The sequence below is a fragment of the Caloenas nicobarica genome, chromosome 39 (genome assembly GCF_036013445.1).
Source record: "Caloenas nicobarica isolate bCalNic1 chromosome 39, bCalNic1.hap1, whole genome shotgun sequence".
NCBI lineage: Eukaryota > Metazoa > Chordata > Aves > Columbiformes > Columbidae > Caloenas > Caloenas nicobarica.
Window position 1 is genome coordinate 405882 of NC_088283.1, and position 69012 is coordinate 474893.

Genomic DNA, 69012 nt, shown 5'->3' on the forward strand with positions numbered 1-69012 from the left:
GCGTCCGGGGAACACAGACCCACAGGGCCCCATGCTGGGACCCAGGCGTCCGGGGAACACAGACCCACGGCCAAAAGGGGACCCAGGCGTCCGGGGAACACTGACCCACGGCCAAAAGGGGACCCAGGCGTCCGGGGAACACAGACCCATGGCTCAAAGGGGACCCAGGCGTCCGGGGAACACAGACCCATGGCCAAAAGGGGACCCAGGCATCCGGGGCACTCATCCCAAATCCCATCCAAAGTGGACCCAGGTGTCCAGGGCACCCACCCAAAGGGGACCCAGGCGTCCGGGGCACCCACACAAAGTGGACCCAGGTGTCCAGGGCACCCACCCAAAGGGGACCCAGGCGTCCGGGGCACCCACCCAAAGTGGACCCAGGTGTCCGGGGCATCCACCCAAAGGGGACCCAGGTGTCCAGGGCACCCACCCCAAATCCCACCTGAGGTGGACCCAGGCGTCCGGGGCACCCACCCGAAGGGGACCCAGGCGTCCGGGGCACCCACCCGAAGGGGACCCAGGTGTCCAGGGCACCCCAAATCCCACCCGAAGGGGACCCAAATGTCCGGGGCACCCACCCAAAGGGGACCCAGGTGTCCGGGGCACCCCAAATCCCACCTGAAGTGGACCCAGGCGTCCGGGGCACCCACCCACCTTTGATGCGCTCGCCCTTGCTGAGCGACAGCTCCCCCTCCCCCTGCGCCTGATACGGCTTCACCGCCAGGAACGTGCGCCCGGGAACGGCCGAGTAGAGTTTGCGCTTCACCCCCCGGCGCCCAGGGACCCGCCGGGGCCGCTGGAGCTGCGGCGCGACAGGGGACGTGGGGACGTGACCGGGATCAGGGGACGTGGGGACATTGGGGACAATGGGGACAATGGGGGACATGGGGACACCACCGGGGACAGGGGACGTGGGGACATTGGGGATAATGGGGGGACATGGGGACACCCCCCCATAAAGTGTTTCCCCCCACCAAGTGTCCCCCCCATCAAGCGTTTCCCCCCCTTAAGTGTCCCCCCATCAAGTGTCCCCCCACCAAGTGTCCCCCCATCAAGTGTCCCCCCCATCGAGTGTCCCCCACTTAAGCGTCCCCCCCTTAAGCATTCCCCCATCAAGTGTCCCCCATCAAGTGTCCCCCCATCAAGCGTTTCCCCCATTAAGTGTCCCCCCACCAAGTGTCCCCCCATCGAGTGTCCCCCCCATCAACTGTCCCCCCCTTAAGCGTCCCCCCCTTAAGTGTTCCCCCATCAAGTGTCCCCCCATCAAGCGTCCCCCCCATTAAGTGTCCCCCCACCAAGTGTCCCCCCATCAAGTGTCCCCCCTTAAGTGTCCCCCCACCAAGTGTCCCCCATCAAGTGTCCCCTCATCAAGTGTCCCCCCACCAAGTGTCCCCCCATTAAGTGTCCCCCATCAAGTGTCCCCCATCAAGTGTTTCCCCCATCAAGTGTCCCCCCCATTTAGTGTCCCCCCATTAAGTGTTTCCCCCCCATTAACTGTCCCCCCATCAACTGTCCCCCCCATTAAGTGCCCCCATCAAGTGTCCCCCCATCAAGTGTCCCCCCTTAAGCATTCCCCCATCAAGTGTCCCCCATTAAGTGTCCCCCCATCAAGCGTTTCCCCCCATTAAGTGTCCCCCCTTAAGTGTCCCCCATCAAGTGTCCCCCCACCAAGTGTCCCCCCTTAAGTGTCCCCCCATCAAGCGTTTCCCCCTACCAAGTGTCCCCCCATTAAGTGTCCCTCCATCAAGTACCCCCCACCAAGTGTCCCCCCCATCGAGTGTCCCCCCCATTTAGTGTCCCCCCATTAAGTGTTTCCCCCCCATTAACTGTCCCCCCATCAACTGTCCCCCCCATTAAGTGCCCCCATCAAGTGTCCCCCCATCAAGTGTCCCCCTTAAGTGTCCCCCCATCAAGCGTTTCCCCCCCTTAAGTGTCCCCCCCATCAAGTGTCCCCCCTTAAGTGTCCCCCATCAAGCGTCCCCCCAGCAAGCGTCCCCCCACCAAGTGTCCCCCCCTTAAGTGTCCCCCCATCAAGCGTCCCCCATTAAGTGTCCCCCCATCAAGCGTTTCCCCCTACCAAGTACCCCCCACCAAGTGTCCCCCCATCAAGTGTCCCCTCCATTAAGTGTCCCCCCCATCAAGTGTCCCCCCCATCAAGTGTCCCCCCCATTTAGTGTCCCCCCATTAAGTGTTTCCCCCCCATCAACTGTCCCCCCCATTAAGTGCCCCCACCAAGTGTCCCCCCATCAAGTGTCCCCCATCAAGTGTCCCCCCCTTAAGTGTCCCCCCATCAAGCGTCTCCCCTTACCAAGTGTCCCCCCCTTAAGCGTCCCCCCCATTAAGTGCCCCCACCAAGTGTCCCCCCATCAAGTGCCCCCCACCAAGTGCCCCCCCTCAAGCGCCCCCCCCCCTTAAGTGTCCCCCCCCGGCGCCCCCCGCCCCCCTCACCTGGGCCGCCCCCTCTGCTGCCTCCGCGGCTCCTCGGGGTGGCGCCCCCGGGACGGGGAGCGTGTCCGGGCCCCCCCGCGGGGGCTGCTGGCGCTGCGCAGGGTGCCCGAGGGGGGGCGGCCGGCGGGGGGGGCGCCCCGCAGCACCCACTCGGGGAGCGCCCCCCCCCCCGTGTCGCTGTTGGCGCGGAGCAGCCGCTGGGGGGGGGGCAGGGGGAGCCCCCCCGGGGGGGGTCGCGCCGCCGCCCCCCGCCCCCCCCGGTGAATTGGGGGCTCTCCTGGAAGGGGACTGGGGGGGGGGGGGGGGGGAGGGGGGGAGGGGGGGCAAGGTGGGGGGGGGAGGTGTCAGTTTTGGGGGGGACACAGGGATCACCCCAGTCACCCACATTCGTGTCCGCATGTCCCCATGATCACCTGTCCCGTGTCCCCATGTCCCCCTATCCCCATGTCCCCATGTCCCCATGTCCCCCTGTCCCCATATCCCCATATCCCCCTGTCCCCCTGTCCCCATGTCCCCCTATCCCCATATCCCCATATCCCCATATACCCCTGTCCCCCTGTCCCCCCGTCCCCATATCCCTATGTCCCCCTGTCCTGATGTCCCCATGTCCCCAAATCCCCATGTCCCCCTGTCCCCATGTCCCCCTATCCCCATATCCCCCTGTCCCCCCGTCCCCATATCCCTATGTCCCCCTGTCCCCATATCCCCCTGTCCCGATGTCCCCTGTCCCATGTCCCCATGTCCCCCTGTCCCCTGTCCCCATGTCCCCCGTCCCCTGTCCCCCTGTCTCCATATCCCCATATCCCCATATCCCCCTGTCCCCTGTCCCCATGTCCCCATATCCCCATGTCCTGTCGTCCCCCTGTCCCCTGTCCCCATGTCCCCATGTCCCCATATCCCCATATCACCCTGTCCCCATGTCCCCATGTCCCCATATCCCCATATCACCCTGTCCCCCTGTCCCCATGTCCCCATATCCCCATGTCCTGTCGTCCCCCTGTCCCCCTGCCCCGTGTCCCCCGTCCCCGCTCACCCACGTCCGTGTCCCGATGGTTCTTGATCAGCTCCCCCAGTTCGAAGTTCCCGGCGATGACGGCGACCTGGGGGGTGGGGGGGGGGACACACTGACTCGGGGGGTCCCCCGGGACACCCCCTGCCCCCCACGTCCCCATGTCCCCCCATGTCCCAGTGTCCCCGAGTCACCTGGAAGAGCATCTGTCCCCCCATGTCCCCATATCCCCCTGTCCCCCTGTCCCCATGTCCCCATGTCCATCCCATGTCCCATGTCCCCATGTCCCTCCCATGTCCTCATGTCCCCATGTCCATCCCACGTCCCACGTCCCCACGTCCCTCCCATGTCCCCATGTCCCCATGTCCATCCCATGTCCCCATGTCCCCATGTCCATCCCATGTCCCATGTCCCCATGTCCCTATGTCCCCACGTCCCTCCCATGTCCCACGTCCCCACGTCCCTCCCATGTCCCCATGTCCCCGTGTATCCCCATGTCCCCTGTCCCATGTCCCCATGTCCCTCCCATGTCCCCGTGTATCCCCATGTCCCCATTTCCCTCCTGTGTCCCCCTGTCCCATGTCCCCGTGTCACCTGGAAGGGCGTCTGTTCCCCCCATGTCCCCATATCCCCCCATGTCCTCGTGTGCCCCCATATCCCCTGTCCCATGTCCCCTGTCCCATGTCCCCATGTACCCTGTCCTGTGTTCCTATGTCCCCTGGAAGGGCATCTGTCCCCCTCGTGTCCCCATGTGCCCATGTATCCCCATGTCCCTCCCATGTCCCACGTATCCCCATGTCCCCACGTCCCTCCCATGTCCAATGTCCCTGTCTCGTGTCCCCGTGTCACCTGGAAGGGCACCTGTCCCCCCATGTCCCCATATCCCCCCATGTCCCCATGTCCCTGTGTATCCCCATGTCCCTCCCATGTCCCATGTCCCCATGTCCCTGTCCCGTGTCCCCGTGTCACCTGGAGGGGCGTCTGTCCCCCCATGTCCCCATGTCCCTCCCATGTCCCCTGTCCCATGTCCCCATGTCCCTGTCCCGTGTCCCCGTGTCACCTGGAAAGGCATCTGTTCCCCCATGTCCCCATGTCCCTCCCATGTCCCGTGTCCCCATGTCCCTGTCCCGTGTCCCCGTGTCCCCATGTCCCTGTCCCGTGTCCCCGTGTCACCTGGAGGGGCGTCTGTCCCTCCATGTCCCCCCATGTCCCCATGTCCCCATGTCCCTCCCATGTCCCATGTCCCCATGTCCCTGTCCCGTGTCCCCGTGTCACCTGGAAGGGCGTCTGGCCGCTGTTGTTCTTCACCTCCTTGTTGGCCCCTCGGTACAGCAGGATGCGGGCGCAGCTCTCCTGGGACAGCGCGGGGACATGGGACACGGGACATGGGACACGGCCCCGCTGTCCCCACGGGTCCGCAGTGTCCCCACGGCCCCGCTGTCCCCACGGGTCCCACATCCCTCGTCTCACACGTGCCCATTGTCCCCATCTCCACCCACGGCCCCATGGCCCTGGCCCCATGTCACCCTGTTGTACAGGGCGCAGATGTCCCCCTGCTGTCCCCATGTCCCCACGCTGTCACCTTGTTCTACAGGGCACAGATGTGCAGCCCCGTGTCCCCATGTCCCCATGTCCCCATGCTGTCCCCATGCTGTCCCCATGTCCCCAAGCTGTCACCTTGTTGTACAGGGCGCAGATGTGCACCCCGTGTCCCCATGTCCCCATGCTGTCCTCACGCTGTCCCCATGTCCCCAAGATGTCCCCATGTAACCATGCTTCCCCATGCTGTCCCCATGTCCCCAAGCTGTCACCTTGTCGTACAGGGCGCAGATGTGCAGCCCCGTGTCCCCATGTCCCCATGCTGTCCCCATGTCCCCACGCTGTCACCTTGTTGTACAGGGCGCAGATGTGCAGCCCCGTGTCCCCATGTCCCCATGTCCCCATGCTGTCCCCATGTCCCCACGCTGTCACCTTGTTGTACAGGGCGCAGATGTGCAGCCCCGTGTCCCCATGTCCCCATGCTGTCCTCACGCTGTCCCCATGTCCCCAAGATGTCCCCATGTCCCCATGCTTCCCCATGCTGTCCCCATGTCCCCAAGCTGTCACCTTGTTGTACAGGGCGCAGATGTGCAGCCCCGTGTCCCCATGTCCCCATGTCCCCATGCTGTCCCCATGTCCCCAAGCTGTCACCTTGTTGTACAGGGCGCAGATGTGCAGCCCCGTGTCCCCATGTCCCCATGCTGTCCCCATGTCCCCAAGCTGTCCCCATGTCCCCATGCTGTCACCTTGTTGTACAGGGCGCAGATGTGCAGCCCCGTGTCCCCATGTCCCCATGTCCCCATGCTGTCCCCATGTCCCCAAGCTGTCACCTTGTTGTACAGGGCGCAGATGTGCAGCCCTGTGTCCCCATGTCCCCATGCTGTCCCCATGTCCCCAAGCTGTCCCCATGTCCCCAAGCTGTCACCTTGTTGTACAGGGCGCAGATGTGCAGCGCCGTGTTCCCCGACGCGTTCTGAGCCGCGGCCTCCGCCCCGTAGAACAGCAAATGCTCCAGGTGCTGCGAGTGGCCGTGCTGGCACGCCTGGGGACAGGGGACATCATGGGGACGTCATGGGGACAGGGACACGGGGACACGCCTGGGGACAGGGGACATCATGGGGACGTCATGGGGACAGGGACACGAGGACACGCCTGGGGACATGGGACATGGGGACAGTGACACCGGGGACACGCCTGGGGACATGGGACATCATGGGGATGTCATGGGGACAGGGAGACGGGACATGCCTGGGGACAGGGACATGGGGACAGGGACACTGGGGACACCAGGACATGCCTGGGGACAATGGGACAGTGACACCAGGGACACCAGGACACACCTGGGGACATGGTACATCATGGGGATGTCATGGGGACAGGGACACGGGGACATGCCTGGGGACAGGGGACATCATGGGGATGTCATGGGGACAGGGACACAGGGACATGCATGGGGATGGGGATATCATGGGGACATCATGGGGACAGGGACACGGGGACACGCCTGGGGACAGGGGACATCATGGGGACGTCATGGGGACAGGGACATGGGGACACGCATGGGGATGGGGTCATCATGGGGACGTCATGGGGACAGGGACACAGGGACACACTGGGGACAGGGACACGGGGACGTCATGGGGACAGGGACACGGGACACCGGGACATGCCTGGGGACAGGGGACATCATGGGGACATCATGGGGACAGGGACACGAGGACACGCCTGGGGATGGGGACATCATGGGGACGTCATGGGGACAGGGACACGAGGACACGCCTGGGGATGGGGACATCATGGGGACGTCATGGGGACAGGGACATGGGGACACGCCTGGGGATGGGGACATCATGGGGACGTCATGGGGACAGGGACATGGGGACACGCATGGGGATGGGGTCATCATGGGGACGTCATGGGGACAGGGACATGGGGACACGCATGGGGATGGGGTCATCATGGGGACGTCATGGGGACAGGGACACAGGGACACACTGGGGATGGGGTCATCATGGGGACATCATGGGGACAGGGACACGAGGACACGCCTGGGGACATGGGACATCATGGGGATGTCATGGGGACAGGGAGACGGGACATGCCTGGGGACAGGGACATGGGGACAGGGACACTGGGGACACCAGGACATGCCTGGGGACAATGGGACAGTGACACCAGGGACACCGGGACACACCTGGGGACATTGGACATCATGGGGATGTCATGGGGACAGGGACACGGGGACATGCCTGGGGACATGGGACATCACGGGGACATCATGGGGACAGGGACATGAGGATACACCTGGGGACATGGGGACATCATGGGGACACATCTGAGGACATGGGGACAGCGACACAGGGGACATGCCTGGGGAGAGGGACATGGGGCCAGTGACAGGGACTTGGGGACAGTGACACAGGGGACAGGGACATGGGGACAGGAGGGGACAGCAGTGACAGGGGACACTTGGGGACATGGGGGTGACACTTGGGGACACTTGGGGACATGGGTGTCACCTGGTGGGTCTCCTGCCAGCCCTTCTCGTCCCACGTCCTGATGCGGGACAGGAGGGGACACGAGGGGACACTTGGGGACACGGGGGTGACACAGGGGACACAGGGGTGACTCGGGGGACACAGGGGACACCTGGGGACACGGGGTGACACAGGGGACACGGGGGTGACTCAGGGGACACAGGGGTGACTCAGGGGACACAGGGGACACTCGGGGACATGGGGGTGACAGGGAGTGACTTAGGGGACACTTGGGGACACGGGGTGACACAGGGGCCACTGGTGTCACCTGGTGGGTCTCCTGCCAGCCGTTCTTGTCCCGTGTCCCAGTGTGGGACAGGGGGTGACAGGGGGTGACTCAGGGGACACTTGGGGACACTTGGGGACACAGGGGTGACTCAGGGGACACGGGGGACTCTTGGGGACACAGGGGTGACTCAGGGGCCACGGGGTGACACAGGGTCCGCAGGTGTCACCTGGTGGGTCTCCTGCCAGCCGTTCTCGTCCCGTGTCCCAGTGTGGGACAGGGGGTGACAGGGGGTGACTCGGGGGACACAGGGGACACTTGGGGACACGGGGTGACACAGGAGCCGCAGCTGTCACCTGGTGGATCTCCTGCCAGCCGTTCTTGTCCCGTGTCCCGATGTGGGACAGGGGGTGACAGGGGGTGACTCGGGGGACACTTGGGGCCACGGGGTGACTCAGGGGACACAGGGGCCACTTGGGGACACGGGGGTGACACAGGGGCCACTGGTGTCACCTGGTGGGTCTCCTGCCAGCCGTTCTCGTCCCGTGTCCCGATGTGGGACAGGGGGTGACAGGGGGTGACTCAGGGGACACTTGGGGCCACGGGGTGACTCAGGGGACACAGGGGCCACTTGGGGCCACGGGGTGACACAGGGGCCGCGGCTGTCACCTGGTGGATCTCCTGCCAGCCGTTCTCGTCGCGGGTGCCGATGGCGGCGCGATGCGCCAGCAGCAGCTCGCAGCACCGGGGGTCGCCCCCCACCATGGCCGTGTGGTACAGGGGGGTCAGCCCGCGCCGGTCCTTGTAGTTCGGGGACCCCCCCAGGTCCAGCAGCGCCTGCCGAAGGGGAACGGGGGGGGCACATGGCACCCATGGGTGCAGCCACAGCCCCATGGAAGCCACACAGCACCCACAGCACCCACAGCACCCATGGGTGCAGCTACAGCCGCATGGAAGCCACACAGCACCCACAGACCCCACAGACCCCCACAGCACCCACAGCACCCATGGGTGCAGCCACAGCCCCATGGGACCCACACAGCACCCATGGGTGCAGCCACAGCCCCATGGAAGCCACACAGCACCCACAGCACCCCCAGCACCCATGGGTGCAGCCACAGCCCCATGGGACCCACACAGCACCCATGGGTGCAGCCACAGCCCCATGGAAGCCACACAGCACCCACAGCACCCCCAGCACCCATGGGTGCAGCCACAGCCCCATGGGACCCACACAGCACCCACAGCACCCACAGCACCCATGGGTGCAGCCACAGCCCCATGGAAGCCACACAGCACCCACAGCACCCACAGCACCCATGGGTGCAGCTACAGCCGCATGGGAGCCACACAGCACCCACAGAACCCACAGACCCCCACAGCACCCACAGCACCCATGGGTGCAGCCACAGCCGCATGGAACCTACACAGCACCCACAGCACCCACAGACCCCCACAGCACCCACAGCACCCATGGGTGCAGCCACAGCCCCATGGGAGCCACACAGCACCCACAGCACCAACAGCACCCACAGCACCCATGGGTGCAGCCACAGCCCCATGGAAGCCACACAGCACCCACAGCACCAACAGCACCCACAGCACCCATGGGTGCAGCCACAGCCCCATGGAAGCCACACAGCACCCACAGACCCCACAGACCCCCACAGCACCCACAGCACCCATGGGTGCAGCCACAGCCGCATGGAACCTACACAGCACCCACAGACTCCCCAGCACCCATGGGTGCAACCACAGCCCCATGGAAGCCACACAGCACCCACAGACCCCACAGACCCCCACAGCACCCACAGCACCCATGGGTGCAGCCACAGCCCCATGGGAGCCACACAGCACCCACAGACCCGCCAGCACCCATGGGTGCAACCACAGCCCCATGGAACCTACACAGCACCCACAGCACCCCCAGCACCCATGGGTGCAGCCACAGCCGCATGGAACCTACACAGCACCCACAGAACCCACAGACCCCCACAGCACCCACAGCACCCATGGGTGCAGCCACAGCCGCATGGAACCTACACAGCACCCACAGAACCCACAGACCCCCACAGCACCCACAGCACCCATGGGTGCAGCCACAGCCGCATGGAACCTACACAGCACCCCCAGCACCCATGGGTGCAACCACAGCCCCATGGAAGCCACACAGCACCCCCAGCACCCCCAGCACCCATGGGTGCAGCCACAGCCCCATGGAAGCCACACAGCACCCACAGCACCCATAGGTGCACCCACAGCCCCATGCAACCCACACAGCACCCACGGGTGCCCCTCCACAGCCCCACGGGTGCAGCTACAGACCCCCCCGCAGCCATGGGCGCACCCCCAGACCTACAGCACCCACAGCCCCACATCTGCACCCCCATGTGTGTCCCCACCCCCGCCAGGTGCCCCCACCCATGGGTGCCCCCCACGTGTCTCCCACCCCTCCCACGTTTCCCCCCGCCATGGGTGTCCCCCGCAATGTTCCCCCCGTTTCCCCCTCGTGTCCCCCCAGTGTTGTTCCCCCCATGTAGTCCCCCCGCCGTGTCCCCATTGGTTCCGCCCATGTCCCCATTGGTTCCCCCCGTGTCCCCATTGGTTCCCCCATGTTGTTCCCCTGTCTTCCCATTGGTTCCCCCATGTTGTTCCCCTGTCTTCCCATTGGTCCCCCCATGTTGTTCCCCCATGTCCCCATTGGTTCCCCCACGTTGTTCCCCTGTCTCCCCATTGGTCCCCCCATGTTGTTCCCCCATGTCCCCATTGGTTCCCCCCACATTGTTCCCCTGTCTTCCCATTGGTTCCCCCACGTTGTTCCCCTGTCTTCCCATTGGTTCCCCCATGTTGTTCCCCCATGTCCCCATTGGTCCCCCCATGTTGTTCCCCTGTCTTCCCATTGGTTCCCCCATGTTGTTCCCCCGTGTCCCCATTGGTTCCGTCCATGTCCCCATTGGTTCCCCCATGTTATTCCCCCATGTCCCCATTGGTTCCCCCACGTTGTTCCCCTGTCTTCCCATTGGTTCCCCCATGTTGTTTCCCTGTCTCCCCATTGGTTCCCCCATGTTGTTACCCTGTCTTCCCATTGGTTCCCCCACGTTGTTCCCCCAAGTCCCCATTGGTTCCCCCACGTTGCTCCCCCAAGTCCCCATTGGTTCCCCCACGTTGTTCCCCTGTCTTCCCATTGGTTCCCCCACGTTGTTCCCCCATGTCCCCATTGGTTCCCCCACGCTGTCCCCCGCGTCCGCCCCGGCCGGCGCGTCCCCTCGCACCATGAGCGCGTGGTAGCGCCGGGTGCACACGGCGCGGTGCAGCGCGGTGGCGCCGTCGCGCGCCCGGAAGTCCAGGTGCGCCCCCCCCAGGCAGAGCAGCCGGATGATCTCGACCTCGGCCGGGCCCTCGCGCTGGGCGGCCAGAGTCAGGGGGGTCTCTGGGTAGAGACACATAGACCCATAGACCCCACAGAACACATAGACCCATAGACCCGTAGACCCATAGACCACATACACCCATAGACCCATACACCCCATAGACCCATAGACCCCATAGACCACATAGACCCATAGACCCATAGACCCATAGACCACACAGACCACATACACCCATAGACCCATACACCCCATAGACCCATAGACCCCACAGAACACATAGACCCATAGACCTACACACCCCATAGACCCCATAGACCTCATAGACCCATAGACCCATAGACCACATAGACTCATAGACCCAGAGACCCGTAGACCACATACACCCATAGACCCATAGACCCCACAGAACACATAGACCCATAGACCCGTAGACCCATAGACCACATACACCCATAGTCCCCATAGACCACATAGACCCATAGACCCCATAGACCACATAGACCCATACACCCCATAGACCCCATAGACCTCATAGACCCATACACCCCATAGACCACATAGACCCAGAGACCCATACACCCCATAGACCCCATAGACCACATAGACCACATAGACCCATAGACCCATAAACCCCATAGACCCCATAGACCTCATAGACCCACAGACCCATAGACTCATAGACCCAGAGACCACGTAGACCACATACACCCATAGACCCATAGACCCGTAGACCCATAGACCACATACACCCATAGACCCATACACCCCATAGACCCATAGACCCCATAGACCACATAGACCCATAGACCCATAGACCCATAGACCACATAGACCCATAGACCCAGAGACCCAGAGACCACGTAGACCACATACACCCATAGACCCATAGACCCCATAGACCCATAGACCCCATAGACCACATAGACCCATAGACCCATACACCCCATAGACCCCATAGACCTCATAGACCCATAGACCCATAGACCACATAGACCCATAGACCCAGAGACCACGTAGACCACATACACCCATAGACCCATAGACCCCACAGAACACATAGACCCGTAGACCCATAGACCACATACACCCATAGACCCATACACCCCATAGACCCATAGACCCCATAGACCACATAGACCCATAGACCCATAGACCCATAGACCACATAGACCCATAGACCCAGAGACCCAGAGACCACGTAGACCACATACACCCATAGACCCATAGACCCCATAGACCCATAGACCCCATAGACCACATAGACCCATAGACCCATACACCCCATAGACCCCATAGACCTCATATACCCACAGACCCATAGACCCATAGACCACGTAGACCACATACACCCATAGACCCATAGACCCCATAGAACACATAGACCCAGAGACCCCATAGACCCATACACCCCATAGACCCCATAAACCTCATAGACCCAGAGACCACATAGACCCATACACCCCATAGACCCATAGACCCCATAGACCACACAGACCCATAGACCCATACACCCCATAGACCCCATAGACCTCATAGACCCATAGACCACATAGACCCATAGACCCATAGACCACGTAGACCACATACACCCATAGACCCATAGACCCCATAGAACACATAAAACCATAGACCCCATAGACCACATAGACCACATACACCCATAGACCCATACACCCCATAGACCCATAGACCCCATAGACCACATGGACCACATAGACCCCATAGACCCCATAGACCACATAGACCCCGTAGACCCCATAGACCACATGAATCACATAGACTCCAGAGACCCCATAGAAAATAAAGACCCCATAGACAATATAGACCTCATAGACCCCATAGATCACATAAACCACATCACCCCATAAGCCCATAGAGCCCATAGACCACATAGACCCATAGACCCCATAGACCACATGGACCACATAGACCCCATAGACCCCATAGATCACATAAACCACATCACCCCCTAACCCCATAGACCCCATAGACCCCATAGACCACATAGACCCATAGACCCCATAGACCACATAGACCCATAGACCCCATAGACCACATGGACCACATAGACCCCATGGACAATATAGACCCCACAGACCCCATAAACCACATCACCCCATAACGCCATAGACCACATAGACCCCATAGACCCCATAGACCACACGGACCACATAGACCCCATAGACCCCATAGACCATATAGACCCCATAGACCCCATAAACCACATCACCCCATAACGCCATAGACCACATAGACGACATAGACCATATAGACCCCATAGACCTCATACACCACATAAACCACATCACCCCATAACCCCATAAACCATATCACCCCATCACCCCCATAACCCCATATCCCCATCATCCCATAACCCCAGAACCCCACAAACCACGTAACCCACATCACCCCATCACCTCCATAACCTCCATCACCCCCAAAACCCCCATCACCCCATTAAGCCCATAAACCCCATAAACCACATAAACCACATCACCCCATCACCCCATAAACCACATCACCCCATAAACCACATAAACCACATCACCCCATAAACCACATCACCCCATCACCCCCATAAACCACATCACCCCATAAACCACATCGCCCCATCACCCCCATAAACCACATCACCCCATAAACCACATAAACCACATCACCCCATAACCCCATAAACCACACCACCCCATAAACCACATCACCCCATAAACCACATCGCCCCATCACCCCATAAACCACATCACCCCATAAACCACATAAACCACATCACCCCATAAACCACATCACCCCATCACCCCCATAAACCACATCACCCCATAAACCACATCGCCCCATCACCCCCATAAACCACATCACCCCATAAACCACATAAACCACATCACCCCCATAAACCACATCACCCCATAAACCACATAAACCACATCACCCCATAAACCACATCACCCCATAACCCCATAACCCCCATCACCCCATCACCCCCATCACCCCCATAAACCACATCACCCCATAAACCCCATAAACCACATCACCCCATAATCCCCATCACCCCATAACCCCATCACCCCATAACCCCAAGTGGGTGTCCCCAGGGGGGTCCCGCGTGTCTCACCCCCCGAGTCCGAGTCGTGGTAGTTGGGGTCCAGCCCCCGCTCCAGCAGCCGCGCCACCTTCTCCGCCGAGCCGTGCTGAACGTAATCCAGGAACTTGCGCAGCCCCGTCTGGGGACACCGCGGCGTCACCGGGGACACGGGGGACACGGGGGGACAGGGACAGCGTCAGGGACACGGGGGATGGGGGATACGGGCGGACAGGGGACACGCAGGGGGACAGGGACAGTGTTGGGGACACAGCGACACAGGGGGACATGGGGGGACAGGGGACACATGGAGGGACAGGGACGTTGTTGGGGACACAGGGGCAAGGGGATGTGCAGGGGGACAGGGACAGAGTCAGGGACATGGGGACACGGGGGGACAGGGGACACACGAGGGGACAGGGACATTGTTGGGGACACGGTGACATGGGGGGACACAGGGACATGTGGACACGGGAGGACAAGGGACACACGGAGGGGACGGGGACATTGTTGGGGACACGGGGGCAAGGAGACATGCAGGGGGACAAGGACAGAGTCAGGGACATGAGGACATGGGGGGACACAGGGACATGGGGACACGGGGGGACAAGGGACACACGAGGGGACAGGGACATTGTTGGGGACACAGGGACATGGGGGGACACAGGGACACGGGGACATGGGGGGACAAGGGACACACGGAGGGGACAGGGACATTGTTGGGGACACAGGGGCAAGGGGACATGCGGGGGGACAGGGACAGTGTTGGGGACATGGTGGGACAAGGACACGGGAGGACAGGGGGACACCGGCCGACAGGGGGACACCGGGGGGTCATGAGGACACCGCGGGGGGGGGGTGTCACCCTGTGGGTGGGGCCAGATGGGGCGGGGCTGTTGAAGGCAGGGGGCGGGGCTTTTCAGCGGAGGGGTGGGGCCATGCGGCAGGGGGCGTGGCCCGGAAACGGGGGGCGTGGCCGGGCCAGGAGGCGTGGTCAAAGGTGAAGGGGCGTGGCCGGGAGGCCGATGGGCGTGGCTGGCAGGAGGGGGCGGGGCCGGGGGCGGGGTCGGGGGCGGGGCCACACCTTGGTGTGCAGCTTGGCCAGCTGCTTCTCGTCCAGGTTGGTCTGCTTGTACACCCGCGTCTTGTAGCGGAACTGGGGGGCGGGGTCAGCGGGGACACGCCCCCTCGGCCGAGGGACACGCCCCCTCCCGGCCAGGACCACGCCCCCCCGCCCCCCCCCCCCCCCCCCCCCCGGCTGAAGAGCACAGGCCACACCCCCCTTAGGCCACGCCCCCCATAGGCTCCACCCACTCCTGACCTCGAGGCGGGGCACTCGCCCCGCCCACCCCGAGGCCACTCCCACTCCAGGCCCCGCCCACCCCCAGGCCCCGCCCAGGGGGCGTGTCCTCTTAAGGGAAGCTCTCCCCCCAGGCCCCGCCCATCACCCAGACCCCGCCCACCCCCAGCCCCGCCCATCCCTAGACTCCACTCCCAGGACCCGCCCACCCGAGGCCCCGCCCACCCCCAGGCCCCGCCCACCCCAGGCCCCGCCCACCGCGGCCCAGACCTGAGGCCCCGCCCAACCCCGGGCCCCGCCCACCCCCAAGGCCCCGCCCACCCCCCGAGGCCCCACCCACCCCGAGGCCTCGACCACCCCCGAGCCCCCGCCCACCCCCAGGCCCCGCCCACCCCCGAGGCCCCGCCTACCCGAGGCCCCGCCCACCCCCGGCCCACTCCCAGGCCCCGCCCACCCCAGCCCCCACCCACTCCCTGGCCCCGCCCACCCCATGACCCCACTCCCAGGGCCGCCCACCCCTGAGACCCCGCCCACCCCAAGGCCCCGCTCACCCCCTAGCCCCACCCACCCCCGGCCCCGCCCCCCCGGCCCCGCCCACCCCCTGGCCCCGCCCACCCCCAGGCCCCGCCCACCGCGGCCCCGCCCACCTCGAGGTAGGGCACGCCCTGCTCGAAGCTCTGCGGGTAGTCGCGCAGCGGCCGCTCCTCGTCCAGGAACTTGGCGTCGCGGCCAGCGGCCGCGGGCTGGAACAGCCCGTAGTTGAGCCCGTCGTGCAGCCCCTCGGTCAGCGCGCACAGCAGCTGCTGCTTGGCCGCCCACACGGCCGCGCCGGGGTCGAAACGCAGGCACTTCTGGGGGGCAGGGGGCACCCCGGGGTCAAACACCCCAATAATGGGGAACCCCCAGCACCCCTGGGGTCAGGAACCCCCATATTGGGGATCCCCAGCACTCTGGGGTCAGGAACCCCCATATTGGGGATCCCCAGCACCCCAGGGTCAGAGACCCCATAGTGGGGTCCCCCAGCACCCCAGGGGTCAGGAACCCCATAGTGGGGACCCCCAGCACCCCTGGGGTCAGGAACCCCAATAATGGGGAACCCCCAGCACCCCAGGGTCAGACACCCCATATTGGGGACCCCCAGCACCCCAGGGTCAGACACCCCATATTGGGGCCCCCCAGCACCCCTGGGGTCAGGAACCCCAATAATGGGGATCCCCCAGCACCCCGGGGTCAGACACCCCAATAATGGGGACCCCCAGCACTCCTGGGGTCAGGAACCCCAATAATGGGGATCCCCCATCACCCTGGGGTCAGACACCCCATATTGGGAACCCCCAGCTCCCGGGGGTCAGGAACCCCAATAATGGGGAACCCCCATCACCCGGGGGGTCAGACACCCCATATTGGGGACCCCCGGTACCCCTGGGGTCAGGAACCCCCATAGTGGGGACCCCCAGCACCCCTGGAGTCAGGAACCCCCATATTGGGGAACCCCCAGCACTCCGGGGTCAGGAACCCCCATACTGGGGATCCCCAGCGCCCCAGGGTCAGAGACCCCATAGTGGGGTCCCCCAGCACCCCGGGATCAGACACCCCAATAATGGGGACCCCCAGCACCCCTGGGGTCAGGAACCCCAATAATGGGGAACCCCCAGCACCCCAGGGTCAGACACCCCAATAATGGGGAACCCCAGCACCCCCGGGGTCAGGAACCCCATAGTAGGGACCCCCCCTAAATTTTTGGGACCCCCTATATTTGTCCCTCTCCCCCTCCAAATTTTTGGGGCCTCCCCTATATTTGAAGACCCCCCATCTTTTTGGGGACACTCCCATATTTTTCAAGACCCCCTATATTTTAGCGACCCCCCCCCATAATTTTGGGGACCCCCCAGTTTTAGTGACCCCCCCAATTTTGGGGACCCCCCATGTGTGCACCCCCATCTACCTATGGGGGTCACCTCCCTATTTTTCCCCCCCCAATCTTTTTGGGACCCCCTATATTTTCGTGCCCTTCCCCTAATTTTGGGGACCCCCCCTAAATTTTGGGGCCCCCCCTAATTTTGGGGTCCCCTCAATTTTGGGGACCCCCCATGTGTGGACCCCCATCTACCTATGGGGGTCACCTCCCTATTTCCCCCCCCATCTTTTTGGGACCCCCTATATTTTCGTGCCCTCCCCCTAATTTTGGGGACCCCCCCTTAATTTTGGGGACCCCCCCTACTTTTGGGGTCCCCCCAATTTTGGGGACCCCCCCATGTGTGGACCCCCATCTACCTATGGGGGGTCACCTCCCTATTTCCCCCCCCCCCATCTTTTTGGGACCCCCTATATTTTCATGCCCTCCCCCTAATTTTGGGGACCCCCCCTAAATTTTGGGGACCCCCCCTAATTTTGGGGTCCCCCTCAATTTTGGGGACCCCCCATGTGTGCACCCCCATCTACCTATGGGGGTCACCTCCCTATTTTTCCCCCCCCCAATCTTTTTGGGACCCCCTCTATTTTCGTGCCCTCCCCCTAATTTTGGGGACCCCCCCTAAATTTTGGGGCCCCCCCCTAATTTTGGGGTCCCCCCAATTTTGGGGACCCCCCCATGTGTGGACCCCCATCTACCTATGGGGTCACCTCCCTATTTCCCCCCCCCCCATCTTTTTGGGACCCCCTATATTTTCATGCCCTCCCCCTAATTTTGGGGACCCCCCTTAATTTTGGGGACCCCCCCTAATTTTGGGGTCCCCCCAATTTTGGGGACCCCCCATGTGTGGACCCCCATCTACCTACGGGGTCACCTCCCTATTTCCCCCCCCCCATCTTTTTGGGACCCCCTATATTTTCGTGCCCTCCCCCTAATTTTGGGGACCCCCCCTTAATTTTGGGGACCCCCCCCTAATTTTGGGGACCCCCCATTCTCGAGGCTCACCGTCTGGTGCAGGTCGGGGATGCCGATGCGGAAAACCATCATGCTGAAGTGGGGGGTGTCGTCGGGGGCCGGGGGGGGCCGGGGGGTCCCTCGGGCGCGGGGCGGGGGCCCGGGGTTGGTTTTGGGGGGGCCCTCGCGGGAACTCCCCGAGTCCGAGTCGCCTTCGGGGTACTCGGAGCCCCGACCCTCCTCCTCCTCGCTGGACGCCGGCGTGCGCGACATGATGCCATCGGCTGGGGGGGGGGACACGGGGTGACCCCAAAGAGCCCTGAGCCCCCCAAATACACCTGGCACCCCCAAAATAGACCTGAACCCCCAAAATAGACCTGAACCCCCAAATAGACCTGAGCCCCCAAAATAGACCTGACACCCCCAAAATAGACCTGACACCCCAAAATAGACCTGAGCCCCCAAAATAGACCTGACACCCCCCAAAATAGACCTGAGCCCCCAAAATAGACCTGACACCCCCCAAAATAGACCTGAGCCCCCAAAATAGACCTGACCCCCCCAAAATAGACCCGAACCCCAAAATAGACCTGAACCCCCAAATACATCTGGCCCCCCCAAAACAGCACTGGCACCCCCAAAATAGACCTGAGCCCCCAAAATAGACCTGACACCCCAAAATAGACCTGAACCCCCAAATACACCTGAGCCCCCAAAATAGACCTGACACCCCAAATAGACCTGAGCCCCCAAAATAGACCTGACCCCCCCAAAATACACCCGAACCCCAAAATAGACCTGAACCCCCAAATACACCTGAGCCCCCAAAACAGACCTGACCACCCAAAATAGACCTGAGCCCCCCAAATACACCTGACACCCCCCAAATAGACCTGAGCCCCCAAAATAGACCTGACACCCCAAAATAGACCTGAACCCCCAAATAGACCTGAGCCCCCGAAATAGACCTGACCCCCCCAAAATAGACCCGAACCCCAAAATAGACCTGAACCCCCAAATACATCTGGCCCCCCCAAAACAGCACTGGCACCCCCAAAACAGACCTGACCCCCCAAAATAGACCTGAGCCCCCAAAATAGACCTGACACCCCAAAATAGACCTGAACCCCCAAATACACCTGAGCCCCCAAAATAGACCTGACCCCCCCAAAATACACCCGAACCCCAAAATAGACCTGAACCCCCAAATACACCTGAGCCCCCAAAATAGACCTGGCACCTCCCAAAATAGACCTGACCCCCCAAAACAGACCTGGCCCCCCAAAATAGACCTGAACCCCAAAATAGACCTGAGCCCCCAAATACACCTGACCCCCCAAATAGCCCTGGCACCCCCAAAATAGACCTGACCCCCCAAAATAGACCTGAGCCCCCAAAATAGACCTGAACCCCCAGATAGCCCTGAACCCCCAAATACACCTGGCACCCCCAAAATAGACCTGACCCCCCCAAAACAGATCTCACCCCCCCCCAAAATAGACCTGGCACCCCCAAAATAGACCTGAACCCCCAAAATAGACCTGAACCCCAAAATAGACCTGAACCCCCAAATACACCTGAGCCCCCAAAATAGACCTGAGCCCCCCAAATACACCTGGCACCCCCAAAATAGACCTGACCCCCCAAAATAGACCTGAGCCCCCAAAATAGACCTGAACCCCCCAAAATAGACCTGACCCCCCAAATAGCCCTGAGCCCCCCAAAATAGAGCTGAACCCCAAAATAGACCTGAGCCCCCAAAATAGACCTGACCCCCCCAAAATACACCCGAACCCCAAAATAGACCTGAACCCCCAAATACACCTGAGCCCCCAAAATAGACCTGACACCTCCCAAAATAGACCTGACACCCCCAAAATAGACCTGACCCCCCAAAACAGACCTGACACCCCAAAATAGACCTGAGCCCCCAAAATAGACCTGACACCCCAAAATAGACCTGAACCCCCAAATACACCTGAGCCCCCAAAATAGACCTGACCCCCCCAAAATACACCCGAACCCCAAAATAGACCTGAACCCCCAAATACACCTGAGCCCCCAAAATAGACCTGGCACCTCCCAAAATAGACCTGACCCCCCAAAACAGACCTGACCCCCCAAAATAGACCTGAGCCCCCCAAAATAGACTTGGCACCCCCCAAAATAGCCCTGACCCCCCAAAATAGACCTGAGTCCCCAAAATAGACCTGAACCCCCAGATAGCCCTGAACCCCCAAATACACCTGGCACCCCCAAAATAGACCTGAGCCCCCAAAATAGACCTGACACCCCAAAATAGACCTGAACCCCCAAAACAGACTTGGCACCCCCAAAATAGACCTGACCCCCCAAAATAGACCTGAACCCCCAAAACAGACCTGACCCTCCAAAATAGACCTGAGCCCCCCAAAATAGACTTGGCACCCCCAAAATAGACCTGAACCCCAAAATAGACCTGAACCCCCAAATACATCTGGCCCACCAAAAACAGCCCTGGCACCCCCAAAATAGACCTGGCACCCCCAAAATAGACCTGAGCCCCCAAAATAGACCTGACACCCCAAAATAGACCTGAACCCCCAAATACACCTGAGCCCCCAAAATAGACCTGACACCCCAAAATAGACCTGAGCCCCCAAATACACCTGATCCCCCAAATAGCCCTGACCCCCCCAAAATAGACCTGAACCCCCAAATAGACCTGAACCCCCAAATAGCCCTGAGCCCCCCAAATACACCTGGCACCCCCAAAATAGACCTGACCCCCCCAAAACAGATCTGACACCCCCCCAAAATAGATCTGGCACCCCCAAAATAGACCTGAACCCCCAAAATAGACCTGAACCCCAAAATAGACCTGAACCCCCAAAACAGACTTGGAACCCCCAAAATAGACCTGAACCCCCAAAACAGCCCTGACCCCCCCCAGAGATTCCTGACCCCCCCAAACAGCCCCGACCCCCCCGGACAGCCCCGCCCCCCCCTCGCATCCACGCGCTTGCACACGCGTGTGCACGCACGGCACGTGCAGCGTTTGCTGCACCATCACACAACGGTGGCGGAGCTGGGGGGGGGGGTGGGACACGACCCCAGCCCAACCACCTCTGACCCCCCCCCCCCAAAATACCACTCCCGGCCCCCCCGTGAATCTACCCGCTTGCACACGCATCGACGCGCTTGCACACGCGTGTGCGCGCCCGGAGCGGTGCGGGAGCGAGCACGGGTTTGCTGCACCCGCATGTGATCGGGGGGGTGGGGGGGCTGTGTGTGACCCCCCCCCCCCCAAAAAACCATCCCCAAGACCCCCCCCCGGGCTCATAAGCACTTGCACACGCGTCTACACGCTTGCACAAGTGTCTACGCGCTTGCACAAGTGTCTACGTGCTTGCACAAGAGTACGCGGGCTTGCACGCGCGCAGGGCAGCACGAGGGTTTCCTGCAGCATCACATGAATTGGGGGGGGGACATGGGGGTGGGTGACCCCCCCCGGCCCACCCTGACCCCCCCCACCCCGATTCCCCCCACGCACGCGCTTGCACACGCGTGTGCGCGCAGGGGGGCGTGCGGCGTTTGGTGGATTTTGGGGGGGGGCGGGGGGAAAAACTGGGGTGGGCTCGACCCCCCCCCGCCCCCCCCAGCACCCCCAGACCCACCGCCCACCCCCCCGGCGCGAGGCCTCGCACGCCCCTCGCACGCTCGTGCACGCGCGTCCCGTGCGATTTGTGACACGGGTTATTTTTAGCGGGAAGTGGAGCGAGTCCCGGGGGGGGGGGACGCGGGGACGCGACGACCCGGATCGGGGCCGCGACTTTGGGGGCCCTTGAACCAGTTGGGGGGGTGGGGGGGGGTGCGCGCTGGGAACACGCGTGTGCGTGCACGGGGAGGACGCGTGTGCAAGCGTGTGTGTGCGCCGGGAACACGTGTGTGTGCATGGGGGTGTGTGCACACGTGTGCAAGCGTGTGTGTGCACCGGGAACACGTGTGTGTGCATGGGGGTGTGTGCACACGTGTGCAAGCGTGTGTGTGCGCCGGGAACACGTGTGTGTGCATGGGGGTGTGTGCACACGTGTGCAAGCGTGTGTGTGCGCCGGGAACACGTGTGTGTGCATGGGTGTGTGCACACGTGTGCAAGCGTGTGTTTGCACCGGGAACACGTGTGTGTGCATGGGGGTGTGTGCACACGTGTGCAAGCGTGTGTTTGCACCGGGAACACGTGTGTGTGCATAGGCTGGTGTGCACACGTTTGCGAGTGTGTGCGCACGCCAGGAACGTGTGTGCGCGCACGTGTGCAGGAGTGCGTGTGCACCGGGAAAACGTGTGTGTGCAGAGGGTGGTGTGCACGCGCGTGCAAGCGGGTGCGTGCACAGGGAATACCTGTGTGTGCATGGGGGTGTGTGCACTGGGAGGGCATGTGCGCAAGCGTGTGTGCGCGCACCAGGAACACGTGTGTGCGTTGGGCTGTGTGCACGTGTGCGTGTACCAGGAACATGCGTGTGTGTGCACGTGTTTGCAAGGGTATGTGTGCACCAGCAACACGCGTGTGCGTAGGGCTGCGTGCACGTGTGCCAGCGTGTGTGCGCACCAGGAACATGCATGTGCGCACACACGTTTGCAAGCGTTTGCGTGCACCAGGAACACATGCGTGTGCGTAGGGTAGTGTGCACATGTGTGCAAGCGTCTGTGTGCATGGGAAGAAAACGTGTGTGCGTGGGGGTTCGTGCACGCGTGTGCGTGCACAAGGGGAGGACGCGTGTGTGTAGGGCTGTGTGCACACGTTTGCAAGCGTGTGTGTGCACCAGGAACACGTGTGTGTGCATGGGGGTGTGTGCACGGGGAGGACGCGTGTACAAGCGTGTGTGCGCATGGGAAGCAAATGTGCGTGCATGGGGGTGTGTGCACATGTGTGCAAGCATGTGTGTGCACTGGGAACATGCGAGTGTGCGGGTGGGCACAGGGAGGGCGTGTGTGCAAGCATGTGCGTGCATGGAGGTGTGTGCACGGGGAGCACATACGTGCAAGCGTGTGTGCACCCTGGGAGCACATGTGTGTGCGCGGGGGGGTGTGCACACGTGTGCAAGCAGGCGTGTGCACCGGGAACATGTGTGCGTGCGTGGGGGTGTGTGCACGAGGGGGACACGCGTACACCGGTAGCACACGTGTGCAAGCATGTGTGTGCACTGGGGGCACTGGGAGCAGATGTGTGCAAGCGTGTGTGCATGGGGGGGCGTGCGTGTGCATTCGTGCACGTGTGTGCAAGTCTGTGTGCACTGGGAGTGTGTGTGTGCACGTGTGTGCAAACGTGTGCGTGCATGTGTGCACACGTGTGCGTGCAGTGGGAGCATGTGTGTGCATTCGTGCATGTATGTGCATCAGCAGCGCACGTGCACGAGTGTGTGTTTGCACCAGGAGCGTGCAATTGCTAGTGTGCGTGCACGGGGAGCACGTGTGTGCATAGGAGCACAGGTATGTGCAAGTGTGTGTGCACGGGGAACACACTTGGGCACGTGTGGGAGCGCGTGTGTGCACGGGGAGCAGGGGAGAGCACACAATGCAAGTGTGCGTGTGCACGTGTGCGCTCTGGGAGCACTCGTGTGTGCAAGGGGGTGTGTGCACAGGGACCACAGGTGTGCAAGCGTGTGCATGCAGGGAACGTGCAAGCGTGGGAGTGCGCGTGTGCACACGTGGGAACACACACGGGCGAGGGGAGCATACGTGTGCAAGAGCGTGCATGGCGGAGCACTCGCACCGGCACCCGCGTGGGACCCGCGCGTGCGCACGCGTGTGTGCGCTTGGTGCACGGGGACCCCTCGTGCGACACCAGCCCCAGTTCGGGCCCGTTTTCCCCCAGAATCCTTTGCTGTTGCTATGACGACCGTCAGGTGCTGCCAGGCCCGGGGCGGGGTGGGGGGGGGGGCGGGGGGGATGGGGGAACCCAGGCGTCCGGGCACACGCGCGTGTGCCCCTCGGTGCCCCCGTGCACGTGCGGAGGCCCCGCGACGCACACGCGCCCTCGCGCAACACGCGCCCTCGTGCAAGACGCGCCCTCGTGCAAGACGCGCCCTCGCGTCGCGCACGCCCCCGGTTGCACCCGCTCCTTGCACGCGCGAGGTCGCGCGCGCCAACGGTTGCACGCGCACGAGCGGTTGCACGCGCCCCGGGGACTCGCACGCGCCTGCCCGCGCTTCTTGCACACGCGCGTGCCCGGCGCCGCTCCCTCCCCACGTGCGACGGGGGCATCGAAACGAGCCCGAACGAGGCCGCGGGTCCCGTGCGACGCCGCTCGCACACGCGTGTGCCACACCCGCCCCCACCCCCCCCCCATCGCCCTTGGCACGCGCGGGGAGGGACCCGCACACGCGCCGCACACGTGTCACACGCGTGGCCGAGCCGGTGGGCGCGGGGACCTGGCGGCCACGTGTGTGACACACGCGCGTGTCCCCGCCCCTCTGCACGCGTGTCACCATCACCCCCCCCCCCCCTTGCACAATCCCCCCCCCCCCCCCCCGCCCCGTGCCTTGCACAAGCGCGGCCCCGTTGCGCGGAGCTCCCCGGCGCGCACCGCCCGCCCTTGCACACGCACGGAGCCGCCTTGCACGGCGGCCCCGCTGCACCAGCCGCCCCCCCCCCCGCCTCCTTGCACGCCCGTCACACGGCCCCGCTACGCGCATCCCACCCCCCCCCCCCCACACACACCCCCCGGCGCCGGTGCCTTGCACGCCCCCGTTGCACCGACATCCCCTTCCCAGCACCGGCCCCGTTGCTCCGATATCCCCTCCCCGCACCGGCCCCGTTGCACCGGTACCTCGCACCGGCCCCGTTGCACCGACACCCCCGTCCCCGCACCAGCCCCGTTGCACCGATATCTTCCTCCCAGCACCGGCCCCGTTGCTCCGATATCCCCTCCCCGCACCGACCCCGTTGCACCGATATCTCCCTCCCCGCACCGACCCCGTTGCACCGATACCTCGCACCGGCCCCGTTGCACCGACACCCCGCTCCCCGCACCAGCCCAGTTGCACCGACATCCCCTTCCCAGCACCGGCCCCGTTGCACCGACACCCCGCTCCCCGCACCGGCCCCGTTGCACCGATATCTCCCTCCCCGCACCGACCCCGTTGCACCGACACCCCGCTCCCCGCACCAGCCCCGTTGCACCGATATCTTCCTCCCCGCACCGGCCCCGTTGCACCGACACCCCGCTCCCCGCACCAGCCCCGTTGCACCGATATCTCCCTCCCCGCACCGGCCCCGTGGCAGCCGCCCCACCGACCTGCTCCCCGCCCGGCCCCGCGCTCCCCCCGCGCTGCTCCGCCCGGTACCTGCCGGCGGTGCCGGGAGCGGCGGGGGCGGCCCCGGGGAGCGGCCGCAGCGGAGCCCCCGGCGCGGCGGAGCGGAGCGGCCCGGCCACGCCCCCCGCGCAGCGCCACGCCCCCCGCCACGCCACGCCCCCCGCGCAGCGCCACGCCCCCCGCCACGCCACGCCCCCCGCGCAGCGCCACGCCCCCCGCCGCGCAGCGCCACGCCCCCCGCCGCGCAGCGCCACGCCCCCCGCCGCGCAGCGCCACGCCCCCCCGCCACGCCCCCCGCGCAGCGCCACGCCCCCCGTCACGCCCTCTGTATAATTCGCCCCGCCCACCGGGGGGGCGCGGCCACGCCCACACGGCTGACCACACCCACACGGCTGACCACGCCCCCTGCGGTGCCCCGCCCACTAGGGCAGCCCCGCCCACTCACGCCTGCCTACCGTGTCCAGGGGTTGGGGGCGGGGGTTTGGGTCCCATGGGAGTTGAGTGAGTTTTGGGGTCTGGGGGGGGTTGGTGGGTTTGGGGATCAAGGGGGGGGGGGGGGTGGTGGGTTTTGGGGGGGTTGGTGGGTTTGGGGGTCAAGGGGGGTTGGTGGGTTTTGGGTGGTTGGGGGGTTTGGGGGTCCCGGGGGAGTTGGTGAGTTTTGGGGGGGCGCGGGGAGGTTGGGGGGTTTGGGGATCAAGGGGGGGGTTGGTGGGTTTTGGGTGGTTGGGGGGTTTGGGGGTCCCGGGGGAGTTGGTGAGTTTCGGGGGTCCCGGGGGGCTGGTGGTTTGGGGGTCTGGGGGGGTTGGTGGTTTGGGGGTCAAGGGGGGTTGATGGGTTTTGGGATGTTGGTGGGTTTGGGGGTCCCGGGGCGCTGGTGGTTTGGGGGTCCGGGGGGGTTGGTGGGTTTGGGGGTCCCAGGGGGTTGGTGGTTTGGGGGTCCGGGGGGGTTGGTGGGTTTGGGGGTCCCAGGGGGTTGGTGGTTTGGGGGTTCGGGGGGGTTGGTGGGTTTGGGGGTCAAGGGGGGGTTGGTGGGTTTTGGGGGGTTGGTGGTTTGGGGGTCTGGGAGGGTTGGTGGGTTTGGGGGTCAAGGGGGGTTGGTGGGTTTTGGGGAGTTGGTGGGTTTGGGGGTCAAGGGGGGTTGGTGGGTTTTGGGGGGTTGGTGGGTTTGGGGGTCAAGGGGGGTTGGTGGGTTTTGGGGGGTTGGTGGGTTTGGGGGTCCCAGGGGGCTGGTGGTTTGGGGGTCCTGGGGGGTTGGTGGGTTTGGGATCCCAGGGGGCTGGTGGGTGTCAGGGGGTCCCAGGGGTTTCACGGTTTGGGGGTCCCGGGGGGGTTGGTGGTTTTGAGGGTCCTGGGGGGGGGCACCCTAGGGACCCCCTCCCCCTGACCCCCCCCAGTGGAAAACTGGGAGGGTCATGAAGCTTGGGGGTGGCAAGGGGGCTGGGGGGGCAGAAGGGGGACATTGAGGGGCCCAGGAGGGGCTTGGGGCAACACGGAGGGGGGTTGGAGACATTTGGGGGGAGGGCGAGAGGGTTTTTTGGGGGGGCTTGGAGGGAACTGTGGCACTTTGGGGACACCTTGGTGATCCCGACATAGAGACCGCAACTTTGGGGATGTCAACCTTGAGGACCCCCCACCTTGTAGATTCCAACCTTAGGGGACCCCAGCCGTGGGTATCCCAACGCCGGGGACCCCCCCCTTGAAACACCCACAGGGGCCTCCGGCCTTGGAGACCCCCCAACCTTGGGGACCCCCGACCTGGAGACGCTCAGCCCAGGACCCCCAACCTTGGGGACCCTCAGGCTTTGACGATCCAAGTCTTGAGGTTCTTCAACGTTGGGAACTCCAACCTTTTAGACCCCAACCTTGGAGACATCGACCTTGGGAACCGCCGACCTTTGGGACCCCCAACCTTGGAGACCCCCAAGTTTGAAGGCCCCAGACTAGGGACCCCAACCTTGGAGACCCCCAGGTTTGAAGGCTCCAGCCTAGGGACCCCAACCTTGGAGACCCCCAAGTTTGAAGGCCCCAGCCTAGGGACCCCAACCTTGGAGACCCCCAACCTTGGAGACATCAACCTTGGGAACCACTGACACTTGGGACTCCCAACCTTGGAGACCCCCAAGTTTGAAGGCCCCAGCCCAGGGACCCCCACCTTGGAGACCCCCAACCTTGGAGACATCAACCTTGGGAACCACCGACCTTTGGGACCCCCAACCTTGGAGACCCCCAAGTTTGAAGGCCCCAGCCCAGGGACCCCAACCTTGGAGACCCCCAAGTTTGAAGGCCCCAGCCCAGGGACCCCCACCTTGGAGACCCCCAACCTTGGAGACATCAACCTTGGGAACCACTGACCTTTGGGACCCCCAACCTTGGAGACCCCCAAGTTTGAAGGCCCCAGCCTAGGGACCCCATCCTTGGAGACCCCCAACCTTGGAGACCCCCAAGTTTGATGACCCCAGCCTAGGGACCCCAACCTTAGAGACCCCCAAGTTTGAAGGCCCCAGCCTAGGGACCCCAACCTTGGAGACCCCCAAGTTTGAAGGCCCCAGCCCAGGGACCCCCACCTTGGAGACCCCCAACCTTGGAGACATCAACCTTGGGAACCGCCGACCTTTGGGACCCCCAACCTTGGAGACCCCCAAGTTTGAAGGCCCCAGCCCAGGGACCCCCACCTTGGAGACCCCCAACCTTGGAGACATCAACCTTGGGAACCACCGACCTTTGGGACCCCCAACCTTGGAGACCCCCAAGTTTGAAGGCCCCAGCCTAGGGACCTCAACCTTGGAGACCCCCAACCTTGGAGACCCCCAAGTTTGATGGCCCCAGCCTAGGGACCCCAACCTTGGAGACCCCCAAGTTTGAAGGCCCCAGCCCAGGGACCCCCACCTTGGAGACCCCCAACCTTGGAGACATCAACCTTGGGAACCGCCGACCTTTGGGACCCCCAACCTTGGAGATCCCCAAGTTTGAAGGCCCCAGCCCAGGGACCCCAACCTTGGAGACCCCCAAGTTTGAAGGCCCCAGCCTAGGGACCCCAACCTTGGAGACCCCCAACCTTGGAGACCCCCAAGTTTGATGGCCCCAGCCTAGGGACCCCAACCTTGGAGACCCCCAAGTTTGAAGGCCCCAGCCTAGGGACCCCAACCTTGGAGACCCCCAAGTTTGATGGCCCCAGCCTAGGGACCCCAACCTTGGAGACCCCCAACCTTGGAGACCCCCAAGTTTGATGGCCCCAGCCTAGGGACCCCAACCTTGGAGACCCCCAAGTTTGAAGGCCCCAGCCTAGGGACCCCAACCTTGGAGACCCCCAAGTTTGAAGGCCCCAGCCTAGGGACCCCAACCTTGGAGACCCCCAAGTTTGAAGGCCCCAGCCCAGGGACCCCCAACCCTGGAGACCCCCTACCCTGAGGAACCCAACCTTGCCATCGGACAAGGGTGACAGGGACGTTGCCACGTGGCTTCATCCCATCCCGCCTCTCAGCGACCATCTCAACCCCCCACTTCAGAGCTTCCTTCCACCCTCCTTCTCCACAACTTCATCCTACCCCAGCTGAACCCCAACCCTGGTGACCCCCCCGGCCACGATGAGAAGATGGGGGACGGGACGCGGAGGGATGTCGGGCTGGGTTAGACCTCCTGCCCCCCAGATCCGTGTTTTGAAGCCAACCTCCATGTCCAAGATACTGTTGTCCAAGGGGCTGGAGAAGAGGAAGGTCAATGAGGAGGTGTCTGCTCCCTACGGCAGGACCCCCAGATGGACGAAGATCAGAATGAAACCCAACCGATTGCTCAAATCAACAAGATCTTCTTCAGGAGAGCGAGTTTTCACCAGGAATTGCACCCAAGCAAGCCCCAGGTGCAGGACGACCCACCCAACCATGTCCACAGGACCTCCAACCCGCGCTCCTCTTCCTCACCACTCCAAACTGGTTCCAGAGGTGGGGGAAGGAGATAAAAGCAGCGTCTTCCGTTCTACACGAGCTGCTGCTTCTCCTGTCTTGGGACAACGCAGCACAAGGTTGGCTTTGTTCAACCGTTTATTGAGGGCAGAAGGTTACACCTGGTGTTTCCAGCAACGTGGACAAGGTTTGTCCATCCCCGCAGGTGATGCCACCCAAGGCGGGTGGTGCCACCTCGGGATCCAGGTTGTAAAACCGTCTTGATTCTCCATGGTGACTCCGATCGTTGACTTTGGAGCATTGGACATGGTGGCCGTGACCTTCATGTGGCCAACGGAGACCATGAGGGGTTCCTGGCACACACTGAGCTTGACGCGGCGAACACGGTGTCCTCATCAGTGCCAGGCTGACTGGCACACATCCTGGCGTAGGTGTCCTCCAAGCTGCAGCCACCAAAGCAGTAGGTCCTGGAAGGAGAACAAAGCGGAGGAGATGGGGGAAGCAGGTTGGCTTAGGAGGGAGATGGTCCCAATGTCGGGAGATGGTCCCACCATTGGGAGATGGTCCCACAACTGGGAGATGTTCCCAACATCAGGAGATGGTCCCACCATTGGGAGATGGTCCCATCACTGGGAGATGGTCCCACCATTGGGACATGGTAACACCATCGGGAGATGGTCCCAATATTGGGAGATGGTCCCATCACTGGGAGATGGTCCCACCACTGGGAGATGGTCCCAATATTGGGAAATGGTCCCACCACTGGGAGATGGTCCCAACATTCAGAGATGGTCCCAACACTGGGAGATGGTCCAACCACTGGAGATGGTCCCACCATTGGGAGATGTTCCCAACATCAGGAGATGGTCCCACCTTTGGGAGATGGTCCCATCACTGGGAGATGGTCCCACCACTGGGACATGGTAACACTATCGGGAGATGGTCCCAATACTGGGAGATGGTCCCACCATTGGGAGATGTTCCCAACATCAGGAGATGGTCCCATCACTGGGAGATGGGCCCACCATTGGGACATGGTAACACCACGGGGAGATGGTCCCACCACTGGGACACGGTAACACCATCGGGAGATGGTCCCAATACTGGGAGATGGTCCCATCACTGGGAGATGGTCCCACCACTGGGAGATGGTCCCAATATTGGGAAATGGTCCCACCACTGGGAGATGGTCCCAACATTCAGAGATGGTCCCAACACTGGGAGATGGTCCAACCACCGGAGATGGTCCCACCATTGGGAGATGTTCCCAACATCACGAGATGGTCCCACCACTGGGAGATGGTCCCAATACTGGGAGATGGTCCCACCGTTGGGAGATGTTCCCAACATCAGGAGATGGTCCCATCACTGGGAGATGGTCCCATCACTGGGAGATGGTCCCACCATTGGGACATGGTAACACCATCGGGAGATGGTCCCAATATTGGGAGATGGTCCAACTACTGGGAGATGGTCCCACCACTGGGAGATGGTCCCAATATTGGGAAATGGTCCCACCACTGGGAGATGGTCCCAACATTCAGAGATGGTCCCACCATTGGGAGATGGTCCAACCACTGGAAGATGTTCCCACCATTGGGAGATGTTCCCAACATCACGAGATGGTCCCACCATTGGGACATGGTAACACCACTGGGAGATGGTCCCAACATTCAGAGATGGTCCCAACACTAGGAGATGGTCCAACCACTGGAGGTGTTCCCACCACTGGGAGATGTTCCCAACATCAGGAGATGGTCCCACCATTGGGAGATGGTCCCATCACTGGGAGATGGTCCCACCACTGGGAGATGGTCCCAATATTGGGAAATGGTCCCACCACTGGGAGATGGTCCCAACATTCCAAGATGGTCCCAACACTGGGAGATGGTCCAACCACTGGAGATGGTCCCACCATTGGGAGATGGTCCCAATATTGGGAGATGGTCCCACCGCTGGGAGATGGTCCCACCACTGGTGACATCGTAGCTTCTGTTGGACACCTGGATCTCCAGAGGAACATCCCAGTATCCCCAGTATCCCCAGTGTCTTCTCCTCCAGCTCAGGATCAACCCGGATTCTCCCGTGGGAAGAGAAAGTTCCAGGAGGGAAGAGAAAAGATCCCGTTCCTGGTGACAAAGTCCTTGAACTTGACCTTCATGGTCCCAACGTCCCGATGGCCGAGGCCACCGCCCGGGGGCACCGTGGGGACCAGAATGTGGGGGGTTTAAGGGGAAAAAGCACTTTTTTGGGTGTCCCGGGTGCTGCTTTTGCCATCCCAGGGGGGTCGGGGGCGCGTGAGGCCATTGGGGGGGTGGAAACGGGGGCGTTAATGGAAATGGGGAGATTTAGTGATGAAAATACAGAAATGAACGTCCCGGGAGACACTGGGAGGGACTGGGACGGGTTCAGGGGGAAGACTGGGCGGCACTGGGATGGACTGGGCGGCACTGGGATGTTCTGGGCAGCATTGGGATGTACTGGAATAACTGGGCAGCACTGGGATGGACTGGGATGGACTGGGCGGCACTGGGATGTTCTGGGCAGCACTGGGATGGACTGGGCAGCATTGGGATATACTGGAATAACTGGGCAGCACTGGGATGGACTGGGCAGCACTGGGATGTTCTGGGCAGCACTGGGATGGACTGGGTGGCACTGGGATGTTCTGGGCAGCATTGGGCAGCACTGGGATGGACTGGGCAGCACTGGGATGGACTGTGTGCACTGGGATAACTGGGCGGCACTGGGATAACTGGGTGGCACTGGGATGGACTGGGTGGCACTGGGATGGACTGTGTGCACTGGGATAACTGGGCGGCACTGGGCGGCACTGGGATAAGTGGGCGGCACTGGGATGGACTGGGCAGCACTGGGATGGACTGGGTGGCACTGGGATGGACTGGGCGGCACTGGGATGGACTGGGCGGCACTGGGCAGCACTGGGTGGCACTGGGATGGACTGGGCGGCACTGGGATGGACTGGGCGGCACTGGGATAACTGGGTGGCACTGGGCGGCACTGGGATAAGTGGGCGGCACTGCGATGGACTGGGTGGCACTGGGATGGACTGGGCAGCACTGGGCGGCACTGGGATGGACTGGGCGGCACTGGGATAACGGGGCGGCACTGGGATGGACTGGGCGGCACTGGGATGGACTGGGTGGCACTGGGATAACTGGGCGGCACTGGGATGGACTGGGCGGCACTGGGATAACTGGGTGGCACTGGGATAACTGGGCGGCACTGGGATGGACTGGGCGGCACTGGGATGAACTGGGCAGCACTGGGCGGCACTGGGATGGACTGGGCAGCACTGGGATAACTGGGGGGCACTGGGATGGACTGGGCGGCACTGGGATAACGGGGCGGCACTGGGATAACTGGGGGGCACTGGGATGGACTGGGCGGCACTGGGATGGACTGGGCGGCACTGGGATAACTGGGCGGCACTGGGATGGACTGGGCGGCACTGGGATGAACTGGGCAGCACTGGGCGGCACTGGGATGGACTGGGCAGCACTGGGATAACTGGGGGGCACTGGGATGGACTGGGGAGCACTGGGATAACTGGGCGGCACTGGGATGGACTGGGTGGCACTGGGATGGACTGGGCGGCACTGGGATGGACTGGGCGGCACTGGGATAACTGGGTGGCACTGGGATGGACTGGGCGGCACTGGGATGGACTGGGCAGCACTGGGATGGACTGGGCAGCACTGGGATAACTGGGGGGCACTGGGATGGACTGGGCGGCACTGGGATAACTGGGCGGCACTGGGATGGACTGGGCGGCACTGGGATAACTGGGCGGCACTGGGATGGACTGGGTGGCACTGGGATAACTGGGGGGCACTGGGATGGACTGGGCGGCACTGGGATGGACTGCGCGGCACTGGGATAACTGGGCGGCACTGGGATGGACTGGGCAGCACTGGGTGGCACTGGGATGGACTGGGCAGCACTGGGATGGACTGGGCGGCACTGGGATAACTGGGGGGCACTGGGATGAACTGGGCAGCAGTGGGGGGCACTGGGATGGACTGGGCGGCACTGGAATCCCCAGACCCCTCCCAACCCCAGTTCCCCCCCCCGTCTCTGACCCCGTTTCTTGAGCACAAAAAAAATCCTGTTTAATGGAGCAAAGTGGGGGGGGCGCAAAACAATGGGGGGGGCACAATGGGGCAGTTTGGGGTGTCTGGGGGGGATGTTTTGGGGGGTGCTTGGGGGTGTCTGGTAGTTGTTTTTGGGGGGGCGTCTGGGGGATGTTTTTGGGGGGATGTTTTGGGGGTGTCCGGGGGGGTTTTGGGGTGTCTGGGGCTCTTTTTGGGGTGTCTGGGGGTGTTTTGGGGTGTATGTTTTGGGGGCTGTTTTGGGGGGATGTTTTGGGGGGTGTCTGGGGGTGTTTTTGGGGGGATGTTTTGGGGTGTCTGGGGCCGTTTTTGGGGTGTTTGGGGGGATGTTTTGGGGGTGCTTGGGGGTGTCTGGGGCTGGTTTTGGGGGCATTTCGGGGTGTCCGGGGCTGTTTTCGGGGCATTCGGGGGTGTCCGGGGCTGTTTTCGGGGTGTCTGGGGCTGTTTTGGGGACGTTCTGGGGTGTCTGGGGGTGTTTTCAAGGTGTTTCGGGGTGTCTGGGGCCGTTTCGGGGCATTTTGGGGGGTGTTTGGGGGTGTCCGGGGCTGGTTTGGGGGCGTTCCGGGGTGTCTGGGGCAGTTTTGGGGCGTTTTGGGGTGGCCGGGGCAGTTTTGGGGTCTCCGGGAGGCCCCCTAGATGAGGTCCATCAGGATGTCCTCCTCCATCACGCTGGGCGCCTGCACCGGCTGCAGCCCCCCCGGGGGGGGGACGGGGCCGCGGGGGCCGGGGGGCAGCAGCATCTGCCCTGGGGGGGCAAAGGGGGTCAGGGGGGGCCGGAATGGGGGGGCCCAGGATTCTCAGGGGTGGTTTTGGGAGGGGGGGGGGGTCCCAGGGGAAGTTGGGGATCCCAGGGGCAGTTTTGGGGTCCCGGGGCAGTTTGGGGTCTGGGGCAGTTTTGGGGTCCCAGGGCAGTTTTGGGGTCCCAGGGCAGTTGGGGACCCCAGGGGCAGTTTTGGGGTCTGGGGCAGTTTGGGGTCCCGGGGCAGTTGGGGGTCCCCAGGGGCAGTTTTGGGGTCCCAGGGCAGTTTGGGGTCCTGGGGCAGTTTTGGGGTCTGGGGCAGTTTGGGGTCCTGGGGCAGTTGGGGGTCCCAGGGCAGTTTGGGGTGCTGGGGCAGTTTTGGGGTCCCAGGGCAGTTGGGGACCCCAGGGGCAGTTTTGGGGTCTGGGGCAGTTTGGGGTCCCAGGGCAGTTTGGGGTCCCCGGGCAGTTTGGGGTCCCGGGGCAGTTTGGGGTCCTGGGGCAGTTTTGGGTCTCGGGGCAGTTTTGGGGTCTGGGGCAGTTTGGGGTCCTGGGGCAGTTGGGGGTCCCAGGGCAGTTTGGGGTCCTGGGGCAGTTTTGGGGTCCCAGGGCAGTTTTGGGGGGGATCCCGGGGCAGTTGGAGGTCCCAGGGCAGTTTGGGGTCCTGGGGCAGTTTTGGGGTCCCAGGGCAGTTTTGGGGGGGATCCCAGGGCAGTTTGGGGTGCGGGGCAGTTTTGGGGTCCCAGGGCAGTTTTGGGGGGGTCCCAGGGCAGTTTTGGGGTCCCGGGGCAGTTTTGGGGGGGGTCCCAGGGCAGTTTGGGGTCCGGGGCAGTTTTGGGGGGGTCCCAGGGCAGTTTGGGGTCCCAGGGCAGTTTTGGGGGGGTCCCAAGGCAGTTTGGGGGTCCCGGGGCAGTTTTGGGGGGATCCCAGGGCAGTTTGGGGGTCCCGGGGCAGTTTTGGGGGGGGTCCCAGGGCAGTTTTGGGGGGGTCCCAGGGCAGTTTTGGGGTCCCGGGGCAGTTTTGGGGGGGTCCCAGGGCAGTTTTGGGGTCCCAGGGCAGTTTGGGGTCTGGGGCAGTTTTGGGGTCTGGGGCAGTTTTGGGGTCCCGGGGCAGTTTTGGAGGGGGTCCCAGGGCAGTTTTGGGGTCCCAGGGCAGTTTGGGGTCTGGGGCAGTTTTGGGGTCTGGGGCAGTTTTGGGGTCCCGGGGCAGTTTTGGGGGGGGTCCCAGGGCAGTTTTGGGGTCCCAGGGCAGTTTGGGGTCTGGGGCAGTTTTGGGGTCTGGGGCAGTTTTGGGGTCCCAGGGCAGTTTTGGGGGGGTCCCAGGGCAGTTTTGGGGTCCCGGGGCAGTTTTGGGGGGGGTCCCAGGGCAGTTTGGGGTGCGGGGCAGTTTGGGGGTGACTCACCGGGCAGGGGCGCGCGGGGCGGCCCCAGTTGCCCCCCCCAGGGCTGCCCCCCGGGCGGGGGGGGGTGCAGGAGGGGGCCCAGCGCCCCGTGGGGCAGCAGCGGCTGCGCGGGGGGGGGCGGCTGCAGGTGGTGCAGCGGCTGCGCGGGGGGGGGCACCCCCCCCTGGGGCTGCGCCACACACGGGGGGGGGGTCAGGGGGGGGCTCCGATGTCACCCCGCCCCCCCCATTTCACCCCCCCCCCCCCTAATTCCACCCCCGCCCCCATTTTCAGAGCCCCCCCCAGTGTTGGGGTGGGGGGGTTATTGCCCCTCAGAGCCCCCCCAGTATGGGGGGGTTTATGCCCCCCCCCCAATTCCCCCAGCTCTCACCCCCCCCCCAAGCAACTGAGACCCCCCCATGACACCACTGAACCCCAGAACCATTGGGGGGGGGCGATAATTAACCCCCCCATGACACCACTGAACCCCAGAACCATTGGGGGGGGGCGATAATTAACCCCCCCATGACACCACTGAACCCCAAAATCATTGGGGGGGGGATAATTAACCCTCCTGTGACCCCCCCCCAGGGTGCCACTGAACCCAAAATCATTGGGGCATAACTGGCCCCCCCATTTTGGGGCTGTCCCCATTGGGGGGTGTCTCCATTTTGGGGGGGATCCCCATTCTGGGGGGGGGGGGGGGTCCTCCATGGTGGGGGTGTCCCTATTTTTGGGGTGTCCCCGCCGTGGGGGGGTCTCCATTGTGGGGGGATCCCCATTCTGGGGGGGGTCTCCATGGTGGGGGTGTCCCCATTTTTGGGGTGTCCCCGCCGTGGGGGGGTCTCCATTGTGGGGGGATCCCCATTCTGGGGGGGGTCTCCATGGTGGGGGTGTCCCCATTTTTGGGGTGTCCCCACCGTGGGGGGGTCTCCATTGTGGGGGGATCCCCATCCTGGGGGGGGGGTCTCCATGGTGGGGGTGTCCCCATTTTTGGGGTGTCCCTGCCGTGGGGGGGTCTCCATTGTGGGGGGATCCCCATTCTGGGGGGGGTCTCCATGGTGGGGGTGTCCCCATTTTTGGGGTGTCCCCACCGTGGGGGGGGCTCCATTGTGGGGGGATCCCCATTCTGGGGGGGGGGTCTCCATGGTGGGGGTGTCCCCATTTTTGGGGTGTCCCCGCCGTGGGGGGGTCTCCATTGTGGGGGGATCCCCATTCTGGGGGGGGTCTCCATGGTGGGGGTGTCCCCATTTTTGGGGTGTCCCCACCGTGGGGGGGTCTCCATTGTGGGGGGATCCCCATTCTGGGGGGGGGTCTCCATGGTGGGGGTGTCCCCATTTTTGGGGTGTCCCCACCGTGGGGGGGTCTCCATTGTGGGGGGATCCCCATTCTGGGGGGGGTCTCCATGGTGGGGGTGTCCCTATTTTTGGGGTGTCCCCGCCGTGGGGGGGTCTCCATTGTGGGGGGATCCCCATTCTGGGGGGGGGTCTCCATGGTGGGGGTGTCCCCATTTTTGGGGTGTCCCCGCCGTGGGGGGGTCTCCATTGTGGGGGGATCCCCATTCTGGGGGGGGTCTCCATGGTGGGGGTGTCCCCATTTTCGGGGTGTCCCCGCCGTGGGGGGGTCTCCATTGTGGAGGGATCCCCATTCTGGGGGGGGGTCTCCATGGTGGGGGTGTCCCCATTTTCGGGGTGTCCCCGCCGTGGGGGGGTCTCCATTGTGGGGGGATCCCCATTCTGGGGGGGGTCTCCATGGTGGGGGTGTCCCCATTTTCGGGGTGTCCCCGCCGTGGGGGGGTCCCCGCGACTCACCGGTTGCTGACTCAGCAGGAGGCTGCGCAGTTGGGGGTTGGCTCCGGGGTTTTGGGGGCGCAGAAGGGCCCCCCCGCTCGGGGTGGGCGGGGGGGGGGCGCTCTGGGGGGGGCCCGGGGCCGGGGGGGCCGGGGGGGCGCGGGGGCGGGTTGGGGGGGTGCGGGGGGGGGCTGCGCCTGTTGCTGATTGGCCGCCGCCTGTTGCTGCGCCCGCAGCTGTAACTGGGGGGGGTGGGAAAAATCGGGGTGTTGGGCCCCCCCTCAAATGCCCCCAGAGCCCCCAAGCCATCCAGGCCCCCCCCTAAAACCATCAGACCCCCCCAACCCATCCAGGGTCGCCCCAAAACCCCAGACCCCCCCTAACTCATCCAAGCTCCCCCCAAAACCCCTCAGACCCCCCCAACCCCCCGACCCCCCAGGTCACCCAAAGCCCCCAGACCCCCCCAAACGCCCCCCAACCCATCCAGGCCCCCCCCCACCAAGACCCCAGACCCCCCCAACCCAACCAGGGTCCCCCCAAAACCCCTCAGAACCCCCCAAAGCCCCCAGACCCCTCCAAACCCCCCCAGACCCCCCCAACCCATCCAGGCCCCCCCCCCAAGAACCCTCAGGTCCCCCCCAACCCAACCAGGGTCCCCCCAAAACCCCTCAGACCCCCCCCAAACCCCCCCCCACAAAGCCCCCCAGACCGCCCAGGTCCCCCCAAACCCCCCCAGACACCCCCCAACCCATGCAGGGTCCCCCCAAAATCCCTGAGACCCCCCCCAAAGCCCCCCCCAAAGCCCCCCAGACTGCCCAGGTCCCCCCAGACCCCCCAGGTCCCCCCAAACCCCCCCAGACCCCCCCCAACTCAACCAGGGTCCCCCTAAAATCCCTGAGACCCCCCCCAAACCCCCCCAGACTGCCCAGGTCCCCCCAGACCCCCCAGGTCCCCCCCAGACCCCCCCCAACTCAACCAGGGTCCCCCCAAAACCCCTGAGACCCCCCCAAACTCCCCCTGGTCCCCCCGGGACCCCCCCAACCCATCCAGGCCCCCCCAAGTGCCCCCCAACCCATCCAGGCCCCCCCCCCCCTAAGCCCCCCAGACCCCCTCAACCCAACCAGGGTCCCCCCAAAATCCCTGAGACCCCCCCCAAACCCCCCCAGACTGCCCAGGTCCCCCCAGACCCCCCAGGTCCCCCCCAGACCCCCCCCAACCCATCCAGGGTCCCCCCAAAATCCCTGAGACCCCCCCAAACTCCTCCTGGTCCCCCCGGGACCCCCCGAACCCATCCAGGCCCCCCCCCCCCCCAAGCCCCCCAGACCCCCCCAACCCATCCAGGGTCACCCCAAAACCCCTGAGACCCCCCCCAAACCCCCCCAGACCCCCCCAGACCAGGCTCTGCTGCCGCTGCTGCTCCTCCAGCAGCCCCAGCCCGGGGTTGACCTGTTGTCCCGTCAGCTGAAGTGGGGGGGGGACACACACACACAAAAAAGTGAGTCTGGGGGGGGGGGTCCCGAGGGCCCCCCCAACCCCCCCGTGTGCCCCCCCCCCCCCCCTCACCTGCGGCTGCACCCCAGAGGCCACCGGGAGGGTCCCCGCTTGTTTGGGGAGGAAAGGGGGGGCTCCGGGAACTGGGGCTGAGCCCCCCAGCTGGGGGAGACCAGAAGGTTTGGGGGGGGGGGGGGCGGCAAAGACCCCCCCCCCCCCCCCGACCCCAAGAGGGGTGGGGGGGGAGTTGGGGGGGGGGAATAAGGGGGTGTCATGGGGGCCCCAGGATGAGGGTGCACGGGGGTCAGTGGGTGCTTGGGGGGGGTCTGAGGGGTTTGGGGGGTCTGAGGGGTTTTGGGGGGGCCCTGGATGGGTTGGGGGGGGCTGCAGGGGGTGTCTGGGGGGGGCTCTGTGGGTGCGGGGGGGTCAGGGGGTGTCATGGGGGCCCCAGGATGAGGGTGTACAGGGTGGGGGGGGTCTGGGGGGTCAGTGGGTGTTTGGGGGGGGTCTGAGGGGTTTTGGGGGGGCCCTGGGGCTTTGGGGGGCACCCTGGATGGGTTGGGGGGGGCTGCAGGGGTTTGCGGGGCGGGGGGGCATGGGGCTTTGGGGGGGGTCTAACAGGGTTGGGGGGGCCCTGGGGGCTTTGGGGGGGGGTCTGAGGGGTTTTGGGGGGGCCCTGGATGGGTCGGGGAGGGTCAGGGGGTGTCTGGGGGGGGCTCTGTGGGTGCGGGGGGGTCAGGGGGCATCATGGGGGCCCCAGGATGAGGGTGCACAGGGTGGGGGGGGCGGCCTGGGGGGTCAGTGGGTGTTTGGGGGGGGTCTGGAGGGTTTGGGGGGGCTCTGGAGGGTTGGAGAGTCTGGGGGGATTTGGGGGGGGGAGGCCCTGAGGCTTTTGGGGGGTCTGAGGGGTTTTGGGGGGGCCCTGGGGCTTTGGGGGGCACCCTGGATGGGTTGGGGGGGGCTGCAGGCGTTTGCGGGGCGGGGGGGCATGGGGCTTTGGGGGGGTCTAACAGGGTTGGGGGGGTCCTGGGGGCTTTGTGGGGGGGGTCTAGAGGGGTTTGGGGGGTCTGAGGGGTTTTGGGGGGGCCCTGGATGGGTCGGGGAGGGTCAGGGGGTGTCTGGGGGGGGCTCTGTGGGTGCGGGGGGGTCAGGGGGTGTCATGGGGGCCCCAGGATGAGGGTGTACAGGGTGGGGGGGGGGGCCTGGGGGGTCAGTGGGTGTTTGGGGGGGGTCTGAGGGGTTTTGGGGGGGCCCTGGGGCTTTGGGGGGCACCCTGGATGGGTTGGGGGGGGCTGCAGGGGTTTGCGGGGTGGGGGGGGGCATGGGGCTTTGGGGGGGTCTAACAGGGTTGGGGGGGCCCTGGGGGCTTTGCGGGGGGGGTCTAGAGGGGTTTGGGGGGTCTGAGGGGTTTTGAGGGGGGCCTGGATGGGTTGGGGAGGGTCAGGGGGTGTCTGGGGGGGGCTCTGTGGGTGTGGGGGGGTCAGGGGGTGTCATGGGGGCCCCAGGATGAGGGTGCACAGGGTGGGGGGGCGTCTGGGGGGGTCAGTGGGTGCGGGGAGGTCCGGGGGGGGGTCTCTGTGGGTGCAGGGGGGTCCAGGGGGGTGTCAGTGGGTGTGGGGGGGTCTCTGTGGGTGTGGGGGGGTCCAGGGGTGTGGGGGGGTCTCTGTGGGTGGGGGGGGGTCAGTGGGTGCAGGGGGGTCCGGGGGGGGTCTCTGTGGGTGCTGCGGGGACTCAGCGGGTGTGGGGGGGTCTCTGTGGGTGTGGGGGGGTCCAGGGGTGTGGGGGGGTCTCTGTGCGTGTGGGGGGGTCCAGGGGTGTGGGGGGGTCTCTGGGGGGGGGTCAGTGGGTGCAGGGGGGTCCGGGGGGGGTCTCTGTGGGTGCAGGGGGGTCCAGGGGGGTGTCAGTGGGTGTGGGGGGGTCTCTGTGGGTGTGGGGGGGTCCAGGGGTGTGGGGGGGTCTCTGTGGGTGTGGGGAGGTCAGTGGGTGCAGGGGGGTCCGGGGGGGGTCTCTGTGGGTGCTGCGGGGTCTCAGCGGGTGTGGGGGGGTGTCAGCGGGTGTGGGGGGGTCTCTGTGGGTGTGGGGGGGTCCAGGGGTGTGGGGGGGTCTCGGGGGGGGGGGGGGGGTGTCAGTGGGTGCAGGGGGGTCCGGGGGGGGTGTCTGTGGGTGCTGCAGGGTCTCAGCGGGTGTGGGGGGGTGTCAGCGGGTGTGGGGGGGTCTCTGTGGGTGTGGGGGGGTCCAGGGGTGTGGGGGGGTCACTGTGGGTGGGGGGGGGTCAGTGGGTGCAGGGGGGTCCGGGGGGGGTCTCTGTGGGTGCTGCGGGGCCTCAGCGGGTGTGGGGGGGTCTCTGTGCGTGTGGGGGGGTCCAGGGGTGTGGGGGGGTCTCTGTGCGTGTGGGGGGGTCCAGGGGTGTGGGGGGGTCTCGGCGGGTGTGGGGGGGTCCAGGGGTGTGGGGGGGTCTCTGTGGGGGGGGGGGGGGGAGGTCAGTGGGTGCAGGGGGGTCTGGGGGGGGTCTCTGTGGGTGCGGGAGGGTCCGGGGGGGTGTCGGTGGGTGCGGGGGGGGGTCCAGGCGGGTCTCAGCGGGTGTGGGGGGGTGTCTGTGGGTGCGGGGGGGTCCAGGCGGGTCTCTGTGGGTGCGGGAGGGTGCGGGGGGGTGTCGGTGGGTGTGTGGGGGGGGTCTCTATGGGTGCGGGGGGGGGTCCAGGCGGGTCTCAGCGGGTGTGGGGGGGTGTCTGTGGGTGCGGGGGGGGCGCGGGGGTGCTCACGCTGCGCTGCTGCTCGATCTTCTGCTGCTGAACCTGCTTGTGGTTGGTGATGACCTGGCGGATGCCGTTGACGAAGCCGCTCTGGTCGTAGGGGATGAGCCCCATGAAAATCTTCTTCTTGGACGAGTAGAGCAGCATGAGCACGCGGACCTCGCACGGCGCCGTGTGCGGGAAGTGGACGCAGCCCGCCTGGGGACAGGGACGTGGGGACAGGGACAGAGGGACGTGAGTCATGGACACCTCAGGGCACCTCAACCTGCCTGGGGACATGGGGACACTGGGACATGGGGACACTGGGACATGGGGACACCAGTCATGGACACCTCAGGGTAACTACAACCCACCTGGGGACACGGGGACACTGGGACATGGGGACACTGGGACATGGGGACATGAGTCACGGACACCTCAGAGGACCCACAACCCACCTGGGGACATGGGGACACTGGGACATGGGGACACTGGGACATGGGGACACCAGTCATGGACACCTCAGGGTAACTACAACCCACCTGGGGACACGGGGACAGGGACATGGGGACATGGGGACATGAGTCATGGACACCTCAGAGGACCCACAACCCACCTGGGGACATGGGGACACTGGGACATGGGGACATTGGGACATGAGTCATGGACACCTCAGGGTAACCACAACCCACCTGGGGACATGGGGACACTGGGACATGGGGACATTGGTTATGGACATGGGGACATGGGTCAGGGACACCTCAGGGGACCCGCAACCCACTGGGGACATGGGGACACTGGGACATGGGGACGTTGGTTAGGGACATGGGGACATGGGTCAGGGACACCTCAGAGGACCCGCAACCCACTGGGGACATGGGGACACTGGGACATGGGGACGTTGGTTAGGGACATGGGGACATGGGTCAGGGACACCTCAGAGGACCCGCAACCCACTGGGGACATGGGGACACTGGGACATGGGGACGTTGGTTAGGGACATGGGGACATGGGTCAGGGACACCTCAGGGGACCCGCAACCCACTGGGGACATGGGGACAGGGACACGGGGACATGGGGACATGAGTCATGGACACCTCAAAGGACTCACAACCCACCTGGGGACATGGGGACACTGGGACATGGGGACAGGGGCACGGGGACACTGGGACATGGGGACACCAGTCATAGACACCTCAGGGTAACTACAACCCACCTGGGGACACGGGGACAGGGACATGGGGACAGGGACATGGGGACATGGGGACATGAGTCACGGACACCTCAGAGGACCCACAGCCCACCTGGGGACATGGGGACACTGGGACATGGGGACACTGGGACACGAGTCATGGACACCTCAGGGTAACCACAACCCACCTGGGGACATGGGGACACTGGGACATGGGGACACTGGTTATGGACATGGGGACATGGGTCAGGGACACCTCAGGGGACCCGCAACCCACTGGGGACATGGGGACAGGGACACGGGGACATGGGGACATGAGTCATGGACACCTCAGAGGACCCACAACCCACCTGGGGACATGGGGACACTGGGACATGGGGACACTGGGACATGAGTCATGGACACCTCAGGGTAACCACAACCCACCTGGGGACACGGGGACAGGGACATGGGGACACTGGGACATGGGGACAGGGACACGGGGACACTGGGACATGGGGACACCAGTCATGGACACCTCAGGGTAACTACAACCCACCTGGGGACACGGGGACAGGGACATGGGGACAGGGACATGGGGACATGGGGACATGAGTCACGGACACCTCAGAGGACCCACAACCCACCTGGGGACATGGGGACACTGGGACATGGGGACACTGGGACACGAGTCATGGACACCTCAGGGTAACCACAACCCACCTGGGGACATGGGGACACTGGGACATGGGGACATTGGTTATGGACATGGGGACATGGGTCAGGGACACCTCAGGGGACCCGCAACCCACTGGGGACATGGGGACACTGGGACATGGGGACGTTGGTTAGGGACATGGGGACATGGGTCAGGGACACCTCAGAGGACCCACAACCCACTGGGGACATGGGGACACTGGGACATGGGGACATGGGGACACGAGTCATGGACACCTCAGAGGACCCACAACCCACCTGGGGCCACGGGGACAGGGACATGGGGACAGGGACACGGGGACATGGGGACATGAGTCACGGACACCTCAAAGGACTCACAACCCACCTGGGGACACGGTGACAGGGACATGGGGACAGGGACACAGGGACACAGGGACATGAGTCGTGGACACCTCAGGGTAACCACAACCCACCTGGGGACACAGGGACAGGGACATGGGGACAGGGACACGGGGACATGAGTCGTGGACACCTCAGAGGACCCACAACCCACCTGGGGACATGGGGACAGGGACATGGGGACAGGGACACGGGGACATGGGGACATGAGTCACGGACACCTCAAAGGACTCACAACCCACCTGGGGACATGGGGACAGGGACATGGGGACAGGGACACGGGGACAGGGACCCGGAGTCCCAGGGGACGCAGACACAAGGGTCGGGGTCAGTGCCGCACCCACCTGGGGATACGGGGACGTGACTTTTGGGGACCCCTGAGGTTTTGGGGACCCGGGGGGGGCCGTACGGAGCCACTGCCCGCGCTGGGGCCTGGGCTGGGGGGACATGGGGGGACAGGGGAGTTGTGGGGGGCCCGGGAGGGTTGGGGGGCCCTGGGGGGGTTTAGGGCTGCTGGGGGTGTTTTGGGGGGGCCCCGGGGGGGGGTGTTTTTTGGGGGGGTCCTTACGAAGCCGTTGCCCATGATGCGGTAAAGGCCCTTGAGCGACTCCAGGTCCTTGTTGGTGAAGTGGAACTGAACCATGCGGGAGTTGCGGAACAGGGGGCCCAGCGTGGTCTGGGGGGGGTGCGGGGGGGGTCAGGGGCACCCCAAAACCTTTGGGGGGGTGTCAAGGGCACCCCCAATCCTGCTGGGACCCCAAACTCACCTAAGGGCTCCTGAAATCTTTTTAAGACAATGTCCCCCCCAAAGAAGTAACTGGGGGACCCCAAAACCTCCTCATCCCCTCTGGGGGAGGAGGGAGGGGGGTGAGGACACCACCGAGGTGACCCCCAAACCCCGAGGTGACCCCCAAATCCCGAGGTGACCCCAAAACTGGGTTCGGGGCCCCCCCAGACTCACCAGGAGCTGCTGTGGGATCAGCTGCATGATCAGCTTCTGTGGCCACTGGTCCGTTTTCCTGGGGGGGGGGGGTCGGAAAGAGGTGACCCTGGGGGGGTCTCCAAGGCCCCCCCAAAACCCCTCGACCCCCCCAGGGTCTCCCCAAACTCCCAGGGCCCCCCAAAATCGCACTCACAGGTTCTCGCCGGCGTTGACGTAGACCTGACAGGGCAGCGAGCGCGTCAGCTTCGTGCTGGAGTCGACCGAGGCCGGTTTGGGTTTCTGGGGGGGGGGCACAAATGAATTGGGGGGGGGTCAGAGGAATTGGGGGGCTCAGAGGAACTGGGGGGGGGGTCAGAGGAATTATGGGGGGTCAGAGGAATTGGGGGGCTCAGGGTTTTGGGGGCAGGTTTTGGGTCCCATGGGAGTTGAGTGAGTTTTGGGGTCCCGGAGGGTTGGTGGGTTTTAGGGGGTCCCGGGGGGGTTGGTGGGTTTGGGGTCCCGGGGGGGTTGGTGGGTTTTACGGGGTCCCAGGGGGTTGGTGGGTTTGGGGTCCCGGGGGGTTGGTGGGTTTTACGGGGTCCCAGGGGGTTGGTGGTTTTGGGGGGTCCCGGGGGGGTTGGTGGGTTTTAGGGGGTCTCAGGGAGGTTGGTGGTTTTGGGGGTCCCGGGGGGTTGGTGGGTTTTGGGGTCCCGGGGGGTTGGTGGGTTTTAGGGGGTCCCGGGGGGGTTGGTGGGTTTGGGGTCCCGGGGGGGGTTGGTGGGTTTTAGGGGGTCCCAGATGGTGGTGGGTTTTAGGGGGTCCTGGGGGGTTGGTGGTTTTGGGGGGTCCCAGGGGGCTGGTGGGTTTTAGGGGGTCCCAGGGGCTGGTGGGTTTTAGGGGGTCCTGGGGGGTTGGCCGTTTTGGGGTCCCAGGGGGCTGGTACGTTTTAAGGGGTCTCAGGGAGGTTGGTGGTTTTGGGGTCCTGGGGGGGTTGGTGGGTTTTAGGGGGTCCCGGGGGGGTTGGTGGTTTTGGGGTCCCGGGGGGTTGGTGGGTTTTAGGGGGTCCTGGTGGGGTTGGGGGGATTGGGGGTCCTGGGGGGGTTGGTGGGTTTTAGGGGGTCCCGGGGGGGGTTGGTGGTTTTGGGGTCCTGGGGGGGTTAGTGGGTTTTAGGGGGTCCCGGGGGGGTTGGTGGGTTTTAAGGGGTCCTGGGGGGGTTGGTGGGTTTGGGGTCCCGGGGGGTTGGTGGGTTTTAGGGGGTCCTGGGGGGTTGGTGGTTTTCGGGTCCTGGGGGGTTGGTGGGTTTGGGGTCCCGGGGGGTTGGTGGGTTTTAGGGGGTCCTGGGGGGTTGGTGGTTTTCGGGTCCTGGGGGGGTTGGAGGGTTTTAAGGGGTCTCAGGGAGGTTGGTGGGTTTGGGGTCCCGGGGGGGTTGGTGGGTTTTAGGGGGTGCTGGGGGGGTTGGTGGGTTTTAGGGGGTCCCGGGGGGGGGTTGGTGGTTTTGGGGTCCCGGGGGGGTTGGTGGGTTTTAAGGGGTCCTGGGGGGTTGGTGGTTTTGGGGTCCCGGGGGGGTTGGTGGGTTTTAGGGGGTCCTGGGGGGTTGGTGGGATTTGGGGTCCCGGGGGGGTTGGTGGGTTTTAGGGGGTGCTGGGGGGGTTGGCAGTTTTGGGGTCCCGGGGGGTTGGTGCGTTTTAAGGGGTCTCAGGGAGGTTGGTGGTTTTGGGGGTCCCGGGGGGGGTTGGTGGGTTTTAGGGGGTCCCGGGGGGGTTGGTGGGTTTTAAGGGGTGCTGGGGGGGTTGGTGGGTTTGGGGTCCCGGGGGGGTTGGTGGGTTTTAGGGGGTCCTGGGGGGTTGGTGGGTTTTGGGGTCCCGGGGGGGTTGGTGGGTTTTAGGGGGTCCCGGGGGGGGTTGGTGGTTTTGGGGTCCCAGGGGGGTTAGCGGGTTTTAGGGGGTCCCGGGGGGTTTGGTGGTTTTGGGGTCCTGGGGGGTTTGGTGGTTTTGGGGTTCTGGGGGGGTTGGTGGGTTTTAGGGGGTCCCGGGGGGGTTGAGGGGATTGGGGTTCTGGGGGGGTTGGTGGGTTTTAGGGGGTCCCGGGGGGGTTGGGGGGATTGGGGGTCCCGGGGGGTTGGCAGTTTCTGGGGGGCACAGAGGAACTGGGGCGGGCAAAACTAAATCGGGGGGGGGGTCACGGAAGAACTGGGTGGGGCACAGAGGAACTGGGGGGCACAGAGGAATTGGGGGGGGCACAGAGGGACTGAGGGGGTCACAGATGAATTGGGGGGGCACAGAGCAATTGGGGGGGTCACAGATGAATTGAGGGGGCACAGGGACTGGGGGATCACAGAGGAACTGGGGGGGCACAGAGAAACTGGGGGGCACAGAGGAACTGGGGGGGGCACAGAGGGAAACTGGGAGGGGGGCACAGAGGAACTGGGGGTCACAGAGGAACTGGGGGGGTCACAGATGAACTGGGGGGGTCGCAGAGGAAATGGGGGGGGTCACAGATGAACTGGGGGGGTCACAGAGCAACTGGGGGGGGCAAAACTAAATCGGGGGGGTCACAGAAGAACTGGGGGGGGCACCGACAAATTGGGGAGTGGACCGAGGAACTGGGGGGGGCACAGAGCAATTGGGGGGGGGTCACAGAGGGACTGGGGGGGGCACAGAGGGAAACTGGGGGGGGGGCACAGAGAAACTGCGGGGGGTCGCAGAGGAACTGGGGGGGTCACAGATGAACTGGGGGGGTCGCAGAGAAACTGGGGGGGGGCACAGAGGAACTGGGGGGGGTCACAGAGGAACTGGGGGGCACAGAAGGAAACTGGGGGGGGTCACAGATGAACTGGGGGGGTCACAGAGCAACTGGGGGGGGGCAAAACTAAATCGGGGGGGTCACAGAAGAACTGGGGGGGGCACCGACAAATTGGGGAGTGGACCGAGGAACTGGGGGGGGCACAGAGCAATTGGGGGGGGGTCACAGAGGGATTGGGGGGGGCACAGAGGAACTGGGAGGGGCACAGAGGGAAACTGGGGGGGGGGCACAGAGGAACTGGGGGGGTCACAGAGAAACTGGGGGGGGGCACAGAGGAACTGGGGAGGTCATAGAGAAACTGGGGGGGGGCACAGAGGAACTGGGGGTCACAGAGGAAATGGGGGGGTCACAGATGAACTGGGGGGGTCGCAAAGGAACTGGGGGGGGTCACAGATGAACTGGGGGGGTCACAGAGCAACTGGGGGGGGCAAAACTAAATCGGGGGGGGTCACAGAAGAACTGGGGGGGGCACCGACAAATTGGGGAGTGGACTGAGGAACTGGGGGGGCACAGAGCAATTGGGGGGGGGTCACAGAGGGACTGGGGGGGGCACAGAGGAACTGGGAGGGGCACAGAGGGAAACTGGGGGCGGGGCACAGAGGAACTGGGGGGGTCACAGAGAAACTGGGGGGGGGCACAGAGGAACTGGGGGTCACAGAGGAACTGGGGGGGGTCGCAGAGGAACTGGGGGGGTCACAGATGAACTGGGGGGGTCACAGAGCAACTGGGGGGGGCAAAACTAAATCGGGGGGGGTCACAGAAGAACTGGGGGGGGCACCGACAAATTGGGGAGTGGACTGAGGAACTGGGGGGGGCACAGAGCAATTGGGGGGGGGTCACAGAGGGACTGGGGGGGGCACAGAGGAACTGGGAGGGGCACAGAGGGAAACTGGGGGCGGGGCACAGAGGAACTGGGGGGGGTCACAGATGAACTGGGGGGGTCGCAGAGGAACTGGGGGGGTCACAGATGAACTGGGGGGGTCACAGAGCAACTGGGGGGGGCAAAACTAAATCGGGGGGGTCACAGAAGAACTGGGGGGGGCACCGACAAATTGGGGAGTGGACCGAGGAACTGGGGGGGGCACAGAGCAATTGGGGGGGGGTCACAGAGAGACTGGGGGGGGCACAGAGGAACTGGGGGGGGGCACAGAGGGAAACTGGGGGGGGGGCACAGAGGAACTGGGGGGGGTCGCAGAGGAACTGGGGGGGGGCAAAACTAAATTGGGGGGGTCACAGAAGAACTGGGGGGTGCACAGAGGAATTGGGGGTCACAGAGGGACTGGGGGGGGTCACAGAGGAAGTGCCCCCCCCTCACCTCCTGCCACTCCAGCACCCCGCTCCACGCCAGCACTTTGTTGTTCACCGACTGTTGGGCCCCCAAGGGGGGGGCAGCGCTCTGGGGGGTCACGCTGGCGGGGGGGCCCCCCCCGCTGGCCTGGGGGCGGGGGGGGGGCACACATTGAGCTGCAAAGCTCTGGGCCCCCCAGTGCTGCCCCCCCTGGTTTCACAGCAGCACCAGAGGGACCCCCCCCCAGGACACCCCTGGTGACGGGGACAACATGGGGGGGGGCGCACCCCCAAATTCTTCCCCCCCCCCCACCCCATATAAACGCAGATAAACTGGATCCCCCCCCAAATTTATACCGCCCCCCCCCCAACCTGGTGTGAACCCCCCCAACCTGGTGTGAACCCCCCCAAATTTATACCCCCCCCCCCACCTGGTGTGACACCCCCCCCAAATTTATACCGCCCCCCCCAACCTGGTGTGACCCCCCCCCAATTTATATTGCCCCCCCCAACCTCTTGTGACCCCCCACCTCTTGTAATCCCCCCAAATTTATACGGCCCCCCCAACCCGGTGTGACCCCCCCCCCCCCAAATTTATACCACCCCCCCAACCTGTTGTGACCCCCCCACCTCTTGTGACCCCCCCCCCAAATATATACCGCCCCCCCAACCTGGTGTGATCCCCCCAAACTTATACCACCCCCTCAAGCTGCTGTGACCCCCCCCAAATATATACGTCCCCCCCAAGCTGGCGTGACCCCCCCCCGCAATACGTACCATGGGGGGGGCGCCGGGCTGGGCGGGGGGCTGGGCGGGGGGCAGGAGGCCGGCGGCGGGGGGGGGGCCGGGCTGGGGCGGGGGGGCCAGTTTGGGGGGGAGGGAGGAGATGGGGCCGGGGGGAAGGGGCTGGGGGGGGGTCTGGTTGAAGGGGGGGGGCTGCAGGGGGGGCAGGGAGGGGACTTGGCGGGGGGGGGGGGGAAAGGGGGGAGGTCAGTATCCCCCAATTCCCCCCCCCACCCCATATCCCCTCCATCCCCATGGGGCTGGGACCCCCCCGGATTATCAGGACCCCCCCATATCCGCATGGGGCCGGCACCCCCTCGAACACCCCCCATTGCCTTGGACCCCCCCAAAATACTCCCCCTGCCAATATTCTTAAACTGCCCCCCCCAAAGGCTTCCCCTATATCCCCAGGGGGCTGGGACCCCCCCAAATGATTGGACCCCCCCCAAATTTCCCTATGTCCCCAATGTCCCCATGTCCCCCACACTGGGCGGGGCCCCCCCAGACCAGCACCACGTCCCCTGTCCCAAACTGCTCCATGTCCCCAACTCCCACATGTCCCTAATGTCCCCAACGTCCCTGTGCTCCCCATGTCCCCAATGTCCCCGTGGCCCCCATATGTCCCCTCACGTCCCCCACATCCCTGTGTCCCCCATATCCCCATCCCCACATGTCCCCAACGCCCCCATACCCCTGTACCCCCCATGTCCCCCCATATCCCTGTCCCCCCCGTTCCCCATGTCCCCAACCCCTCCAATGTCCCCAACCCCCCATGTCCCTGTGCCCCCCATGTCCCTGTACCCCCCATGACCCCCATATCCCTGTGTCCCCCCCATATCCCTGTCCCCCCCGTTCCCCATGTCCCCAACCCCTCCAATGTCCCCAACCCCCCATGTCCCTGTGCCCCCCAGGTCCCCAATGTCCCTGTGCCCCACATGTCCCCAACATCCCCATCTCCCTGTACCTCCCGTGTCCCTCATATCCCTGTGTCCCCCCCAATATCCGTGTCCCCCCCGTTCCCCATATCCCTGTACCCCCCATGTCCCTGTGTCCCCCATGTCCCCATCCCCGCACACGTCCCCAACACCCCCATATCCCTGTACCCCCCATGTCCCCCATGTCCCTGTGTCCCCCCATATCCTTGTTTTCCCTGTTCCCAATGTCCTTGTACTCTCCATGTCCCCAATGTCCCCATGTCCCCCCATGTGCCCCTGTCCCTATGTCACCCCATGTCCCCACCTCCCCCATGTCCCCAACACCCCCATATCCCTGTACCCCCCACATCCCTGTACCCCCCATATCCCCATGTCCCCCGTGTCCCTGTACCCCCCGTGTCCCCAATGCCCCCATATCCCTGTACCCCCCATATCCCCATGTCCCCCTATCCCCCATGTCCCCACCCCCCCACATCTCTGTACCCCCCATATCCCCACGTCCCCCATATGTCCCCCGTGTCCCTGTACCCCCCATGTCCCCAATGCCCCCATACCCCTATACCCCCCATATCCCCATGTCCCCCATACGTCCCCCGTGTCCCCATACCCCCCATGTCCCCACCCCCCCACATCCCTGTACCCTCCATATCCCCGTGTCCCCCATACGTCCCCCGTGTCCCCGTACCCGCCATGTCCCCACCCCCCCACATCCCTGTACCCCCCATATCCCCATGTCCCCACCCCCCCACATCTCTGTACCCCCCATATCCCCATGTCCCCCATATGTCCCCCGTGTCCCCGTACCCCCCATGTCCCCAATGCCCCCATATCCCTATACCCCCCATATCCCCACGTCCCCCATATGTCCCCCGTGTCCCTGTACCCTCCATGTCCCCAATGCCCCCATATCCCTGTACCCCCCATATCCCCATGTCCCCACCCCCCCACATCTCTGTACCCCCCATATCCCCATGTCCCCCATATGTCCCCCGTGTCCCTGTACCCCCCGTGTCCCCAATGCCCCCATACCCCTATACCCCCCATATCCCCATGTCCCCCATATGTCCCCCGTGTCCCCGTACCCGCCATGTCCCCAATGCCCCCATATCCCTATACCCCCCATATCCCCACGTCCCCCATATGTCCCCCGTGTCCCTGTACCCCCCATGTCCCCAATGCCCCCACATCCCTGTACCCCCCATATCCCCACGTCCCCCATATGTCCCCTGTGTCCCCGTACCCCCCATGTCCCCAATGCCCCCATATCCCTATACCCCCCATATCCCCACGTCCCCCATACGTCCCCCGTGTCCCCGTACCCCCCATGTCCTCACCCCCCCACATCCCTGTACCCCCCATATCCCTGTACCCCCCACGTCCCCATCCCTGCAATGTCCCTGTACCCCCCACATCCTTGTCCCCCCCACATCCCCACCCCCCCCCAGATCCCTGTACCCCCCGCCCCGTCCCCACCCCTGATTTTATTTGGGGGTGTCCCCCCCCCCGCCAACTCACAGCGCGTGGCCAAACTCTTCTGGCTCTTCGCCGCCTCCACGGCCGATTGGGCAGCGGCTTGAGCAGCATTGAGGGAGCTGGGGGGGGGCACCTGGGGGGGGGCACCTGGGGGTCAGGGGGGGCCCCCAGGACACCCCCACACACACTTAGCACGGGGTGTTTTTGGAAGGCGGGGAGAGGGGAAATGGGGGGGGGGGGGGGGGGGCGCATTTTTGGGGGTACCTGGTAGGGCTGGGGCCCGGGCTGGGGGGGCTGCGGGGGGGCGGGGGGCAGCTGGGGGGGTGCAGGCGGCAGCTGGGGGGGGGCCACGGGTTGTTTGGGCTGGATGGAGCCGGTGGCGCTGCCTGCTGGGGGGGGACAAAGGGGTGACGGGGGACAAAGCAGGGACGGGGCCCCCAGACAGCCCTCGTGTCCCCAACAGCCCCCCATGTCCCCCTGTCCCCAATGTCCCTGTGCCCCCCATGTCCCCAACCCCCCCATGTCCCTGTACTCCCCATGTCCCCCTGTCCCCAATGTCCCTGTAACCCCCATGTCCCCAACCCCGCCATGTCCCTGTACCCCCCATGTCCCCCTGTCCCCAATGTCCCTGTGCCCCCCACGTCCCCAGCCCCCCCATATCCCTGTACCCCCCATGTCCCCCTGTCCCCAATGTCCCTGTGCCCCCCATGTCCCCAGCCCCAATGTCCCTGTGCCCCCCATGTCCCCAACCCCACCATGTCCCTGTACCCCCATGTCCCCCTGTCCCCAATGTCCCTGTCCCCCCCATGTCCCCAACCCCACCATGTCCCTGTACCCTCCATGTCCCCCTGTCCCCAATGTCCCTGTGACCCACATGTCCCCCTATCCCCAATGCCCCTGTGCCCTCCATGTCCCCAACCCCACCATGTCCCCTCTACCCCCCATGTCCCCAATGTCCCTGTGCCCCCCTGTCCCCAACTCCCACATGTCCCCATGTTCCCCATGCTGGGCAGGGCCACCCCAATACCCCCATGTCCCCAATCCCCCCATGTCCCCCTGTCCCCAATCCCCCCACGTCCTCCATCTCCCTGTGCCCCCCATGTCCCCGATCCCCCCATGTCCCCCATCTCCCTGTGCCCCGCCATGTCCCCAATCCCCCCATGTCCCCCATCTCCCTGTGCCCCCCATGTCCCCAATCCCCCCATGTCCCCCATCTCCCTGTGCCCCCCCATGTCCCCAACCCCACCATGTCCCTGTACCCCCCATGTCCCCCTGTCCCCAATGTCCCTGTGACCCCCATGTCCCCCTATCCCCAATGTCCCTGTGCCCCCCATGTCCCCAACCCCACCATGTCCCTGTACCCTCCATGTCCCCCTGTCCCCAATGTCCCTGTCCCCCCCATGTCCCCAACCCCACCATGTCCCTGTACCCTCCATGTCCCCCTGTCCCCAATGTCCCTGTGACCCCCATGTCCCCCTATCCCCAATGTCCCTGTGCTCCCCATGTCCCCAACCCCACCATGTCCCTGTACCCCCCATGTCCCCAATGTCCCTGTGCCCCCCTGTCCCCAACTCCCACATGTCCCCATGTTCCCCATGCTGGGCAGGGCCACCCCAATACCCCCATGTCCCCAATCCCCCCATGTCCCCCTGTCCCCAATGTCCCTATGTCCCCCATGTCCCTGTGCCCCCCATGTCCCCCTGTCCCCAATGTCCCCATGTCCCCCGTACTGGGCAGGGCCACCCCAACCCCTCCATGTCCCCCTGTTCCTGTGCCCCCACTATGTCCCCAATGCCCCTATACCCCTGTATCCCCCATGTCCCTATGTCCCCAATGCCCCCATGTCCCCAATCCCCCCATGTCCCTGTATCCGCCCCCGTTCCCCTGTCCTCAACGTCCTTGTGACCCCCATGTCCCTCTGTCCCCAATGCCCCCATGTCCCCCACTGGGCAAGGCCACCCCAATGTCCCCATGTCCCAACCCCTCCATGTCCCTGTACACCCCATGTCCCCGTGTCCCCAATCCCCCCATGTCCCCAATGTTCCCAAATCCCCCCTATCCGCAGTGTCCCCAATCCGCTCATGTCCCCAATGTCCCAAATATCCCATCTCCCCGTGCCCCTCCATGTCCCCAATGTCCCCAACGTCCTCAATGTCCCCGATCCCCCCATGTCCTCCCTTTCCCTGTGGCCTCCCATCTGCCCAGTGTCCCCAATGTCCCCATGTCCCCCGTCTCCCTGTGCCCCCCCATGTCCCCAGTGTCCCCGATCCCCCCATGTCCCCCATCTCCCTGTGCCCCGCCATGTCCCCAATCTCCCCATGTCCCCCATCTCCCTGTGCCCCGCCATGTCCCCAATCCCCCCATGTCCCCCATCTCCCTGTGCCCCCCATGTCCCCATGTCCCCCATCTCCCTGTGCCCCGCCATGTCCCCAATCCCCCCATGTCCCCCATCTCCCTGTGCCCCCCCATGTCCCCAATCCCCCCATGTCCCCCATCTCCCTGTGCCCCCCATGTCCCCATGTCCCCCATCTCCCTGTGCCCCCCCCATGTCCCCAATCCCCCCATGTTCCCCATCTCCCTGTGCCCCCCATGTCCCCAGTGTCCCCATGTCCCCCATCTCCCTGTGCCCCCCATGTCCCCGATCCCCCCATGTCCCCCATCTCCCTGTGCCCCCCCCATGTCCCCAATCCCCCCACGTCCCCCATCTCCCTGTGCCCCCCCATGTCCCCAATCCCCCCACGTCCCCCATCTCCCTGTGCCCCCCCCATGTCCCCAACGCCCTCATGTCCCTGTGCCCCCCCCGTGTCCCCGTGCCCCCCGTACCGGGCAGGGCCACCCCCCTGACCAGCACCATGTGCCGGGGGTCCTGGCCGCACTCCTTCGGGGGGGGCTCCAGCCCCCCCGGGGGTCCGGCCTTCTCGAACAGCACCCGCAGCGCCGGCAGCTTCCGGGGGGCGACCACCGAGAAATGGATCCCCCGCTGCGGCGGGGGGGGTCAGGGGGGGGCCCCAAAACCAGGGGAAACCCCTCCGCCCCCATGAACCAGACCCCCCTCGCCTTCCCCCCTGTGAACCCACAAATCTGGGGAACTCACCCCCTTTTATTGGGGGGTCAGTTTGACACCCCCACTCCCCCCACATTAGGGACACCCCAACATCCCCCCCCCGCGATGCGGACCCCGATATCCACCTGCCCCCCCCCCTGCCCCCCCGCGAAGGGACCCCCATCCTCATGTAACCCAAATTTCCTTCTTGGGGGGGTCCCAGCACCCCAATAATCCCCTCCCAGAAAAACCCCAGCACCCCAAAAGCAAATCTCAGTGCCCCATTTCCCTCTGGGGGGGGTCCCAGGACCCCATTACCCCCCCAAGTTCCTTCCCATCCTCTTATAACCCAAATTTCCTTCCTGGGGGGTCCCAGGACCCTGTTACCCCCCATCCTCAGGGGGGGTCAATTTCCTTCCTGGGGGGGTCCCAGCACCCCAATAACCCCCCCCCAGAATAACCCCAGCACCCTAATTCAACCCCAAAGGCAAATCTCAGTGCCCCATTTCCCCCCGGGGGGGGGGTCCCAGGACCCCATTACCCCCCCAAGTTCCCCCCCATTCTCATGTAACCCAAATTTCCTTCTTGGGGGGTCCCAGGACCCCAATAATCCCCCCCCCAGAATAACCCCAGCACCCTAATTCAACCCCAAAGATAAATCTCAGTGCCCCATTTCTCTCCCAGGGCGGGGCCCAGGACCTCGTTACCCCCCCAAGGCGCCCCTATTCTCACAGAGGGGTCCATTTCCACACTGGGGGGGGTCCCAGCAGCCCCCCCTTTCCCGGGGGGGGGCAGTCCCCACCTCCCCGATGCGCTGGACCAGGCTCTCGGTGCTGCACCCCGAGTACGTCGTGCTCTCCACGGCCGGCAACAGGTACGGGGGGGAGTTGCAGATCAGGACGCAAACCTTGTGCGTTTGGCCTCTTTTTTGGGGGGGACACAAACACACACACCAGGGAGGGGGGGTCAGGGGGTGCGGAGGGGGGGTCGGACCCCCCCGGCTCCCCCGGTTTCGCTCACATTTGCTCGCGCATCTTCTTGAAGTCGTCGAAGAGCTGCAGGGCGGTGCTGAGCCCCTCAGCGATCAGGCTGCAGCTCTCGCCGCCCCCCCCCACGAAGCTGGGGGGGGAACGGTCGGGGGGGGTGAGATTTGGGGGCGGGGGGGGGAGGTTAAGATTTTGGGGGGCGGGTTGAGATTTGGGGGGGGGTTGAGATTTGGGAGGGGTCAAGATTCATGGAGGGGTAGAGATTCGCAGGGGGTCGAGATTTGGGGGGGGTGAGATTTGGGGGGCGTTGAGATTCATGGGGGGGTTGAGATTTGGGGGGGTCAAGATTTGGAGGGGAGTGAGATTGGGGGGGGGGTGAGATTCATGGGGGGTTGAGATTTGGGGGGGTCAAGATTTGGAGGGGGGTGAGATTCGGGGCGGGGTTGAGATTCATGGGGGGGTTGAGATTTGGGGGGGTTGAGATTTGGAGGGGTCGAGATTTGGGGGGGTGAGATTTGGGGGGGGTGAGATTTGGGGGGGCGTTGAGATTCATGGGGGGGTTGAGATTTGGGGGGGTCAAGATTTGGAGGGGGGTGAGATTTGGGGGGGGGTGAGATTCATGGGGGGGCTGAGATTTGGGGGGGTCAAGATTTGGAGGGGGGTGAGATTCGGGGCGGGGTTGAGATTCATGGGGGGGTTGAGATTTGGAGGGGTCAAGATTTGGAGGGGGGTGAGATTCGGGGTGGCGTTGAGATTCATGGGGGGGTGAGATTTGGGGGGGTCAAGATTTGGAGGGGGGTGAGATTTGGGGGGGGGTGAGATTCATGAGGGGGTTGAGATTCGGGGGGGGGTCAAGATTTGGGGGGGGGGTCGAGATTTGGGGGGGCAAGATACACGGGGGGTGGGGTTTGGGGGGGTCGACATTCATGGGGGGGGTTGAGATTCGGGGGGGTTGAGATTCATGGGGAGGCGAGATTGTGGCTGAACCCCCAAATCTTGGTGCTTGCCCCCCCCCAGCCGGGGGTCCCGTGCGCCCCCCCCTCACCGGATGCTGTCCAGCCAGGTGAGGAACTCGTAGGCGCTGCTGGTGGGCGCGTGGCACTGCACGTAGGACTCGGGGGCACAATCCACCGTGTTGAACACGACCAGGCTGTACTGGGTACCCCCGAACTAAGTGGGGGGGGACACGGGGTCAGCCCCCCCCCACCCAGACCCAGGCACAGAGACACCCCCAGACACACACCTCCAGTCACACACCCCCAAACTGGGCAGGGGGGGGAACATGAGGTCACCCCCCAGGCACAGAGACACCCCCAGACACACACCCCAAACTGGGGGGACAAGGTCAACCCCCCATCACACACCCCCCCCCCCCCCAAACTGGGGCAACAGGGCAACCCCCAGTCACAGGGACACCCAAACTGGGGGGACATGGGGTCACACCCCCCCCAAACTGTGGGGGGACACGGGGTTAGCCCCCAGTCACAGAGACCCCCAAACTGGGGGGGACACGGGGTCACCCCCCCCAGTCACACACACCCCAAACTGGGGGGGACACGGAGTCACTCCCCAGTCACAGTGACCCCCAAACTGGGGGGGACACGGGGTCACCCCCCCAGTCACACACACCCCAAACTGGGGGGGACACGGAGTCACTCCCCAGTCACAGTGACCCCCAAACTGGGGGGGACACGGGGTCACCCCCCCAGTCACACACACCCCAAACTGGGGGGGACACGGAGTCACTCCCCAGTCACAGAGACCCCCAAACTGGGGGGACATGGGGTCACCCCCCCCAGTCACACACACCCCAAACTGGGGGGGACACGGAGTCACTCCCCAGTCACAGAGACCCCCAAACTGGGGGGGACATGGGGTCACCCCCCCCAGTCACACACACCCCAAACTGGGGGGGACACGGGGTCACCCCCCCAGTCACACACCCCCCAAACTGGGGGGGACACGGAGTCACTCCCCAGTCACAGAGACCCCCAAACTGGGGGGGACACGGGGTCACCCCCCCAGTCACACACACCCCAAACTGGGGGGGACAGGGTCACCCCCCCATTACACAGCCCCAAACCGGGGGGGAGACAGAGACCCACAAACTAGTGGGAACAGGGTCACCCCCCCTCACACACACCCCCAAACTGGGGGAACGTGGGGTCACCCCCCCCATCACACCCCCCCTCACACAGCCCCCCCCACTCACGTCACCCCCAAAGTCGGTCTCGGCGGGGGGGCCCCCGTTGAAGTACCTGCAGGGAGGATGGGGGGGGTTTGGGGGGGCTGGAGGGTTTTGGGGGTCCCTGGGTGTTTGGGGGCTCCCTGGGGTCTCCGAGGGGGCCCTCTGGGCTTTGGGGGTCCCCTGGGTGTTTTGGGGGTCCCTGGAGAGTTGGGGGTCCTGGGGGTGGGTGTCCCAGGTGTTAAGGGGTCCCAGGGTTGGGGGTCCCGGGGTTTGGGGTCCTGGGGTGTCAGTGTCCCAGGGGGTTGGGGGTCCCGGGGTGTTGGTGTCCCAGGGTTGGGGGTCCCGGGGTTGGGGTCCCGGGGTGTCAGTGTCCCGGCGGTTCGGGGTCCCGGGGTGTTGGTGTCCCAGGGTTGTGGGTCCTGGGGTGTTGATGTCCCAGGGTTGGGGGTCCCGGGGTTTTGTGGGTCCCAGGGTGGGAGTCCCAGGGTGTCAGTGTCCCGGGGGTTGGGGGTCCCGGGGTGTTGATGTCCCAGGGTTGGGGTCCCGGGGTTTTGTGGGTCCCAGGGTGGGAGTCCTGGGGTGTCAGTGTCCCGGGGGCTGGGGGTCCTGGGGTTTGGGGTCCTGGGGTGTCAGTGTCCCGGGGGTTGGGGGTCCCGGGGTTGGGGTCCCGGGGTGTCAGTGTCCCGGGGGTTGGGGATCCCGGGGTTTTGTGGGTCCCAGGGTGGGAGTCCTGGGGTGTCAGTGTCCCGGGGGTCCGGGGCTTGGGGTGCCGGTGTCCTGGGGATTTGGGGGTCCCGGGGTTGGGGGATCTCGGGTGTGGGTGTCCCGGGGTGGGGGTCCCGGGGCGGGGTCCCGGCGCTCACTCGATGGCGGGCAGCAGGTAGTGCTTGCGCAGGCTCTCGAAATAGGGCCCGAGGTTGGCGGTGCCCTCGATGACGAACACGACATCGGCCACCATGGCGCCCGGCGGCGGCGCGGGGGCGTCCAGCGCCGGCACCACCATCGCCCCGGGGCGGGCACCGGCCGGGGCGGGGGCTGCGGGACACGAGGGGGAGATGTGGGGGGGTCCCGAGCGGCCCCCGGCCTGTGACCCCCGCCCGGGCCCTGCGCCCCCCGCCCGGTACCGGCCGCCGCAGCTTCCGCCGCACGCCGGAAGTGCTCCCGTTCGCGTCCGCCGCACGCCTGCGCATGTGCGAAGGGGCGGGACCGAGGAGGGAGGGGCGGCCATTGGCTAACGACGGGGCAGAGGGGCGGGGCCAGAGCGGAGCCCCGCCCACAGCCCCGCCCTGGCCACGCCTCTCTCCCCGCCGCTGCCCGGCGGGCGCATGCGCAGTCCCCGCCTCCCGCAGCCGTCGCCGTGGCAACCGCGGCGCTCCCGGCGTGCTCCGCGCGGGACATGGCGGCCGGCGGGAACTGAGCGGCGCGCGGCCAGGGAGACGGGGCGGGGCGTAGAGTGGGCGGGGCCTGAGGGGCGGGGCGGGGCCTGCCGGGCAGGGGGCGGGGCCAAACAGAGTGGGCGGGGCCTGCCGGGCAGGGGGCGCGGCCAAAGAGAGAGGGCGGGGCCGGAGGGGGCGGGGCCTGCCGGACAGGGGGCGTGGCCAAACACAGAGGGCGGGGCCTGCCGGGCAGGGGCGAGGCCAAAGAGAGGGGGCGGGGCCTGAGGGGCGGGGCCTGCCGGCAGGGGGCGTGGCCGACAGAGAGGGCGGGGCCGGAGGGGCAGGGCGGGGCCTGCCGGGCAGGGGGGCGTGGCCAAAGAGACAGGGCGGGGCCAAACAGGGAGGGCGGGGCCTGTCAGGGTGGGGTAGAAGGGAGGGGGCGGAGCCCGAGGGAAGCGTCCCGATTGGGCGGGGGGGTGTTCGGAGAGGGCGGGGCCTGCGGGGAGCAGGGGGCGTGTCCATGTGGGAGGGCGGGGCGCTGTGCCTGGTGGGCGTGGCCGCGGACAGCGGGCTGCCCCTTTTCTGCCGGGCCCGGGGGGGCCCCCCCCGCCCCCAGGTGAGACCCCGCCCCCCCCGCCCACCCCCCGGCCCCCCCGCCCCCCCAGGGTGACCTCTGCCCTCTGCCCTCCCCCCCAGCTGCCGTTCTCGCTCATCGGCGCCCTCAACGGCGTGCACATGTTCGGGGCCGGCGCGGGGGTGGCGCTGCGGGGGGGCGGCGGCCCCGGGGCTGCAACTGGCCTGGGGGGGCTACGGGCACAGGTGGGCGGGGCCGCGAGAGGGGGGCGGGGCTACAGCAGGGGCTGGAGGGGTCGTGGGCTACGAGGAGGGGGCGGGGCTAAGGGGCGGGCTGGGGCTGAGGGGGCGGGGCTATGGGAGGGGGCGGGGCTACGAGGAGTAGGGATGGAGGTGGGTGGGGCTACAGAATAGAGTAATAGGGCGGGGCTATGGGAGGGGGCGGGGCTACAGGTGGGGCTGGAGGGGTCATGGGCGGGGCTACGAGGAGGGGCGGGGCTAAGGCGGAGGGCTGGGCAGAGGGGGCGGGGCTACGAGGACGGGGCGGGGCTACAGGGAGCTGGAGAGAGTGATTGGGCGGGGCTATGGGAGGGGGCGGGGCTACGGGGAGGGGGCGGGGCTACAGGGAGCTGGAGAGAGTGATTGGGCGGGGCTATGGGAGGGGGCGGGGCTACGGGGAGGGGGCGGGGCTACAGGTGGGGCTGGAGGCTGCCATGGGCGGGGCTACGGGGAGGGGGCGGGGCTAAGGCGGAGGGCTGGGGAGAGGTGGGCGGGGCTAAGGGGAGGGGGCGGGGCTAAGGCAGAGGGCTGGGGAGAGGTGGGTGGGGCTAAGGGGAGGGGGTGGGGCTACAGCAGGGGCTGGAGGACGCCGTGGGGGCGGGGCTATAGGGAGAGGGAGGGGCTACGAGGAGGGGGCGGGGCTACGGAGGGTGGAGAGAGTAATAGGGTGGGGCTATGGGAGGGGGCGGGGCTACGGTGGGTGGGGTGGAGGGGGCGGGGCTAGGGGAGGGGGCGGGGCTACGAGGATGGGGCGGGGCTACAGGGAGCTGGAGAGAGTGATAGGGCGGGGCTATGGGAGGGGGCGGGGCTACGGGGGCTAGAGAGAGTCATGGGGCGGGGCTACGGGGAGGGGGCGGGGCTAAGGAGAGGGGGGCGGGGCTAAGGGAGGGGGCGGGGCTACAGCAGGGGCTGGAGGGCGCCGTGGGGGCGGGGCTATAGGGAGGGGGAGGGGCTACGAGGAGGGGGCGGGGCTACGGGGGCTGGAGAGAGTAATAGGGTGGGGCTACGGGAGGGGGCGGGGCTAAGGCGGAGGGCTGGGCAGAGGTGGGCGGGGCTACGGTGGGTGGGGTGGAGGGGGCGGGGCTACAGGCGGTGGCTTAAAGGCGTCAAGGGGGCTGTGGGCGGGGCTTGGCCCGCGGGGGGCGTGGTTTCCAGCAGAGGCGGGGCCGGGAGGTTTAGGGGCGGGGCCACGGCCGCCCCTCCCCCCACGTGCCCCTCCCCCCACGTGCCCCTCCCCCCAGCATCACGCTGATCGCGCTCAGCTCCGCCCCCGGCGCTTCCGGCCCCGCCCTCCGCCGCCTCCTTGACTCCGCCTTCAGCGCGATGGTGAGCCCCGCCCACCAGTGCCCCCAGTATGGACCAGTAACCCTGCCCCCAGTGCCCCCAGTATGGACCAGTGACCCCGCCCCCAGTGCCCCCAGTATGGACCAGTGACCCTGCCCCGCCCCCCAGTGCCCCCAGTATGGACCAGTGACCCTGCCCCGCCCCCAGTATGGACCAGTGACCCTGCCCCGCCCCCCAGTATGGACCAGTGACCCCGCCCCCCAGTGCCCCCAGTATGGACCAGCGACCCCGCCCCCAGTGCCCCCAGTATGGACCAGTGACCCTGCCCCCAGTGCCCCCAGTATGGATCAGTGACCCCGCCCCCAGTGCCCCCAGTATGGACCAGCGACCCCGCCCCCAGTGCCCCCAGTATGGACCAGCGACCCCGCCCCCAGTGCCCCCAGTATGGACCAGTGACCCTGCCCCCAGTGCCCCCAGTATGGACCAGTAACCCCGCCCCCAGTGCCCCCAGTATGGACCAGTGACACTGCCCTGCCCCCCAGTGCCCCCAGTATGGACCAGTAACCCTGCCCTGCCCCCCACTGCCCCCAGTATGGACCAGTAACCCCGCCCCCAGTGCCCCCAATATGGACCAGTGACACTGCCCTGCCCCCCAGTGCCCCCAGTATGGACCAGTGACCCCACCCCCAGTGCCCCCAGTATGGACCAGTGACCCTGCTCCCCCAGTGCCCCCAGTATGGACCAGTAACCCCGCCCCCCAGTGCCCCCAGTATGGACCAGTGACCCTGCCCTGCCCCCCAGTGCCCCCAGTATGGACCAGTGACCCCACCTCCCAGCATGGACCAGTAACCCTGCACCGCCCCCCAGTGCCCCCAGTATGGACCAGTGACCCTGCCCCCCCACCAGTGCCCCCAGTATGGACCAGTAACCCCCAGCACAGACCCTCCCCGCCCAGGGCATTTTGCCTAATCCCAGTATGACCCAGTGCTCCCAGTCCATCCCAGTGTTCCCAGTGCCCCCCCGTGCTCCCAGTGCCCCCCCAGTGCTCCCAGTGCTCCCAGTTCATCCCAGTGTTCCCAGTGCCCTCCAGTGCTCCCAGTCCCTCCCAGTGCCCCCCCTGCCCCTCCCAGTGCTCCCAGTCCATCCCAGTGCTCCCAGTGCTCCCAGTCCACTCCAGTGCCCCCCTCCCCCTCCCAGTCCATCCCAGTTCCCCCCAGTGCTCCCTGTCCATCCCAGTATTCCCAGTGCCCCCCAGTGCTCCCAGTCCATCCCAGTGCCCCCCCCACCCCTCCCAGTGCTCCCAGTGCTCCCAGTCCATCCCAGTGCCCCCCAGTGCTCCCAGTCCATCCCAGTGCCCCCCCCCCCCCCGCCCCTCCCAGTGCTCCCAGTAACCCCAGTGCGGCAGGTGCTGGTGCTGGGGCTGGACGAGCTGGTTCCCGTGCGCAACGTGGAGCGGCTGAAACGAGACCTGCGGGTGCGGGGGGGGCACGATGGGGGGCGGGGGGCAATGGGGGGGCTGGGGGGCAATGGGGGTCTGGGGGCAATGGGGGGGTTGGGGGGTCTGGGGGGCAATGGGGGTCTGGGGGGCAATGGGGGGGCTGGGGGGCAATGGGGAGGTTGGGGGGCAATGGGGGGGGTTGGGGGGTCTGGGGGGCAATGGGGGTTTGGGGGCAATGGGGGGGTTGGGGGGTCTGAGGGGCAATGGGAGGTTGGGGGGGTCTGGGGGGCAATGGGGGTTTGGGGGTCTGGGGGGCAATGGGAGGTTGGGGGGACATGGGGGGCAATGGGGGGTTGGGGGTCTGGGGGGCAATGGGGGTTTGGGAGGACATGGGGGGCAATGGGGGGTTGGGGGGTCTGGGGGGACATGGGGGTTTGGGGGGACATGGGGGGCAATGGGGGGTTGGGGCAATGGGGGGCTTGGGGGGGTCTGGGGGGGCAATGCGGGGGTCTGGGGGTGCAGGGGGGCAATGGGGGGCAGGGGTGGCAATGGGGAGGTTGGGGGGACATGGGGGCAATGGGGGGGTTGGGGGGGACTGGGGGGCAATGGGGGGCTGGGGGGGCAAGAGAGGGTGGGGGATCTAGGGGGCAATGGGGGGTTGGGGGCAATGGGGGTTGGGGGCTTTAGGGGGTGGGGGGCAAGCTGAAGGTTGGGGGGACTGGGGGGCAATGGGGGGACTGGGGGGGTCTGGGGGGGCAATGGGGGGCAGGGGTGGCAATAGGGAGGTTGGGGTGACATGGGGGGCTGGGGGGAATAGGGGGTTGGAGGGGTCTAGGGGGGCAATGGGGGGCTGGGGGGTTGGGGGGGCTGGGGGGTTGGGGCTTTAGGGGGTGGGGGGCAAGCTGAAGGTTGGGGGGACTGGGGGGCAATGGGGCCTTGGGGGGGTCTGGGGGGGCAATGGGGGGGTCTGGGGTGCAGGGGGGCAATGGGGGGCAGGGGTGGCAATGGGGAGGTTGGGGGGACATGGGGGGCAATGGGGGGGTTGGGGTGACTGGGGGGCAATGGGGGGCTGGGGGGGCAAGAGAGGGTGGGGGATCTAGGGAGGCAATGGGGGCTGGGGGGAATGGGTTGGGGGGCTGGGGGGCAATGGGGGGCTGGGGGGCAATGGGGGGGTTGGGGGGCTGGGGGGCAATGGGGGGCTGGGGGGCAATGGGGGGGTTGGGGGGTCTGGGGGGCAATGGGGGGCTTGGGGGGGTCTGGGGGGGCAAGGGGGGGGTCTGGGGGTGCAGGGGGGCAATGGGGGGCAGGGGTGGCAATGGGGGGCTGGGGGGTAATGGGGGGTTGGGGGTGATGGGGGGTTGGGGGCTTTAGGGGGTGGGGGGGGCAAGCTGAAGGTTGGGGGGACTGGGGGGCAATGGGGGGTCTGGGGGGCAATGGGGGGACTGGGGGGCAATTTAGGCTCGGGGGGCAACAGGGGTATTGGGGGGGGGGGTCAAACAGACCGTGGGGGGCGGGGGGGGAAGGGCAGACAAGGGTCTTGAGTTCAAGGGGGGGCAACGAGGGGGTGGGGGGGCATGGGGGGGTTCGGGGGGCACTTGGGGGGGCCCAGCTCTGACCCCCCCCCCCCAGAGCTGCTTCGGGCTGATCGACTCGCTGCTGAGCGCCGGGGGGGCGCTGGGGCCGGGGCTGGGCCCCCCCCGCTGCCCCCTCCCCCCGGGGCCCCCCGCGACATCCTGCAGGTGGGACCCGGGACCCCCGAAAACCCCCCCGGGAACGGGGCTTGGGAGCGGGGGGGTTGGGAGCACTGGGGGGGCAATGGGATGGACTGGGAGCACTGGGGGGCACTGGGAGCACTGGGGGGCACTGGGAAGCCTGGAGGGGGCACTGGGAGCACTGGGGGGCACTGGGAGCACTGGGAGGGACTGGGAGCACTGGGGGGCACTGGGAGCACTGGGGGGCACTGGGAGCACTGGGAGGGACTGGGAGCACTGGGATGGACTGGGAGCACTGGGAGGGCACTGGGTACACTGGGGGGGCACTGGGAGCACTGGGATGGACTGGGAGCACTGGGAGGGCACTGGGTACACTGGGGGAGCACTGGGGGGCACTGGGAGCACTGGGGGGGCACTGGGTACACTGGGAGAGCTCTGAGAACACTGGGGGACACTGGGAACACTGGGAGGGACTGGGAGCACTGGGATCACTGCGGGGGCACTGGGGGGCGCTGGGGGCACTGGGAGCACTGTGGGGCACTGGGAGCACGGGGGGGCACTGGGAGCACTGGGAGGACACAGGGAGCACTGGGGGGGCACTGGGAGCACGGGGAGGCACTGGGAGGGACTGGGAACACTGGGGGGACACTGGGAGCACTGGGATCACTGGGGGGCACCGGGAGCACTGGGGGGCACTGGGAGCACTGGGATCACTGGGGGGCACTGGGAGGGACTGGGAGCACTGGGAGGGACTGGGAGCACTGAGGGGGCACTGGGACCACTGGGGGGCACTGGGAGCACTGGGATCACTGGGAGGGACTGGGAGCACTGGGAGGGCACTGGGGGCACTGGGGGGGCACTGGGAGCACTGGGATCACTGGGGGGGCACTGGGTACACTGGGGGGGCACTTGGGGAGCACTGGGGGGGCACTGGGAAGACTGGGGGGCACTGGGGGCACTGGGAGGGACTGGGAGCACTGGGGGGGCACTGGGAGCACTGGGATCACTGGGGGGGCACTGGGGGGCACTGGGAGCACTGGGGGGGCACTGGGAGCACTGGGATGGACTGGGAGCACTGGGGGGGCCCTGGGAGCACTGGGGGGCACTGGGGGGCACTGGGAGCACTGGGAGCACTGGGATCACTGGGGGGGCACTGGGATGGACTGAGAGCACGGGGGGGGGCACTGGGAGCACTGGGATCACTGGGGGGGGTTGGGAGCAGGGGGTTGGGGGGTCACTGGGGGCAGGGCAGGGCCCCCCCCGGGTTGCGTCGGGGGGGTCCCTGTGCCCCCCCAGGATTTGGGGGGGGCGTGGGGGGGGTGTGAACCGCTGACCCCCCCGCCCCCCCCAGGAGCGGCTGGAGCGCTTCGCGGGGGGGGCGCACACGGGCCTGGGTTGTCTGCTGGGGGGGGGCGGGTGCTGCTGGCCACCCCGCAGTGGTGGGGGCTGCCCCCCCCCGACCGCGCCCTCCTGGGGGCGCTGCTGGGGGGCGCCCCCCCCGGCCCCACGGGCGGGACCTGCCCGTGTACCTGCCCCACGGCAGCCCCACGGTGAGACCCCCCCCCCCCCCAACCACCGACCCGCGGCCCCCCCGGCCCAGCCCCCAGTGCTCCCAGTCCATCCCAGTGCTCCCAGTGCCCCCCCAGTGCTCCCAGTCCATCCCAGTGCTCCCAGTCCATCCCAGTGCTCCCAGTGCCCCCCCAGTGCTCCCAGTTCATCCCAGTGCTCCCAGTGCTCCCAGTTCATCCCAGTGCTCCCAGTTCATCCCAGTGCTCCCAGTCCATCCCAGTGCTCCCAGTGCTCCCCCAGTGCTCCCAGTTCATCCCAGTGCTCCCAGTGCCCACCCAGTCCATCCCAGTGCTCCCAGTTCATCCCAGTGCTCCCAGTGCCCCCCAGTGCTCCCAGTCCATCCCAGTGCCCCCAGTCCATCCCAGTGCTCCCAGTCCCTCCCAGTGCTCCCAGTCCATCCCACGCTCCCAGTCCCTCCCAGTGCTCCCAGTGCCCCCCAGTGCTCCCAGTTCATCCCAGTGCTCCCAGTGCTCCCAGTTAATCCCAGTGCTCCCAGTGCCCCCCCAGTGCTCCCAGTTCATCCCAGTGCTCCCAGTCCCTCCCAGTGCTCCCAGTGCCCCCCAGTGCTCCCAGTCCCTCCCAGTGCTCCCAGTGCCCCCCCAGTGCTCCCAGTTCATCCCAGTGCTCCCAGTGCCCCCCCAGTGCTCCCAGTTCATCCCAGTGCTCCCAGTGCCCCCCCAGTGCTCCCAGTTCATCCCAGTGCTCCAGTCCATCCCAGTGCTCCCAGTGCCCCCCAGTGCTCCCAGTTCATCCCAGTGCTCCCAGTGCTCCCAGTTCATCCCAGTGCCCCCAGTCCATCCCAGTGCCCCCAGTCCATCCCAGTGCTCCCAGTCCATTTCAGTGCTCCCAGTCCATCCCAGTGCTCCCAGTGCCCCCCCAGTGCTCCCAGTCCCTCCCAGTGCTCCCAGTGCCCCCCAGTGCTCCCAGTCCCTCCCAGTGCTCCCAGTGCCCCCCCAGTGCTCCCAGTCCATCCCAGTGCTCCCAGTTCATCCCAGTGCTCCCAGTGCCCCCCCAGTGCTCCCAGTCCATCCCAGTGCCCCCAGTCCATCCCAGTGCTCCCAGTCCCTCCCAAGGCCCCCGCCCTCCAGTGCTCAGTGCCCCAGTGCTCCCAGTTCATCCCAGTGCTCCAGTGCCCCCCCAGTGCTCCCAGTGCTCCCAGTGCTCCCAGTGCTCCCAGTCCCTCCCAGTGCTCCCAGTGCCCCCCCAGTGCTCCCAGTTCATCCCAGTGCCCCCAGTCCATCCCAGTGCCCCCAGTCCATCCCAGTGCTCCCAGTCCCTCCCAGTGCTCCCAGTGCCCCCCCAGTGCTCCCAGTTCATCCCAGTGCTCCCAGTGCTCCCCCAGTGCTCCCAGTGCTCCCAGTCCCTCCCAGTGCTCCCAGTGCCCCCCCAGTGCTCCCAGTTCATCCCAGTGCTCCCAGTCCATCCCAGTGCCCCCAGTCCATCCCAGTGCTCCCAGTCCATTCCAGTGCTCCCAGTCCCTCCCAGTGCCCCCCAGTGCTCCCAGTTCATCCAGTGCTCCCAGTTCATCCCAGTGCTCCCAGTGCCCCCCCAGTGCTCCAGTTCATCCCAGTGCTCCCAGTGCCCCCCAGTGCTCCCAGTTCATCCCAGTGCTCCCAGTCCCTCCCAGTGCTCCCAGTGTTCCCCCAGTGCTCCCAGTTCATCCCAGTGCCCCCAGTCCATCCCAGTGCTCCCAGTCCATTCCAGTGCTCCCAGTCCCTCCCAGTGCTCCCAGTGCCCCCCCAGTGCTCCCAGTTCATCCCAGTGCCCCCCCAGTGCTCCCAGTTCATCCCAGTGCTCCCAGTGCCCCCCCAGTGCTCCCAGTTCATCCCAGTGCCCCCCCAGTGCTCCCAGTTCATCCCAGTGCTCCCAGTGGCCCCCCAAGTGCTCCCAGTTCATCCCAGTGCTCCCAGTGGCCCCCCCAGTGCTCCCAGTCCCTCCCAGTGCTCCCAGTGCCCCCCCAGTGCTCCCAGTTCATCCCAGTGCTCCCAGTCCCTCCCAGTGCCCCCCCAGTGCTCCCAGTGCCCCCCCAGTGCTTCCAGTTCATCCCAGTGCTCCCAGTGGCCCCCCAGTGCTCCCAGTTCATCCCAGTGCCCCCCCGTGCCCCCAGTCTCCCAGTGCTGCCAGTCCCCCCAGTCCCCCCAGTCCCCCCAGTCCCTCCCAGTCTCCCAGTGCCCCCAGTCCCCCCAGTCCCCCCCGTGCCCCCCGTGCCCGCAGTGCTCCCAGTCTCCCAGTGCTCCCAGTGCTCCCAGTCCCTCCCAGTCCCCCCAGTCCCCCAGTGCCCCCGT

The 69012-nt window shown here is 65.7% G+C and overlaps 3 protein-coding genes across 3 annotated transcripts in view; 1 reads left to right on the forward strand and 2 right to left on the reverse strand.

Annotated features, from left to right (window-relative positions):
* The window catches only part of SHANK1 (SH3 and multiple ankyrin repeat domains 1), a 52199-nt gene extending 33554 nt beyond the window's left edge, over positions 1 to 18645 (reverse strand). Inside the window, 13 exon segments of the mRNA XM_065655336.1 lie at positions 655 to 774; positions 777 to 796; positions 2401 to 2645; positions 2648 to 2736; positions 3482 to 3548; positions 4733 to 4810; positions 5922 to 6038; positions 8429 to 8596; positions 11032 to 11189; positions 14240 to 14348; positions 15291 to 15362; positions 16154 to 16357; positions 18424 to 18645. Coding sequence (XP_065511408.1) covers positions 655 to 774; positions 777 to 796; positions 2401 to 2645; positions 2648 to 2736; positions 3482 to 3548; positions 4733 to 4810; positions 5922 to 6038; positions 8429 to 8596; positions 11032 to 11189; positions 14240 to 14348; positions 15291 to 15362; positions 16154 to 16357; positions 18424 to 18645 — 1669 coding nt within the window.
* Positions 18646 to 24103: 5458 nt separating this feature from the next.
* Positions 24104 to 28481, forward strand: LOC136001238 (uncharacterized). Its single transcript, XM_065655337.1, has 4 exons — positions 24104 to 24144; positions 24224 to 25991; positions 27464 to 27633; positions 28085 to 28481. Exons 1-4 carry the CDS (start codon positions 24104 to 24106, stop codon positions 28479 to 28481), a joined length of 2376 nt encoding a protein of 791 aa, XP_065511409.1.
* A 5217-nt stretch (positions 28482 to 33698) lies between these two features.
* LOC136001258 (mediator of RNA polymerase II transcription subunit 25-like) lies at positions 33699 to 59658 on the reverse strand. The gene is given in 21 exon segments (XM_065655364.1): positions 33699 to 34441; positions 35837 to 36005; positions 37627 to 37740; positions 37743 to 37847; positions 39001 to 39066; positions 39169 to 39258; positions 41859 to 42047; positions 44645 to 44752; positions 45038 to 45095; positions 45213 to 45298; positions 49117 to 49236; positions 49866 to 50047; positions 52322 to 52412; positions 52544 to 52665; positions 55103 to 55259; positions 56125 to 56245; positions 56343 to 56441; positions 57354 to 57478; positions 58521 to 58566; positions 59360 to 59531; positions 59621 to 59658. Coding segments are annotated over 20 exon segments (2301 nt in total). The 5' UTR covers positions 59500 to 59531; positions 59621 to 59658; the 3' UTR covers positions 33699 to 34328.
* Positions 59659 to 69012: the final 9354 nt, after the last annotated feature.

What these genes read in the sequence shown, in the direction of transcription:
- LOC136001238 (XM_065655337.1), top strand. Translation starts at nt 24,104, where the DNA reads ATGGCGGAGCACTCGCACCGGCACCCGCGTGGGACCCGCGC. An exon ending in CACCCGCGTGGGACCCGCGC is followed by an intron (nt 24,145 to 24,223) that starts GTGCGCACGCGT and finishes GTTTTCCCCCAG; the next exon opens with AATCCTTTGCTGTTGCTATG. An exon ending in CCAACCTTGGAGACCCCCAG is followed by an intron (nt 27,634 to 28,084) that starts GTTTGAAGGCTC and finishes CCATCCTTGGAG; the next exon opens with ACCCCCAACCTTGGAGACCC.